Source organism: Periplaneta americana, chromosome 5 (assembly GCF_040183065.1).
Source record: "Periplaneta americana isolate PAMFEO1 chromosome 5, P.americana_PAMFEO1_priV1, whole genome shotgun sequence".
Lineage (NCBI taxonomy): Eukaryota > Metazoa > Arthropoda > Insecta > Blattodea > Blattidae > Periplaneta > Periplaneta americana.
Genome location: NC_091121.1, coordinates 79,276,531 through 79,348,619, shown reverse-complemented (window position 1 = coordinate 79,348,619; position 72,089 = coordinate 79,276,531). Strand labels below are relative to the sequence as shown.

Below are 72,089 nucleotides of genomic sequence, written 5' to 3'. Positions count from 1 at the left end.
TATGTATTTAAAAACACATACACACATACATGCAGTTTTGCCAAATGGCAGGTCTTTCACTACAAACCCAGTGTGCTCCAATTTTTCCTATTTTCTACCTTCCTCTTTGTATCTGCATATGACCCATATATCTTAATGTCGTCTATCATCTGCTACATTCTTTTCCCGTTCACCATTCCTTCTAGTGTATCCTTAAGTAGGCAGTTCCTTCTCAGCCAGTGACCCAACCGATTCCTTTTTCTCTTCCTGATCAGTTTCAGCATTATTCTTTCTTCATCCACTCTTTCCAACACAGTTTTGTTTCTTATTCTGTCTGTCCACTTCACATGCTCCATCCTTCCCCATATCCACATTCCAAATGCTTCTATTCTCTTCTTTTCTCTTCGTCGTAATGTCCATGTTTCTGCACCATACAATTTCATACACCACACAAAGCACTTCACTAGTCCTTTCCATAATTCTTTTTGCAGTGGTCCGTAGAAGATGTTTCTTTTTCTATTAAAAGCTTCCTTGGCCCTTGTTATCTTTCTTTTCACTTCCTGGCAGCAGCTCATGTTACTGCTTATAGAACACCTCAAGTGTTTGAAACCGTCCACTTGCTCTACTGCCTCATTTAGTATTCGCATCAGAGTGCTGCATTGGAGTTAAATCGCTCGCTTGAACTCGGTCGAGTGTCGCACCCTCGAGTGAGATACGATCGGTCGTGATACGCTTGTAATAAATAGAAGCACAGTACAAGGTCATCTCACCGACATGTCTTATCTTGTATGGAAGGCGACAGATAAGATACACATATGTTTTGCTCACACGGTAAAAATTAGGCTTTATTTTCTACGTTTATGACAAACGTTTAATGGAACAATCAATGGAACGTACCAAAACAGGAACATGAAGTTATAAATAAAATAGTATGAAAAACTTCGATATACAGTTATTATTACTAATAAATAATTATTCAATATTTGATTTACCACATATATAATATGATAGGTCCATACATAGTGTTCCGCCTATATACTGCGACAATGTAGAAACGTTTTACAAAACATTATTGATATAGCAGTAGATTAATAACAATATTAGTCCAGAGATAACGTCACAGAAAATATAATAAAACGAATAATCATGCTGCACAACTGTTACGGACGCAAAGATTAATACACTAATTATTAGAGTATATTATTATTATTATTATTATTATTATTATTATTATTATTACTAGAAAACTTGATACAGTTCTTGCATTATCGTGATTGTGTTCTTCGTTTATAATAATTGAGGCAATCAGAAACAAAGTGATACAAGTGACATTTTTTTTAAAATTGAGGTAAGTGTATATACTAAATCTTTAACGTCACTTCTGTTCAGAGAAAAAGTAATATAAGTGCAGTTACAGTTACTGCTGCTTCATGTTGGCGTTACTCATATATTACAATGCATGCATAGTTTTGACTGGGAGGCAAACTAATACAAGTGCGTTGTTTACATAGTGTTGTTGCGTTTCTTCTGTTTATGACTAATTCATTTGCCATAATGGAGAGAGATAACATATTACATATTCGAAACATCTTCGTGGAAGGCCTGCACACATTGAGCTGGACCAACTCTACAACAAGGATAACTTTTGCTAAGTGGAGCAACTTGCAATAGCTAAAGAAATTCATCCCACCCATACACTACTCTATATTTGATGACCTGAAGCATGAAGGATGGGCCTATAATAAGGACTGCAGGACGTGGAAGAGAAAGTTCAAGGAATACTCGCGGTAGGAGCCCTACAGATGTAATATTCAACCTATCAGACACTATGTATTAAAAAAGGATCTAAAAATATGTCATTTAAAATTGCAAGTCTCATCCAGATCTCAGATATACTTTAAACTGTCAGATAATATCCTGTGTAACTTCTACAAAATAAAGGGAGAAGAAATACCAATATATATCACAGACACCACTCATTGTTAAAACTTCAGTTGTGAAATTCCTCCATGGAAATGGATAATTCCAGAATATAGCATACAAATTCCAGGAAAACATTCCAAAATTATCCTACATATATTCTTAAGTTAGATGCCATGGAACTACTCTGCAGCACATATAAGGATCATCTTCAAATTTATACAGATTGATCTCTAAACCCTGATGATGGGACATCAGGAGCAGGGTATTATATTCCAAAATATCAAGAAAGTTACTTCATACCATGTTCATCCTCCTCGGTCTTGACACTGAATTGCTAGTTATTGATGCTGCTCTTCCGTGTGTTACTCAAATTTCTGAAAAATCTATTTGGATACTTACCGACTCCAAGGGGGCTATATTTAATATAGTTAAATATGTACCAAACCTATATGCACATAGAATTATTCCAATTCAGAAACAACTAAGTAAACTAAACAAACTCCAAAAGAAAAGAAAATTTCAATGGATTCCTAGTCATTGAGGTATATCTGGAAACGAGAAAGTCAATAACGTTGCGAAATAGGCAACATATTTGGAACCAAGACCTCTTCAAGTGATATCTCTATCCAATGCCTTTGCTTCAGTAAAGTCTCATTTTATAAACTTATGGATCAACAATTGGTTCTCTTCTGAAAAAGGAAAAATTTTATAGTCCGTTAAAAAGAAACTAAACAACCTGGAAATGTACAAAAAACTGCCCAGACATGTTCAACATTTTTAACAAGAGCCAGAACAGGTCACATTGTCACAAAATTACCTACACCGATTTAATCTTTCTGATACTCCTACATGTCTGTGGTGTAATAATCATGATGAAGATCTGGAACACATTCTTCTATACTGTCCATCCATAAACCACAAAAGACGTAAATTAAAATCCTCAATATCAATAGCAGAAGACACGGCTCTGCAGTATATATTGACTGCTCTGGCTACCAGCAACAGGCATCTATAATAAACACCGTTCAAATTACCCCTCACTTCTCATGAAAAACAAAAACTGAATAGACTATAGTGGACTTTATGTTGTCAGCAAACAGCTGGATACGTTAAGAAGATTGACTGAGTGATTCTTTCGGTTATATAGACACATTTTGTGTTGTAATATGATAATCAGAAAGTTCAAATCCTGTTAAGACAGGAATGTTTGAATGTTGTAAGCAATTGTCATGCTCTTGTTTTAAATAATATACAAATATCGAAAACTGTTGCACTTATATTACTTCTCCACAAAAATATTTCCGTGGCAAAATAATACAAGTGGCTTTAGGACCCTATTTTAACTAAAATGTTTTAGAATAGATAATTTCTATTTAGAAGTTAAAAAATATATGTACCAACATACACAACAGTAAATTTACAGCAATATAGTCCTGTAACAGATTTTTTAATTTCCTTTTCAACTTCAAAGTCATTTATCTCAAAATTTACTAAATGTCACTTGTATCACTTTGCTTCTGAGTGCCTCAATTACATTTACATCCAATAACATCTATCAGATGTGGCAAAAACAAAATCACTCCTGTGTGGAAAAAAAAAAATTATCTACAACATTTATATTACATTTTAAAGCAAGTTTTGTAGTTGTACTATGGAGAGGTTAGTTAAACACTGCAAAGTTTTGAAATGATAAACATCTATGATGTTATTACACAGTTCATCACTGTAACAAGAACGAATGTCTAACGCTCGGCTTATAACGTTCGAGGATTTATCGCTCGTGACAATTTTACCCATCATGCATGTGCGCTACCTATCGGATTGTGCTATGAAGTACTTGGCGCTCGAGCGAAAACGTCCGATGCAGACCTCTTATTCGCATGTTATCTTCTTTATTTTTCTTCCTATGACCATGGTATTCGTCTTGCTTAAATTTATCTTCATCGTATACTGATCACAGCTTTAGACCAGCAGGCTGATATGTTATTATCATGCATGTTTACGCCGAGTCGCCATTCATTTAGAATGTGTATTTTGTCCTCAAGGACTTTACTTCAATTTACGTTTATTGATAGTATACCTCAGTACTCGATGCAATATCAGAACTTGCTGAGGCACTTTGTATATAGGACAGCTGGAGGTAGTGGGAGAGAAGCTGGGCGGATTCATCGGCAAAGGCTTACATTAAGACGTCACGCAGCTCATACCAGGGGGGTTTAACTCTTATTATATGATGGAAGTTACTGTAGGGTAAACACTGGTAATTTCGTGGCAGTGGTTATTTCGTGATACTTTTTCTTTGCTCTTTTATGAACTACCCAATGGTGTTACGAGATCCAAATTTCCACCAAGGGATTGCATATGTTGTCCAGTTTCCAGAAACATTCAGCTAAGCTTTGTGTGACTATTGTAGTTGCTTCAGTGAGCTTTTATGTTTGGAGAGAGCAAGTTTGCGTCGACTTCTCAGGCATACAAATTTTGTGGATGTTTGTAATTACATTACAGGCTTATTACTAAAGGTAAGCATATGATATTTGGTACAAGGATTTATTGTATCTTCATGAAATTTTAGGAAATGTTTTTGGAATTTTAGATACATCTGTAGTCGCCAAATTGGCTTAGCTTTACTGATAGAAATCTTAGCTGTTTGAGGCGAAATTTTGTTGAGCTTTAAGTGTTACAATTTTTTAAATAGTATAAAATGTATTACAATAGGAATTTTAGAAATCTGAAGACAAGATGTGATAACAAAAAAGAAAACGGAGACGCAATGGGTTCAGTATAGCTTCTGTTTGATTTGTTATCATGCTAAATGTCAATGATAAGTGCTAGATGACTTGTAAGAATTGTGACAGAAGATGGAACATGGCTCCACCATTTTGGACCGGAGACAGAGGCAGACAATGGAGTGGCATCATGCAAATTCACCAAAGAAATAGAAATTCAAAAGTACACTTTCGGCAGGAAAGGTGTTGGCTACTGTGATTTTCGATTCAGAAAGACTCTTGCTTGTGGACACCATGCCATATGGAACCAACATTAATTCTGACGGGTATGTTGCAACTCTCGAGAAACTTCAAGTTCGACTGAGTCGTGTTCGACGACATCGGGAGAAGCAGGATGTTCTGCTATTGCACGACAACGCACAGCCATATGTCAGTCACAAGACCACAGACCAGATCAGAAAATTCGGATAGACAACACTGAAACATCCACCTTATAGTCCTGAACTGGAACCGTGCGATTACCATCTCTTTGGTAAACTGAAGGATCCCTTAGCGGAACGAGGTTAGAAGATGACTCCCTTGTGCACGCTGCTAAAGAGTGGCTCAGACGTGTTGGTCCAGACTTTTATCGTGCTAGTCTACAAGCCCTCGTTCCTAGGTTACGTAAGGCAGTTGAAAGGGACAGGGATTATGTGGAAAAGTGACTTTTGTTCCTTAAGGATGCATCTACATTCTGTGAAAATAGCAAGGCTGTATGATAAAAATATAATTTTTAAACAAACGTTATAGCATTACTTTTGGAGTTACTCTAGCAATATAGGCTATAGTAAAGTCCGTAATAAAAGTGTTCACCCTTTCAGGGCAAAGAAGATCCCTTTTCAATTTCAATTTTTACTTTGATTTCATTCTTATTACGTGTTGATATGTATTTCTATGTTTTCTTGCTATGAATATTAGACGGAATTACTATGTTTGAAGTCTTGTAACAATAAATGAGAATTTCATTTGACTTTAATGAATTTTTCCACAATTTTTCTGCCTCTCACGAAATTATCAATGCAATATCACGAAATTACCAAGGTTATCATGAGATAACCAACCTTTCAGCTTAAGTTGTAAAAGTTGTTTTTGGCACGTATTCAAGAACGTATCCAATCTTTTATGTCTCCAGATTTGTACAGCAAGTTATCGTCTTTTAGATGAAAAAATCGGAATAAGGATATATTTACACATTTGCATTTTAAATTAATTTTCATGAAATTATCACGAAATTACCAATGTTTACCCTATATCCTTGTAGAAGTTCTTAGGTCGGAGTGACGTAGATGTGTTCCGATGGGAACAATGGGAAGAAATTGGTTTGTAAGTATTGCCAATGAGACAATTCTAAACAGATACAGTAGAACACCGATTTTCGATCACTCTATTAACCTATTGGTGGATTATCCGACTGTATTTCTCTTGCGCTCTTTTATTTATGCTGCAGAAAAAGTATGAAGTACTGCACATTTTATTAGTACGAACATTTTTTTTTCTATAGTGTCTTTTACACATTTTTATACAGTATTATCTACTCTTCGAGGGGCCTAAATTCTATGCAAAATGCCTTCCACAGGTGTCAAAGAAATGGAATTGTGCTACGGAAAATAATGCACGTAATTGAGAGGTTTGAGAAAAGAAAAACTGTGGTTCATCTCGCATCAGAATATGAAATAAGAATTACAAATATATACGATTTAATTAAAAACAAATATAAAGTGTAATAAGTATGTAAATCTACAACATGAGACCTGTACTATTTCTATCTTTCCACAGACAGTCGCCATAAAGTGTTTCCTTGGCTCTTAAAAACCCCACTTAAATTAGTGAACGTCTGATCCACTACCTGGCATGTTAAAACACAAGACCACGGAGGAAATTAGGAAACTGTATTATGCACTTAATTTATGAAAATATTATATGGTACGGATTATCCGATTCTTTCGATTAACCATTCACTCCACACCCTTCATTACCACGGATAATAGAGGTTCTACTGTATTATGAATAGGCATTATTTACGGGATTTGTCTCTTCTAAGACATTGTTATTATTATCCGACTATAAAATCGTCTTTTTGTATAATGAATTCACCATTTGAATCGGAGAGAATGTAGCTACATTAGCCATATTTGTTCCGACAGTTTCAGAATATGTACCATGAATATATACTATATGGATAGTTTTATACCGACTCCACAAAATTGAAAATTTGATATTGTTGGCGGAATCATGAGACATTTCTCGACCGTTGCAGCAGATGTTTTCGGAGTCTGAAGCTCGAACTTTCCATAGGTCAACGTCACTAGAGAAAAAAGTATCGATTTAATCGAGCGATTAAAATCCCTTTTCAACATGCATAGTGTATCACCGGCAACACGTATCGCTCAAAGACCACAACCTTTTTATAAAGCCGGTATCACGTTTTTCCAATATGAGATTCTACAGCTATTACAATGTAAACAGACCAAAATCAGCGATATCGTGTAACTTATTGCTAGTCGTCATTTGTTGCGCAATGCTCCGGTGTGAGAGCTGCCTAATAAGCCGCAAGTTTTATACAGTAATTTATGTATGAAATAAAATGAAATGATTCGTATTGCTGTGCCGTGAAATCAGAACTAGTGCCTTAGGGCAGTGGTTCCCAACCTTTTTTGACTGACGACACACTTCACTGAACGTCCATGATATCGCGACACACTTGTTTGATTTTATTAATAATAATAATAATAATAATAATAATAATAATAATAACTAGTATATTTCTGGAGGAAAAGGTGGTGGAACTCTGTGTAGAATATTTTTATATCTGACGGGGAGATCATTACTGTTCACTGCACGGGAATTTTGTCGTTTTTAACCTCCTTTTCGTCCAACTAACTTTCAAGTTCTAAGCGGAATTCAAAGAAAAATTATATTAAAAACATAGTTATTCACACATATTTTGGTTCCATGATGAAAAATGCAACAAAAAGGTGCCGGAACGCCGTTTCAGCGCGTTTAGCCAGAAAAAAAGTATTGATAACTTCTATGTAATATTGTAGATAGGTCGATGTTAACACGGAATCGAAAATTCTAAAAGAACAAGCAGCAACTTGAGTGGCATTAAAAAAAAGTATGTGTCAAAAATCCCAACCTATCTATGCTAGATGTCCGATCAAAGATTACCGTTTTTTAGAACTCACCTATTTAAATTAATGTGAAGTCTGCGCTTGGTGGTTTGCACAGAGTTTCTCTATACGTGGCCTTGTGGTTGAAAAACTGAACTGATAATGTTGCAGGTGTTCACGTTTCATTGGTAAAGTCTGTCTCAAAATAAAATGTACCATATCAAAGACTTCGTTGCAAATAAAAAATACGTTTTAAACAGACATTCTGGATGGCATAAAATTTATTTTTCATATCCAAAATTTCGGGACACACCGGTTGGGAAGCCCTGCCTTAGGGAAATGAGCAAACAGTAAAACACGAATGTAAGTTAAAATTAAAATGGAAAAGTTATGAAAACCAAGAAAACTATGATATTCGTGAAAAATGTTCTAGAAGATTATCACCATCTCTTATCTTATTCTAAGAAGGTGTTGCGTTGTGAAGAAGTAACAAGCAACTTGCGAGCCGTTCAGAGCAAAAGTGGTGTAAGTCAAAATTGGATAATGAGATTTAAAGTAAAAATTCTGTAAAATACAGCACAGAGTAGCAATTAATATGTCCTTCTTGCTGTCCACTGACTACTAATAGTTTAAAGAAATTGAATATTAATTGCTACTTTGCGCTGTATTTTACAGAATGTTTACTTTAAACCCCATTACCCATTTTTTATTTACACCACTTTTGCTCTGAACGGCTCAGATGATATACGACACAATATCAAGTAAAATTATACTTTTGATAGAAAATATAGGTGACAGCAATGACGTGACAAAGATAACGATAATAAAAAAGTAATATTTTTGAAGTCACAGTAAATATAATACCATAACAATAATTAAAGTAACGATAACAAAACAATATCAATACTGCTACTCTATAGTTACTTTGTCGGCATGGCGCAAGACAATCACACAATATAACATGAAATCAACACTTGTACCGAAAATTTATAGAAATAATAGAGTAAAATGTAGGCCTACACTTCTGTGACTCGAAGTCGTAGTGTTGGTAAGGACGAGAGTAATTATGACGAAGTTGATGATGACGACGATAATAATTCTTCATTTTAGAAGAACTCTTTTTTCGCTAGCTCGATAGAATATAAGCAAATTTTTGAGAGCTTCATTTAATAAAAACATTACCAGTAAAAAAAAAGTTTTCGACTTATATCGGAATACACTTTATCGACTTTTCTGTCTCGTTTACACAACACCGTGTATGTAAATTTCTATAAAAATATAAAATGTTGAGTCCCCTCCAGTATTTCAGATTTCAACATAAGCGATATTTTAATAGATAAGCCCCTACACGCCTCCCACTTTTACAGAGAGCTATCTGACTGTAAATACTGTGAAATATTCACGATCTAGCGCTACTGCTCTCGAGGGTTATATAAAAACGCGAGTATGTACTGGCGGACGAGAATTATTCGCGTTAATAGTTGAGAGTGTAGCTTCCTATGTAGGCACTTCAACTTAATGTACTTACATACAATGCCAAATGACCGTAATTTCAAATCCGCACTTGTGAACAAATATAATAGATTTAACAAAATTATGAATGGTATTTTCAAGAGATAATTTATTTCGGTTTCCACGAAGTAACTTCTCCGGTAATTTAAATGTCGTGGTATTAACTAATTATTAACATACTTGAAGAGTAAGTAATGGGTTTAAATTTTAATACATCATAAACGTTGTTTTAGCAAAGACGAAAGGCTGGCGACTTTTTGATCCTAAGTTACCGTTATGTACTCTTTATCTTAGGTTAGAAGTTAATGAAGTTATAACACAAAACAAAACACATAGGAAAGAAAGAAAGAAAAAAAAGAAACAAAGAAAGAGCAAACGACATAATACCACAGTCTAGTATATACAATCACGAAGCTTGAGTTTATGAGGGTACTAGGAACAATAGACTGTGCAGGTACTATTTAGCATTGTCTATAATGAGGCGATAGTAGCGATCCTAATGGTTAGCAACTATCTATGTTTGCATATTTACTACGTATTGAGCTTCGTGACTGTGTATACTGGGTTGTGATAATGCCTAATTAAGAAGCCTAACAGATTTTAACGACGTTTCATTAATAACTTTGTTATTTAGCGTTTCTCGTTTGCTTCCTTTTTTTTGTATTTGTATTTATTTTGCTAATAATTGTGACATAAAATATAATATAAACAGATAAAACTTTAGCTCACCCCTGAAAGAGTAGAACTCGTGCTCAGAGGCGGATTCCTGAATTGAAATTAAGAAGTATATAATACAATTTGTCTGATGTCTGCTACACAATAAGAATATATAAATCTAAATTTACAATTTTTTATTATTTATAAAATCCGTACATAACTTTTTAAATTTAATACTAGAAGTACTTGAATTGACAAGATTAGGATATTCAAATATAAATTTGTTATATATTCTTGGGTCTAAATTACTACTATGATTAAATACTGTAGCAGTGCTGCATTTTGGTTCAAACAATCTTAAAGAATTCATACCTTTTGTTTCATAACTATGAGAATACAATTCAAAATTATTTCGATTTTTATATATGAATATTATTAATACAATATTATAATAAATTTGTCTTATTTTAAGAACATTAAAATCTAAAAACAATTTTTGAAATGGAAAATTAATAGGTTTATGAAAACATATTTTAATTATTTTCTTGTGTAATAAATGAAGTGAATTAAAATGGTTTGAAATAAGCTATCCCAACCTATAATTCCAGAATTAAAATGCATTCTGAATTTTCTAAACTTCTGTTTTTAATTTCAATGAAAAAATTAAATATCTACTTATCAATGATACTTAAATTGATTATGTATAAAGTGTTTTTTATGCTCTTATTTCTTTTCTTTGTGTATATATAATATTATTTATGCTCGACCATGCCGAAATGTACTAATTATACATCTGGTAGCAGTCCTTTAATGCATGTCATTAAAGTACACCTACTCATTAAAGCACAGGTCTTCAGCCAATGATAACTCAGCTTACATGTGTTCAGCCAATGACAAGTCAGCTTTGTACCGTTATAAAACCGCAAGTATCGATTATTCTCGGATATGCAATCGAAAGAGAATTAGCGAAAAGTCACGGAGGCTGGAAATCCAACACTGTCGCAGAAGGTTATGTTCTGTTACTATAATAATTAGCGTTAATTGTAAATAATATTCAAATAAATTCAATTTGTCATCTCGTTTTTCAATGTCGAATTCAATAATCAAGGTTATAATATTATAATATTATCAAGTTTAACGGGACTACGTCAAGGTCAATGACATTATTGTTCCTCGGAAAAAATCAACTTTCGCGTCTGCGCACATCTCACAATTCACGACCTAGAACAAGGTCACTTCCGGTCTTGTCAGTTACAAATAAAATGTATACATCTGAATACCGGTAATTTCAAGTTAGAAATATGGTCGAGCATAAAAAGTCGTATGAAACTCGCCTATAATGGTAATTAAGAAGCTCGTATGAAAATTATGAAACTCGCTTGCGCTCGTTTCATAAATATCCATACTCGATTCTTAATTACTATCATTATAGGCTCATTGCATAATGTACTATTATGTGCATTAATTTTTGTATTTCTGTATTATAATGGAACTTCACTCGAATGCGAGCTTTGCCCATATGAATGTTCCTGATTTTATCAATAATATGAGAACTCTACGTTGGTATGTTACCACATTATTACAAACATTCTCAACAGTAATATTTATTACAACTGTTGATAGTGTTCTGGTACTTAAATTAAGCTTAACGAATATTTTCTGTTGTGGTAATCATTTCGAAACCAAGTCTCGAAATATTTGTTTAATTTCGTGACAAGAAATATGAGTTTGAAAGATAAATTTAATTACCGGTGAAAGCTATTTTAGACATGTGAAATTCAGCTAGATAATTCTTATGCGAACTACTGCATCCTAGTAAATGACTGCATTCAAATATTTTCCCTGAAAAATGAGAATACATGCAACCCCATGCAAATATAAAATTTATGGATAAACAATTGAGGCTTTACTGTAATATCATAACTCAATATTGTAAAATAGGTTTTATCTATTAATATTTCATACTATCAATTTTACTTGAATTCATTTTCAGTAAAACGCAGTGTATCGTATTATCTTGGCTATCACGGGAAATTCCGCGTTCGCTGTAAGTTGACTCCCGCGGCAATCCGTACAATGAAGCCTTTACCCTATTTGTTTTTAGTGTTCTTTAAGATTTGCTGATATGGCGTTCTTAGCAGAAAAGCAGATGATACTAAGGGATATGCTACTGGAGCTAAATAACAGCTGTGAGCAGTATGGGATGAAGATAAATGCTAACAAGACGAAGACCATGGTTATTGAAAGAAAAATATAGAAGACAAACGTGCGAATTCGAAATGAGGCAGTACAAGTGAACAACTTCAAATGCTTGGGGTGTACTGTAAGTAGTAATATGAGCTGCTGGTAGAAAATCAAAAAGAGAAAGCAATGGCAAAAGAAGTCTTTAATAGGAAAAGGGGGTATCTTTTGCTGGCCTCTGGAAAGGAAGAGACTAGTGAAGTGCTAGAACAGTTTCCCACGAAATGTTTAAGAAAATTATGATGAAGAATGGATAGAAGAGAGAAAAATTCTCTCCGGCACCGGGACTGGAACCTGAGTTTTCAGCTGTATGTGCTGACGCTTTATCCACTAAGCCACACCGGATTCCAGTTCCGATGCCGGATCGAATCCCCTAAGTTTAAGTCCTATCTCTCAGTTTTCCCTTTGGTGGCCTACCCTCATGTACTGTGTCACAGAATATGTGACAGTGGCACAATGTCCAACGGCGCTCATCCTGTCGGATCTTGGCCACTTAGTCACTCGTAATGAGTGCACCTCTGTATATGGTGTAAGCACAAGCATCACTACTCACTCTCCTTAAGAGAGGACGATCGATACTTAGTTCCGGCACTTAATGTAAGACAAACTAATAAATTACATCTGTAAGATAATGACTTATGTTAGTCCGATATTTTATTTCCGAAAGCTCACGTGCTAAATCATGGTTAAGCGGGTTGTTATTTGCCCATGTCACTTTTCGAACGGCGCCGTACAAAGCGAAACCTGTTTCCAGGGGTAAGTACACCCGCTACTTTTCACCTTCTGGCATTTGAATTAATTTCGTGTTTTGATCGGCCACATGTTAAGTAGCCTAATTCTAAAATTAAGCTATTTTTTATTAAATTTGTTTGAGTTAATATTGTAAATATCTGCATTTTATTTACCTTATAACATGAAAAGTGTTTAGGTCCAATTTTACTACCACAAGTTTCTATGAACAGTTTCATCCTTCATGACAGCTTAACGAACCTTATACAGAGTGCAAAGGGTATAAGTGTCAATATTTTAACTGATGATTATTCATGTCATAAGGAAGAAAAAATGTTCTTACATTTTTTTCTAATCTCCATATGTAACTAATTATTGAAGTTCACAATATTAGACGTTTTGCAACGTTGCCGGATGGGAGGAGGAGGTTTAGAAGTATACAGTACAGCTCAAACGGGAAGGAGGGGGTTTAGAAGTACACAGTACAGCTCATTCGGGTACAGACTTATCGGTACAAAACAGATGCTCTGTTCTAATGCAGAAGCGATCATGAGAATATTGTTGTTTATATAAAACGAGCAGCAAATACAATTTTTCAATCTCATTAATAGAACATTTTGGTAAATTTACATTTTATGTAACAATATTGCTCCATTTTTAATTGTACGTCTAAAAAATAAACAATAATGGTTTTCTGCACAAAATCACACGAACTTTTTTCTAATGCAACATTTTAATCTCTCCCGCTTCCGTAAAGCAGTATCACTTTTAAACAAATTTCTGATTATGTGATTTTCGAAACGGGGTAAGACACTTCTACTTTCTAATAATCGTTGAGAAACTGCTACAAAACTTCGCCGATTAGGTAATCTTATTTGAGGAAAACGTTGACGATACATCTTTCTTGCCTCACTTGAATTACAACTTTCTCCATAAATTAATAACATATGATATTCCTAAACTGTGAATGACATTGTAAGTTATTTATCGAATATCCTGTACTGAACTGCCATCCGCTCGGCAGTAGAGCTATGGACAGGGAGCTTGAACTCAGCTGACTCGTACGTCTGTGCAGAGTACTGCCTGCTGAACACGTTGCCACGTCTCTCACACCGAATGTTAACAAATTTAAGCATGCATTTTTCTTGAATTTCACGAAAACGTAATAGAACACACAAATATTTATTTAAATTAATATTAAATCTTTGCTAGATATGTCTACTGTTGTAGTTGTTTTCGTAATTTTACTAACGATATAAGCAGTATAACGCAAATAAAATAAGAAAAGAGTTTTTTTTTTTTTCTGAGAAAACTATCAAGTTTTGACCCTATGTTGTATGGACATTTTTTGATCCCGTAGACCGTCCCCGACGACTGTGAAAAGGACGGCACTTATACCTCTTACACTCTGTATATGATTAAACCCTGATTAAAATGAGTTTTCGCAATTGATTCAAAACTTTGTTAATATATAAACTAAATTACATGAGTAATAAATGACATACTTGTAGCCAAGTTTCTACGTACAACAATAGTATTCGAATTTCTTTTACACGTATTTTATATTGTAATGCGATTCATTCTTAAATATTTTTGATCAGTTCGAACTTATTTACGTGGAGGTCTATTTTCCTTCTAAAGTTTTTTTGCAGTGTTTGTTTACAGGGAGTAGCATTATACAGTGAGTGGACACGCGTACTTTTTCTAAGGTAATTCTTCTTTCCATCTCTTCCAGAGATTTATTGCGGGCGTGAGAAGGACCCTAAGCAAATTGTCCGGGTATAGGAATTTCAACACCACTGCCCGAATTCCGGACGTAACAATACGAGACAGAAACGACGAGATTTCTTTCATGTCTTCTCGACAAGAAGTAACAACACCTGTCTTTCAGCAGGTCTTTCTGGTTCGCTCCACTTACCGAAAGCTCTTTCGCTTCTGTCTCCTTCCATTTTATCTTCCTCTTCCGATTCGTGTGGTCTTTTTCCATTACACATCCAACTTCCTGAAAAGCGCCGTCGTGTCGATATCCAAGAATCCCGTTATCTGAGGCATTCCAGACTTTGGAGCAACAACAACTTCTCACTGGACGCTGTAAATTTCCATCTCTTTCTTCTTCTCCCCCTCTCCCACTTCACTTCATCGCCGCTATTGCCGTCACCGCTACCAATGCATTGTGAGCCGAAAGACTAAATTGTCGACGTTCAATGCTCGAGACTCAAGTTAAAATTTCTTATGAAGAAAGACGATAATGTAGCAGGTTTACTCGTAGAAGTCTCGTCTTTGTTATCTATTCCTTAAAATTACCAGTAGTCTAGATTGATCATTCTTCTGATACTTCCAGAGTCATTACAATAAAGGCACACAACTGATCGAAACAGATTTTCTTCTTACCGAAAGAATACGAAACACCGTATGCACATTCGTACCACAGTCTTTTGCTGTAACTAGGTCTGAAAAAATTGTGTGTTTATACCAGCGGTGACCAAAGGGTGTCGTGATTACATCGTGTAATCACAGACATTCCAACGGGTACGAGGAGTTTCCTGTACATTGCTATGTGTTTCATTCACGTACTGAAGGGAAGCAGTGGCGGTATCTTGTCACTCTACAAACTCTGTCTCTACAACCAGTAAGAGGTGGTTTCGTAAAGAATGAGAAGGAGAAATTTTTTGTTGTTCTGTCGCACAAAATATAATATATTTACTTTGCTCAACTTTTCAATTAGGAGTATATAGAAACATTAATTGCCACGGTGAATAATGTATTATTATTACTATTATTATATTACTACTACTACTACTACTACTACTACTACTACTACTACTACTACTACTACTACTACTACTACTACTACTACTGACCATTAAGTATGTGATCCTATAATTCTTCTGTACGTGCATGAAAATTGATATTTTTAGATCTTCAACCTAGAAGGATAAAATTATTAGTTTTTATCGCAATTTTAATCTTCTTAATCTTTAGATGAGGGTAACTATTTATTAGTTATTCATTTAATAATAATATTATTATAGAAAAACTGGTTCAATATTATGTGCCAACGAACTGTTAAACGCCAGGAATTGACATGTCTCAAATCATAGCTAGGAAGAGAAATATGAGATAAAAATGTAAGGAAGTCAGCTACCTAATGGGGTTTGAAATATCTCATGCTCTAAAGTCTTTTAATAGAACAGAATTTCTCAAAAGAGTAATGATTAGAGTAGCTTAAATAACTTGTCCATAGGAAGTTTTTTATTTTGAACAACTACGAATTTCTCGACCAAGTATCGAGAAAAGAATTTATAAAATTCCTGATTATATTCAAAAGGAAGGTTATAAAAAGAAGCAAGAAAAATCGCATATTATTCACTGGCTCCTGATGATAGCAGTGACATTACTGATATAATAAAGCTTCAGACTTTTATCCGCGGAATTGATCAAGATGTTAGTACAGGAAGCACCACTGGTTGTAGTTTTCATGCCAAGTACCTTTCCTCCGTCTCCTTACTTCACAGGCTGTCTGTCGCATGTAACCACTGCAACTCGAGTTTTGGTCACAGCTGGTTTATACGCACTACCTTTGATGACAATTTCTTTAGAAAATTATACAGATTAAATTAAATACTTTTCTTGCTTATTTATGTGTAATCTATTTTAAATTCACAAACATTACAATCGTCACAAATTTCGCTTTCATTTTATACTAGATTCTCTTAAAGACATTTCAAATACTTCAGTTTCAATAAATACATAACGAAAGTCTGTTAAAAAACTATTGCAGATTTCTATCTATTACATACTAAAGAGCGAGATATCACAAATTATTTTGTACACAATAAAACAAAAAATATTCGTGTTTGAACTCAGGAAGGCTGTCAAAATTTCACCTTCGAATATCGGTGAAACAGAAACTCGCTGTATAGCCTATCCACTAACTATTACGTCTCTTAGATCCTGCTAAAATGAGTCACAATTGTAGTCCTATAGTAGGTATGTCTGGAAGTGAGACTTACACAAAACATCAGTTACATGTACATTCGCTCTTTTGATTCCTTTCAACTCTTGCTTGTGTAACTCTTCGAGCCATCCTTGCGTCCATTCAGCTATAGAGAGCCCCACCCCTTTCTTGTCATTGTCTCTCAACGTCCTCTATTTCTAGGAAACATCTGTTTTTGTAATACGATTTGTGCGCTTTAAGATCAACTTGCTAGTCAGCTGAGATTGTTCTCATTTCTATCTACATTATCTTTCAGCCCTGATTACTGATATTTCCTAATGCCATCGTTTCAGCTTGCTGCATCTTCGTTATTCTTCATAAAAATCCTATTTTGAAGGATGCTCTCCTACAAAACAGTATTATTAAAGTATTTTATTACAAAACACGATAATTTAAGCAAAATAAGATAATTCCAAATAATGTAATATACAAAACTACTGCACAGAGTGAATACGAATAATAATTCTATTGCAGTAAAAATATTCATTCAACTTTAATAAGAATTTATTTCATTCATAGTGTTCTCCCAACGGCAGATCTTTCACTGCAAACCCAAGCATTCTCAAACCTTTCCCTATTTGCAGATTTCCTCTTTGTCTCTGCATATGCTCCATATATCTTAATGTCGTCTATCATCTGATATCTTCTTCTGCCCCAAACTCTTCTCCCGTTCACCATTCCTTCCAGTGTATACTTCAGTAGGCAGTTTATTCTCAGCCAGTTACTCAACCAATTCCGTTTCTTCTTCCTGATCAGACTCAGCATCATTCTTTCTTCACTCGCTCCTTCCAACACAGCTTCATTTCTTATTCTGTCTGTCCACTTCATAGGTTCCATTCTCTTCCATATCCACATTCCAAACGCTTCTAATAGCTTCTCTTCACTTCGTCGTAATGTCCATGTTTCTGCACCATACAATGCCACTCTCCATACAAAACACTTCACTAGTCTCTTCCTTAGTTCTTTTTCCAGAGGATAAACAAAAATATTAATATTTCTTCTTATACGTTTCCATCACATTAATAAGTATATACTAAAATGTGCTACAAAATTATAGAATGACGTGAGCACATCAGAATAAAATAGAATAATGAAAATTAAATTACATTCGTTGCAATTTCAAGCAAATCGTTGTATGTCAATTGTGTTCTTTTAATTTACTAACATAAAATAAACGTATTACATGGAACAGATATATTTATCTAATTTGTTTACAAAACCAATAAATGTAAACTGATAACACTGGCTGCATACAACTGGTAATGTTAAGTAACTATTTCAACATAGTCAAGTTAATTACATTTCTCTATTTGTCAGGAAACTGGAGCCATACATGTATTGCACGTTCTATAAATTATTAATCTGTTACATAGTTAACAGGTTGTTTTATTTCACTCGCTACATTCCATAAAAGTAGTATTCTTTCTCCACTTGTATTTATATTGCATTTAAACTTGGTCTTCTTGAAATTTACTGTAGCGCGGCATTTGAATTAATAATAATAATAATAATAATAATAATAATAATAATAATAATAATAATAATAATAATGGCTTTATTTAACCTGGCAGAGTTAAGGCCGTAAGGCCTTCTCTTACACTCAACCAGGATTAATACTTGCTTACATAGTTGAACATACAACTGGATCGGTTTTAAGTAATTACATATTGATACGATTTAGGTACATAATGAGGTCAAAAGAGTAGTTACATAAAAATTTTCCTCATAAAATAAAAATAAACATAGTGTAATACATATCACAAAAACAGAAGCCGTTAATTCAATAAAAATGTACACAGTAAAAATAAAAATAAACACATTGGAATACATATATTAGATTACAAGTAAGGATTGTTATTATTATTATTATTATTATTATTATTATTAGGCCTATACTTTCTACACAGACATCAAACATTTTATTGTGTCTTGTCCAGCCCACCTTCAAAATGTCTGTAAGTAGCCAGACACATAGCCGATTACAAACATCTGGTACCCAAACTTAAAAAAAACTTGAATTTAGCATGTCTCTTTTAAAATATCATTACCTATCTTCAATCACTGGGTACAATGAATCGTTAAAATCAGAAACAAAAAACTGATTATCTTGAAAGAAAAAAACCACTGTCGGTTCCGAATTTAGCCATGGGTAATTGAAGGGTTCAGAGCCATAATGGGCCAAGCGCCATAAATAAAAATCGAAGAAAACGAGGGTTAAAATTAAATCATTATTATAATTTAATGCAACATATAGCAATTAATTATAAAGTATGCATATTAAAATTATGTGACATATCAATCTTCATTAAACTGTGGTATTCACTTAACTTTAAACCTTGCTTTCTCCGTTTTTAATAAATGGCGCTTGGTCCACTATGGCTCTGAACCCTTCAATTGGTAAACTAGCTTTGAAATAACGCAATATTGCCATATTTTGATAACACTGCAGTATAGGCTATACGTTTATATGACGAACAACGTTTGTTTTGGTGTATGGAATACTCTGCAGTACTTTATAGTACATAATTATGACTCACGCTGTATATTTCCCGTTGATCTTCCTTTGGATTATGCCCATTTAACATTGTATTGTGCACTTGGAACAATAAATAATTGCAAAAAAATGCTTTATAAACCTTTCATAAACTACCATGTGTACAGTGTTAGTCTCATCAATAGTAAATAGGCAATTGTATAAAACCCTCAATTCCTTGACGCTTATAATTTGTTTATTTCTTATCTTTCACTCTTGCGTCCTTTATAATATCACATTATGTTTATTTCGACTGTCCCTCCTCTTCTTCTTAGGTGGTTTGTCACACTAGTATCAGACATTATGAAACAGAAAGCATTGGCGAAAAAAATAATTTGAACCACAAGTTCAATAATATTGAAGCCTCTCCTTGATACAAAGTTTATGTAGCTTTCTGATTGCCCCTTAGTAACGGAAGCTAGGAAACCTATGGATAACGGTGCACACAACTAAAAAATTAAGTGGGAATGAGGGCTATCTGCAGCAATCAAAGTACTTGAAGGACAACTAATCCGCCGTTAACTCACTTTGACAGAAATATTACATATCTAAAGTGTATACAATGAACCTAAGTAATATAATTTGTTTCAAGGGTTATTCTTTGAGATATTTCAAACAAAAAAGTTTAATACCATTTTGCTCGTTTTTGCTTCCTTTTCAAAATAAAAATTGATTTGTATGAAAATATCATAGTGTGCTTTTTCGGGTGTGGCCCAGTTAGCTTGTATTTATACAATAATTTGTAATATGTAGACTATTTGACTACGAGATTTCTAATCAATTTCGAATTTTGAAAAATATTCATATACGAGTATTAAAATAGTATTTTAAAATCTTTGTTATTATATGTAATTTTTGCTTGCAATAAAAATCTTGTAATCTTGTAATATATGTGCTTTGGGAAAGCCATTGATTTAATTTACAATATGCTACATCAGTTTAAGAGAGCAATGTATTATGATAATAAATGACAGAAAGAATTTCAGTTCTAGCCTTTAAATGTGCACAAATTTGATCCGAAAGAATGTAACATTGTAAAATTTCTTGGCAGAGCGAAAAGTTACATTTGTTCAGATCAGATATCTATACAATACATTTAATTCCTTCAATCATTTATTATCATAATACACTGCTCTCTTAAATTGACTGAGCATATTGGGAATTAACAATGGCTTTCCTAAAACACACGATGAAATGTTTCATACAAAACAATTTTCATCTTGAAAAGGAAGAAAAACGAGAAATTTGTATTAAACTATTTAAATACCTCAAAGAATAGCCTCCTGAAATTAATGACATTACTTACGGTTTATTCCTTATAATAGTATAGACACGGAACGGCGTTTGACGGCACCGAAAGTTACTAACCGCTCCGTATAAATAAAACAGTTATTCAAACTCAACAATCATTTCTACATAAGGAAATGGTAATGCACAATAAACCCATTCCAGTGTTACAGTGCTAAATTGCGGATCCCTTCTCCGTTAAAAAAGATTAATTCTTAAAGCCAACAAAAGACAAGGGACACGTACCAATTTCTTACGAAGACTTCACTGTCCAATCGGCTTCGAACTCACATCCGTTGAATTTACATGTGAATTACAATGTAAAATGTATTTTACAATATTCGCACGAAATTAACTCATTAAAGATGTTAATGAAAATCCGAGAAGGAAACCGCTGATCCTTGAAATGTGAAGTTATCATACCACAAACTAACCTCTGTGAAACCTATGGAATATGGTCCGACATCATTCAACCTCAGCAAGTGAGCAGGGTTCACAGCACTGTGAGGAGAGATTTATTAACCATAGCAGCGTGCATTGAAGTTCATATATTACCCGGAGCTGCGCTCAGCTGGCAGGTGAGAGACAGGGAGGCCCCTTACTCCATAACACGCAGCGTACAGTCAGCCCCAATGCGATTCGCAACGATATTTCCTTTCGTTTCTCCTTTACTACAAGTAGCAATGCCATTCAGTCGGTTTGCACTTCGCCCGAACCACTTGTTATATCTGTGGTAGTTGGTACAACAACTTAATTTTTTCAACAGTAATGTATGTATTTATTCACATTGCAATGGGTATATACCCGGTGGCAGTGGTAACTAATTACACTCAATAATGACAATAATAAACGTATTAATTAAAAATACAATTAATAATAATGCTAATAATTAATACTAACAATAATAATAATAATAATAATAATAATAATAACAATAACAACAGGGAATGTCCTAAATTAAATGAAACGATCACTTAAAATAACATTTGAAATAAATCTAATTTGTATCTTAAAACTAAGATCGAACTAAAACCCACGAGTATATCTTCATATCTGCACAAGTACCTTTAAACATTACACTCATTTCGCTGTCAACTCACTCACTGCACTGGAACTACGACACATTTCACTGATTCTATCCTGATTTCACTAACACTTCAAAAACATTTCACTGTTCAAATACTTTGCACTGCCACTATAAACTATAAAGCTTCACTGACAGGTACACATCACTAGAGGTTTTGATTTATCTAGAAAAAGCAAAATTCGAATGGGATTTAACTGACTATTACACGATTAGAAGAAAGTATATAAAGATTAGCAGTAACGAAGTTCTCCAATACAATAAAATATTAATTGACTTATGAAAATACAACTGTCTTCAAATGTATTATTGTACCATCTCAACATTACAAATATTACGCTAGATGGGAGTAGTGTGTTATGTTCTTGTTATCAGTTGCGCCAACTATGGAATCTTCATTGAACTCTGTGGACGGTTACTAGTCAAGAAGGCTTTGTTGATTCAGTTTCATTTTATTAAAACAGTTGCATTCCACTTCAATTATCTGGATCCCAGTAATCAACGTCACTGACAGGTGATTTTCAATAAATCTTCGTATATTAAACAATCTCTGATACGTGACTATCCATAATATTATACAGCAAAAGCTATAACATAACCTAAATAATATAAATAAGTGTTAGAAAAATTTTAATTAGGGATGATGAAATAAAAAAGGAAAGTTTTAATTATCTATGATGAAATAAAAAATAAACATGAATAATTTTAAAAGGAACAATTATTGGATGTACAATTTTCAAATTCGAATGTTTTAGTGATTGGTTGTTCACTTGATGACCAGTGATCTTTATTAATTCTGTTCTTGGCTGCCAATGCGAGTCATATTTGAAACTGCTGTGCATCGACTGGAGTGGTTTGTAATGTTCTTTTTTTTCACGTCCAGACCAGTGCAGTTTGAAATGTTGGTAAACAAAGAAACAAATGCTAGGGTAGTGATAAAAATAAACAAATGCTAGGGAAGCGATAAAATTAAACAAATGCTAGGGACGCGATAAAATTGTACGATAAGCAGCCATGATTGGTTGAAAGACGTCCTTTCGTACCGTTGTATTGGTCAAAAGTAGTATGACGTAGTAAAAGTGTAATAGTCAAGTTAAAAATAGTTTTTAAAGAACGGAAGAATATTAATTGTACATAAAACTCTCCGCGTTTTGATAATGCATAAACTTAATACAAAAATGAATGACAACACAGTTCGAAGTGTTCATATTATAATATTGTCATTTCTCATCCAAGTGTGTGTGCAATCAGGACAAGAATATGATATGCCTGCAACCTTGAAATCCAGATGCTATTACTTCGGTAGACAGTCTTCTAGTCCTTCTCCTTCCAATGTTAATATCGTATAAACAAAAATTAAATGTAGTAATCAAAAACATAATTTTAAGAAATGAATGGGCTTTTAACTACAAGTGCACTATTAACCACAGAACAACAAAATAATAGACGTGCACGGCGCATGTTACGACAGGGAAGCAGAACACAAATGGTGCGCTCCTGGTGGTTCGGCTGTGAAACTTAACGTTTGAAAATTTGTGCGCGATATTGGTGGTATTGTTCATCAAATTATAAAGACTGTTAAAGATGAATGTTATTATTTTTGTGTGTTTTTGTTATTTAATTAAGATAAAAAGTCAAAATTTCAACAGAACAAATATGAATAAAATATTAGTCGTTCTGATGAAATTTTCACTTATTTTCTTAATTAAATAACAAACATACAAACAACTCATAAAACAGTCACTAGGTTCTCGTCTCAAAAGAAATGTGGCGGCTATTTTGTTGTTCTGTGTGGCTTTCTGTTGCCTACGAGATAAATCTCGTATACAACAGTGTTTCCCATTAGCATCCAATTAGAAAATTCAATTGAAACTTTTAGCGCTTCTGGTGATCGGGCAACAAAAGAACGGCCTGCACAATCTTGCTACCGAAAACTCCCCTCTCAGTTTCACTCCCCTGCTATTAACCCTTAAATTCGAAAAACTTCATTTCTCATTCTAGTTTATTAAACCGTGTCGGACTGTAAAGAAAACAACTATCGCAATGTCCGTATTTTATAATGTTGTACAATATTATAGTATTGTGAAATTCTGGTTAAATGTAATTTTCCTACCAATTTTTTTCTATTCTTTTATTAAAATTTTAGCATATAGCCTATTAACCTGTTGTATCCTATAGGGTTCTTTGTGAATTTAAGGGTTAAGCATATTAATAAGATACTTCGTGTTCCCATTCTAACACTTCCACAATATTTATTATTATTTTTATTCAGATTACTGGCAATTCTGAATATAGTACTGTTCACTGGGCCGCCGCCGATAGCGTTCGGTATTATTTAAGCTTACTTTTAAATCTGTTATCAAAGCTCTCTATCAAGCTTCCTTTTCAGTATTGGTGGTAGTGATACGTCTAAGAAAACAGAAATAGATAATACAGTGGCTGATGTTTCAGAACGTCAGAAATAAATAAACTTTATAGTGGAAGATATAAGTGCATGTGCAGGATGTAAATTGTCGGTGTGGTTAGATAGCCCAAGCTAGTTGACATTGTAATAAATTACTCTTCATATAATTCTGCAATAGCACGTTGCATTGCAATTCCTCTTTCTTTGTAGCCACTTATTGTTACGTTATTTAATATATTTCATATTAAAATTATTACATTTTTGGTCGAGGAGAGAACCGATTGTTAAGTAGAAGTACATCACTGACTACAAGTAGCTATCGACATAATACATGAAGTACTGATTTACTATAGTTAAGTCATGAAACATATCAATTTAAATTCGGTACTAAATAAGATAATTTTCGGGATTTGAGGTACCGGTAGCAGATATTTAAATTAAAGAAATTATTATCCTTATACAGTAGAGTATCGATTATCCGAAACAATTTGGGACGGGGGGGTGTTCGGATAATTGATTTTTCGGATAACCAATCATTTTCTTTACATTCATATTTTATTATCATCATACGGCTTTCAGGTAGTGGTTTCCCTCACATTTCTGCATACGGTCCATCACTCCCATGATTACATTCAATCACATATCCTAATATATTTCTGCTATCATCTATATCTCCCCATATCTTCCAATTACATAAAGTTAAACCCTATTTCAGTCTATTTCTACCTCTATCCTTTCTGATGTACAGTATTTTCAACTCTTTACCTTCTTTATCTACCCTCAGTCCCATTCCCGAATACTATGCAATACTGTCTACCTTACTCTTGTTTACAAACATTCTCGTCTACATCTACTCATCCATCTATACTACTATCATTGTCATCTTTCATTACAGTTATCCCTAATTTTCTTTTTATCTCTGACTAGTATTCACTAATATTTCCACTTTCTCATCTACATTATCGTATTATATTATTTGTCTCATTTATTGTTCCAATGTTCTAATGTTTGTAATACATCCTTGGTATTTCTTGTTCAATTCACTTGTCACTTTTTCACTTTATTGGATAACTTTTACGGTTCACTCTCACTACTTGGACTCGCTTTCTACTTCCTCACTTTCCATTTCTTCCTCTCAATTACATATAACCCTAAATATTATTTACTTACTATCTCCAACTCTTATTAGCCTCACTACCTTCATTGCTTTTCTTCTCCCATTCTATTCATCTTCTCATTAACACTTGACTACTTATTCCTCTATATTATTCACAGTTTCACAGTTACACTAATTGATCTAATCCTCACATTTTTACCGCATCTAATGCCTCAGACTGTCAGATTTCTCCTCTATTTCACTTATCACACTTCACACGTCTTTGTTTGCACTTCCTTGTTTCTTTAACTATCATATAACTCGCTGAACTGGATAATTTACGAAAATAAATTGTGCTGGTGATATAGGAGCAATATGAAACAAAAAAAAACCACTGATATTAAACACAAAACTGTACATAGAGTATATACAGTATTTTGTATCACACGTCTTATAAAATAACACAGAAAACTGACTAGCCTAGTTTGACAAGTTCAAAACGGTCATTAAAGTAGGCCTACAGTTTAGGAAAAGAAGTCCAAACTTTTCTTTTTGCTTCAGAGCTGAGACTCTTTTTTTTTTTTTTTGCCGCTAAATCTCGCAAACAGCACTAGCGAAACTTCTACATGGCGCGCGCGCAAATTCAAATTCTCCGACTGGAACGCTTTCGGTTAACCGATGTCTCTATTGATCGGTATTCGGATAATCGATGCTCTACTGTATAAACGTTAGCACTACAATTGCAGCAGTAAAAATTGTATTATCAAATGAACAGAGATGAAGTACTTTATTTTTCACATGCTGTCTGAATTATCTTCCTCCCGATTAGAACGCTTTATCAACTGTGTAGATCTGTTTCTCTCGTTTATCACGCAATATTATATACACAATGATGGAGTAATCACTAGACCAACATAGGCCATACTGATAGCGGACTCTCGGAGTGCCACTAACGTAGCCGTAGCGTAAAACAAGTTACGAAATTCCGGGAAATTTTCCTAGCTGAAGTAATCAACAATGTCGCGGAAATAATTCTCTGTTTATCTTTCCATTTCCCACGTAGCGAACAGTATGTTAAAAGTTATAATCTTGGCAACTTACAGCTCAATCTTAAGTAAGAGAGAGTTGCGGACATGGCTTAAGATATATCTTTATTTTAAAGCTGACAATCGAAAATTGTTTAACAAAATTATAAATACACTTTTTAAGGTGTCGACTAAGCAATTTTAAGTTTTTTAAATGAAGAGTTAACGTGAACTAAAATTTTAATAAAGAAATATGTAAGTCCTTCGTCTTCATTAATTCAACATTACCATTATCGCCTGTCAATATCTGGACCGTTGACCCGTTACTACTCCAATCTCAAAGCTGCTGACTCCATCTCTTCCAAGGGTCTTCCTGACTTATTGTTCTTCTTCTTCTTTTTCTTCTTCTTCTTCTTCTTCTTCTTCTTCTTCTTCTTCTTCTAGGGATGTAATTTAAAATTGTCAAAGATGTTCTTTTACGGGAAATTCTACAGATATCTTCATACTATTTTCCTTTTGTTCCTATATTTTACCACTCAGGCTGAAGATTTGCAACTTTTTATAGATAGCCTATCTTCATTGCCTCTTCTTATTCATAATCGAGTAGCCTGCCACAAATCTAAAAAAAAATCGTTTCCCCGGTCATTATTCTCCTTATCATTTGTTTATTTAGAATCTATGACTTTGATCCACATAACATTATTAATATTGCCAACACTTCATAAAATCTCATGACTGTTTCCTTTCTCACTTTCTTGCCCAACATTCTTTTTAGAGTGTCACGTAAATACAAAAATGTTTGCAATTCATTATTTACATCTTCATCTCAATTATCACAAACATAAACTCCTAAATAGTTAAAATCAATTACTTGTTCTATTATGTCTTAGCTCTCGATGGATTTTTCTTCCCTTAGTCTAACATCTTTGTATTATTGGGAAGATTTCTGCAGAAATCATTCCTAGTTAAAAAATAGCTCTTTAAAGATCATCCTCAACGGCAAATAGCGTATTTACAATATCTTCATCCACATCTACTAGTATTTTCGTTCATATTTGAAGGGTTCAGAGCCATAGTGGTCTAAGCGCCATATATTAAAAACGGAGGAAACAATGCTTAAAATTAAGTGAATATCATAACCTAACGAAACATTTAGCAAGAAATATAAAGTATGCATATTAAAACTAAATGATATGACAATCTTCATTAAACTATGGTATTCACGTAACTTTAATCTTTCCTTTCTCCGTTTTTAATAAATGGTGCTTGGCCCACTATGGCTCTGAATCCTTCATTTGTTGTCAGTTTTTTATGACGTTGTCAATATATGAATTAAAAAACTGGGCGATAAATGACACCCTTGTCTAACTCCTTGATTGATTAAAATTCCTTTTGTGGTTTTCGGTGTCCACTCTATTTTAATTATTGTATCAATATACAGCATGAACCGTAAGTAATGTAATTAATTTCAGGGGTTTATACTTTGAGATATTTCAAACAAAAAGTATAATACAATTTTGCTCGTTTTTTATTCCCTTTCGAGATAAAAATTGTTTTATATGAAATATTTCATAGCGTGTTCTGGGAAAGCCATTGATTTAATTTCAAATATCCTCAGTTAGTTTAAGAGAGCAGTGTGTTACGAAAACAAACGATTCAAAGAATTTTAATTGTGTCCTTTAAATGTGCAAAAAATTTGATCAGAACAAATGTAACTTTTCGCTCTGAAAAAGAATTTTAGAATGTTATGAATATAATAAAAAGCAATCATTAATGGATTACAAATTTGTTAATCTTATACTGTAAATTTTATATTCAACCTTTAATAAAATACGACATTACAGTCCATTATGCTCTTATATAAAATAAAAATATTATTTCAATTTCATTTAAAAATTGATCACATTTTAAAACTATATGTATATAGGTGTATACAATTTTATACCCAGTGAATGTTTAACACAGAATGTTATTAAAATTGGTGCACTTTTATTGATTTTCTCCTTTGTGTGTTTACAGACTTCCAAGACAGAAGACATCAATTTCAATGCGCTTTAAGAGATATTTCTCTCCGAACGAGAAGTGAGATGTGTCTAAAACCGGAGCGATCTTCAGTTCATCTTGGCGATGAGAGAGAGTGAAAACTACTGACAAACTATTTATGACGACTCTTCGCTGTGGTAATACAATAAGATCCCAAACGCAGTGTGAGCACAAGACAGTGCTCCACCTTAACGAAAGCAGTTAATGCAGCTTAAGTGTAAAAGTGAACTGCCTTATTTGTTTTCTATATTATGGTGTATGCAGAATATGACTACTGGTGCATCAGTGTAAGCATGTATTTTGATAAAACATTCGTAAATTACAGATAATTTTATTAGTATTTTATTTCATACCATGCTCCATCATAAATTAACTTAATTGACCGACATTTTTCAGCCGTAATCATAAACGTTGCTATCAAAGATAAAGAACGGAAAGTTTCTAAATTATTAATGTGCTCTATGCTTTGAATGATATCTACTGACATGTTATTCAAATGAAGCAGCAAAATCAGTTTTAAAAATGTCATGTTCAGTATCTTCAAATTTTTCATTGAACATTGCATGTGTAACATGAGTAGACTTCGATATGTTATTACAAAGTGCGGTATGAAAAGTGAAAGTTAAACATTCATCAGTCAAGTATTTATTCACAATAAAATGTATAAATGGCGGGTGAAAAAATAAGAAAGTGTTGTAGTTCAGTGAGAGTGGTTCGAAAATACAAGAAGTCGTAAGCGGAAACTTAAAATATACGACAATTAAAGACATTTTAGAAATTAAGTTGCATAGTGGTAAATCATTTTATAACCTCTTGTGAATCAGCAAGAGTTACAGAGTTATAGAAATGTACACGAATGTGTTAGATCTGTTTGTGGCGTTTATTAATTATAACCTTGAAGCTATTGTTTGCATCTCGCTACGTGCTCAATGGCCATGTGGAGCAATGCAGAGGACTCAGTGAGAACAATATGAACTTGACATCACGCTCCCTATCACGATATAGCATTGTACGCGCACTCAAGATCCGTCTCATCATGGATGCTCTATCCGGCATTAGCGCCACTAATAGTTCACTCGAAGGAGATTTCCTCTCTTCGCCTTTGCCACAGACCCAGGTGCTGTTGGATCACTTCAACATCACGGGAAACGACCTGGAGATGTTTCTCAACATGTCTTCACGCCCAGCCTCCATCATGACTCAATGCTACTGCAGCGGCACCATGCGCCAGGTGCTGTTGTCGTACAAGGCCGTGCACGGCTACCTGAGCCTCGTCGTGTGCCTGTTCGGCACGGTGGCAAACGCTCTCAATGTGGCCGTGCTCACGCGGAAGGACATGGCAAGCGCCCCCATTAACCGCATCCTCACGGCGCTCGCCATCGCCGACATGCTCGTCATGCTCGAGTACGTGCCCTACGCTTGCTACGCCTACATGGTGCTGCCTGGGGAACTGAACATGCCGTATAAGTGGGCAGTGTTCATCCTCTTCCACTCTCACTTCGCGCAGGTCCTTCACACCATCTCCATCGGTCTCACACTCGTGTTGGCTGTCTGGAGGTACATCGCTATCAGGTAAGCATCTTTCATACATTACACCCTCGCTAAACTTAGATGATTTATGACTATAGTACTAGTGGTGGGGTGTGATTTGAAGACCTAATCATTCATAAATATTTTTGGGCAAATATATGCTTCCAAACATCGCGATAACACAGTTCAGAGCGTGTTGTTATACTCGCCGCGCTAATCAGTATTGTTGATATATCAACCCGCAGATGAGCGATAAATGAGGGGTTCACAACCAGATTGAACCAAGTCCTTCTGGAATAGTTCTGAGAAATTGAGTCTTAAAATTCCTGGCTCATGCTTAGCAACCTTCACCTTCCATAGTAAATGCTGCCCTCTGTGGAGTAACAAACGAGTTATGCACTTCGTTTGTTATGGAAATGAATAGATCTAAGTTTTCTTCATCCGAGATTGTATTAATCCACAAACTGACCACTGGTGGACTTGGTCCACTATGGTTGTGAGCCTATCAAATATAAACATCTGTCGCCTCGTGATAAGAAACAGTTACATGGCCAAGAATCATCCGAACGCAAAAGTCACTGTGACAAAATCGCTATTATCCGGCATAGGGGTAAAATGTCAGATTCCAGCTCTATTCAGTAATAGTAGAGTAGTTTAACTTATCGTAATTGAAATAATAATTTGAATTTATTCTGATGGTCTTATGTTAATGGCTGTAGTATTTCAAATGCAATGTTCTTGTATTATCCAATGCTGGGCTCGTTATTTCTCGAACGTATTTCAGTAATATGTTCACGTAACAGCTGATAAGACGCTTGCGAGAGGCAATAATTAATTATTAACTGATGTAGTAAAATAAACATTATTTGTAATCCAATTCAGCGGCTGTGTTAATCCAGAATCATAATCAGATACGTCATACAATGACATAATATTAGACCCTGACAATAAGACTTAGTAGGAATTCTATCTCCATTTGAGATGATACAAAGTAAAAGAGAAATATAAGTAGAAAGTACTGGAAGATCTAGGATAAATATATTAATTGCTACTTAATATTTTTCAAGGTATTTCAGTCTGTCTTTACTTTGTCGTTTCACATTTCCTTCACCACTGCCATGCCATCTAATCTCATTTCAATAACCGAAATTTTATTTAGATTTACAAATCGGACATAGTGTGCTTAATGGTTATGAAGTTGACACCACATGAAGCACTTCTATTACATTAATTCGGTTCGTGTTAGGTTTGAAAGAAAATGAAATAAGGTTGGAATTAAGCCGAGAGAAAAACTGTAAAAGGAGTGATTGATTTGCGCTTTTATATTCACATTGTCAGTGTAACATTCCATTCATTATTTAGTTTATAAGCTGCTATCGTCCCTTACTTTCGATCACGCAATGTTGCCCAAATAACTTGCAGAAAATTCGACTTCGAATTTTATTCGTGCAGCAAAGTTAAGCTATATTTTTACTTTTTTAATCTTGCCATATTGCGGTCTTTCTGACCACATCACAGTGGGCCAGAATTCAAATCTAGCGGGAAAAAATTAAATAAGTATGGAATATAATTTTAAATGATTCTGTTTTACTAAATAATGATTTCTAAGAGCTTATGGAATAATAATAATAATAATAATAATAATAATAATAATAATAATAATAATAATAATAAGCCAGTATGGGATGTTATCCATAGTAATGAGCTATGAGTGCGAGTTTGAATAACTATTTTCATGGAGCCTACTAGGTACTTAATTATATCACTTGTACTTTTCGTGAACTTGTAGTTTCCAATATTCTCTAATAGAAGGAGTCATCGTCTGCATCATCGTCCTCCTTATCTTCCTTCCTCTTTCTCTTCCTCCTCCCCCTCCTCCTCCTCCTCTTCCAGCTGCAGCTGCTCTTCGTCCGCTTCATCATCCTTCCCTCTTGTCACACGCACGTGTTCACTTGTACTATAAGTATGGAGTTCCTTCAACATTTGTCGCACTTTCTTAAAATGGATAAATACTTGATATGATAGGATCAGGAGTTACAAGAAGATGATTTAAGATATCCTACATTGTTTGAATTCGAGAAAATTTTCTTGAATAATCTTTACAGTACTTTCTAATGCTCTAATGTCTAGCTTCTTGGGCAAACCTATAGGTAACACTTCACATTGTATTTACGTTTGATGACGTTATCTATTAAAAATTGTAATGCTTTCTCGTGTGTATATGGTCTTGGTAAAGTTGGAGATTTATTATAGGCTATCGTATACTTTGTCGCTCTTTTTGGAGTAATTTGTGGCGAGTTGTTGTAGAACGTATGTTGCATCTCTTTTCCCTGAACCCCGCAAAGATAATTGAGTATCTAGAACTTATTCACTTTAAGAACGCTAATCTTTCAGAGACCGTACACTACATGTTTAATTCTTGTTTTCATGCCACTTTCTTCAAACAATTTTTGAGATTACCTACTCCTGAAACGGATGGAATTAAATCCTTGGACATTTGGCGAGTTTTTATTTATTGCAGAACTCTTTGGGGAAATTTGATATCCTTTTTTAAATTGGGGACACATTAATTAAAGTGAAATTTTAATGGCAAGCAGAGTAATTATCTCATGCCTCCATGTTAAATTTTGTACCAATGCACTTTATTTGAACCAGGTACCTAGCTTTGAAGCCGTTAGCCCTGTGAATTGAGAGTGTATTTAATTCCCCTGTTAAAAATTTCAGGTTTTACTAAAATATTGACAATAATTTATTAATGGAGAGAAGAAAGAGTCTGGAGTAATCAGCCAGGCATGTGGGAAGAGTAGAGGGAAGGGAGGAATGTCCGTGGTCCATTGATTTCACTAACCATTCCGAATCTTTACGCAAAAACCTGTCCTTTTTCCTGGAGCACTGTTTCAAGCGTTTTTCTACATTACTTCTAAATGTGCGCACAACTTTTTCGACACACCGTATAATATCCTTGGAACAATGTTGTATTTCTAATTTTGTCACTACGAAATCAGTGAGAGTTTGAGTAGACCCTTTTTTAGTAGTCAACACCTCGTTTAAGTCCAGCCGAGTCACAGTGGACTGGATATGGGGATTTATCTCTGAAATAAAAACGCAAATATAAGAAAAAGGCAAGCAAACGCAAGCAAATCTTAACTTTTGTAATAAACTCTAAGGATTGCTTTATAATCTGATGCAGATTTTAAGGTGACACCTGGTGCAACATTTTTTATATCTCTAATTTAAAATGAAGTAAAGACATAATTCCGCAATATTTTAAAGCTATGTTTAACGCATCCCTGGTAATATTTCACGTATACAATTAAAGTATGAATAATGGAAATAGGAAGTACGAACCTTCTGTTAAAGCTTCCATCACAGAAAGACACTTTTCTGCACATCAACAACACACAGATCACCCTCACATCACTACCGCCATAAACCGTCTGGCGCTCGGCGCTCGGGTTCTTAACACTTGGCGACTTTTAGCAGCCAGTCCTGTTGGCATTTCGCTCGGTATAAACTGATGGCACACAGATTTATGAAGATCAGTTTTAGTACTTCGAGACTATATAGCGAGAAAACGTTATTTAAAACCTTAAAAAATTCAATATTTTCCAGCTAGATTTGAATTCTGGCCCACTGTGACATGGGGTAAGAAAGTCTACTAACTGTGAATGTTTAGTACTGATCAGAAATATAAACAAGCATATTAAAAGAGCGAAAGGACTAGTTTTTAAAGCCATAATAATAATAATAATAATAATAATAATAATAATAATAATAATAATAATAATAATAATAATAATAATAATAATTTCTATGCCTATCTATACAGGATTATTACAGTATCAAAATAGACTCACGAGTCGCGCAAATGGTTCGCCTAGTTGAATTTGGATATTGGTTAAGATTTATCCGAATCCAGGCACAGATAATATGTTATCTGACTTGTCCAGCGCTTTCATCTGTCAGATTTGTGAATAGATACTGGGAGGCCAGAGAAAGAATGCAACAGTGCTGACATCCCTCCTTCGTAGTTTCACTTTGCACCTTGTTTGCTTTATTTTGTTTTCTGTCTTTCATTTTGGTTTTAATCGCCATTGTACGGCCAATGACTCCAGTCAAATGCCACTGCAATGAATAAAAAAAATATGTTATCTTCATCTTCATCATTATCATCATCATCATTAGCATTACCATCATCATCCCATATTATGTATTAAGCCTTGTGGCTTGTTACAGTTTAACGCCATCTTTTAACAATTTTACTGAGTTTCTTTTCATGGTTGACAATTAGGACATAATTTCATAATTCTCTTTGATTTTATTCCTTCAAATATATATTTTCAATTCGTCTCATAATTCTGTAAAAACATGAAAAATGATTAAACTTTCAGTTTATCTAACATTTTATTATCTCTTTCATTATCGATGAGCGTATTTTCAGCAAATTTGGTTTCCAGTCATTCAATCTCTATGTGCCTTGTTAACTGTACTGCGTGTTCAGTTCAAAGTGTGTCGCCGTATGCCGTCATGTGGCTAGCCGATGAGCCTAGAGCAGGTATGCTCATTCTCTGACTCCTGATTACGTTCTGTAATCACAACCTTCGAATGTAGAGCGTGCTGTTCCTCGTTCGAAGCTCGACGGATGACTGCGGAAGGCTGCTCAAGTACTTAGTAACGTACTAACAGTGCGGGACAATGACAGAGTCAAAACCTTCTGTAAGCAAACGATCATTCCGTACTGTGTGAAAACGTAAAGTGTTTACTATGTTGTAAGGTATTGTCAGGAATACTACTGAGCAACATAAAACATACGCTCTGCCACCCAGAACATGCCGAAGTGACAGGGAAGCTGTTTTCTGCAATATGTATTCATATATCACTACTGCTACCGCTACTGCTGCTGCTGCTGCTGCTACAATTATTGTTATTGTGGTGATTTTATTCCAACAGAATTACATGTTATGATAAAATAATTTTTCAGGGGTGCAATGTGCACTATAGTTTCAAGAATTGAAAGCACTTCATGATAGGCCAAACATTGAAGAGAATCGAACAATTCAGAGTCTAGGTTTAGGAGCAAGTTATGTAGTATGTTGGGAATTAGCTAAGGCACTAAAAACCCTTCACGGATGGTGAACTTATAAAGAAATCTATGGTGTCTGAACAAAATATACTTAATTACATCTTTGTACTGGAACAGCTCAAATGTGAATTCACAGAACATAGATTTAATGATTTTAGACGTATGGAAAGTGATATTAATCTTTTTGTTAATCCTTTCATAGTAAATTTAGTACAGTCCGTGAGAGTGCAGTTCCAGGACAAGGTAATTGATTTACAAAGTCACGTAGAATTCAGAACTAAGTGCGGAGAATATGACTTGCCAACCATAGCAGTATTCAAAAATGAACAAAACTCAATATCCCAAGATGAGCTTATTCACTGTCACTCTAAATATGTGTGCAAACAATTATTTTCGAGAATGGAGGTTGCTAAATCCAAAAATCCAAACATAGGTCCCGATTAACAGATGAGAATTTTCTGTGCATTGCAGTAAATTCGTTGGAAATAGATTTCCGATTACTTGCAGAAAAAAATACACATGTTGACTGTGGAATATGAAATTAACATTATTTATGATGTAATAGTATCATGACTGTATAACATACAATAAATAATGTAATAACTGAATATTACAGTGTATACTCTTTCCTTTTTCAAATTCAGTTTATTATCCGTATTTTTAAGACAGTGAGAGCGATGCCACGGGCAGTTCTGAAATGTAGTTGCGGAGCCCAATTCGTACACAGTGTGTGTTATGTAGTGCAGCATCATCCGTGTAATCGGCGCTTTTACAATTTTGAGCGTACCTGGCCTAGACAATTCAATCTTCCTACACTTCCACAAAGGCGTATTACCTATGTGCCAGAGAAGTTGCCTAGCAAGTACGGCGTTCATTCTGAAGAGTACGTACCGATACGTACGGTAACGCCTGTAGTGGCAGGAATGTGAACTGTTTGGAAACACGTACTGAGGTGAGTTTTTTTTTCTTACTGTCGGGATATGGCGAGAGGGTTAAGACGATTACTTACGTATTTGTTGACATTAACTTGGACGGTCAACATGGACACGGAGCATTTGATTTGTGTTGTGGAATGTTTCCGTACGCAACCGATGATAACAAATACCCTGCGTACGACTTGCTCGCGCAAAACACACTTCGAAAGAGGTTATGGTAGCACACAGACCGTACAGGCCGCCATCTGTTGCTACGACGTTCAAGTTATACCGTACACGTTCTCAAGTTCAGATTGAACGCCTTGAATAATAGGCAACTTCTCTGATATAAAAGCTGAAACTCGCTTCAAATCGCTGACTCACAACAGTGACGTCATGACACACTTTGAAATGAACACCCAGTATAAGCTTTTCTTTCGTCTATTAATATACTAGGTCTTTGCTGACTCAAAATTTAGAACGGAGGCAGACAGTTCTTAACGATAGCGATTTAGAAAGACGACATGAAAAATTACGACACCAATAATAGCAATAGTAATCATTTATTTTTAAACTCAACTTCCATATTGTATTATGTGGACCGCCTTGTTACATATTCACCTTTTCCATCATGTGTCACATTCATAGCTCTCTCGCATTCAATTTTACACAGAACGTCAAAATGATATAAACGACATAGAATCCATATGATGCAGCAGATGAAGAAACCACTGATGTTCTTTTCAACCTTAATAAATTTTCTCCTTGAAGTGTTATGGTAGCATTTAAATTCCTTCTTCCATACGGTAGTATAGCCAAAAAATAGCAATATCGCAGCCATAACTCAGGAGCGCTTTTTAATAAAACATAGCGGTGTTTGATACAGCAACCACAGCGGTTTGGCGGAAGAGATCCGAGCTGAAATATTGCTGATCCCTGTGGATACAGCATGTGGAGACGTGGGATTAGTATCGCGGCGGGCTTCGGCTTTATAATCTCTCTGCAGCCCTCGACTCTTGTTACAGGCGTTCGTCGGTAATGAAACGTAGAATATGTAACATACGTACTCGTGTTTCTATGATACCAAAAGCTTTGGTCGGAATCATACACTAAGTGCGAACGCTTAGTTCTAATGATTTAAAGCTTTCTTTGTCGTTTACATAACACTAACAAAGTACTCAATGATTCATGGCCAAGTGCATAAACGTCGGTTAAAAAAGTAGTAAGCACGACTAAAAAGTAATTTCTGTGCACCATTCATAATCACCTGCTACTTAAACATGGTTAGCTGACCAGAATAAAGTCTGTGATGGTACACTGTTTCTACAAAATGACGAAAGGAAAGCATCCTTACCTCTGCAAAGATGATAGTCAACGTCTAAAAACGACTGCGCTTACTCCGTTCGACATCTAAATGAACGTATCCTACATTTTCGCGTTGCATTTGTTTGCCTTCGGGCGCTGTTATGTTTACGGGTTGCATTTCTTTGTTTTTCAGCGTTGCTAGGTTAGAATCGTACAAAATGGAAAATTGAAAACGAAAATCATTATGTCCCAATGTGAGTCCGAAGTATTGATAGATTTTATTACTAGATTTAAATATGGGGAATACTTAATATGTTATATATATTTAAAAAATGGAATATTCATAAAGGAAATGGATGAAGAAGATTAGTAGGGCTGTGTGTACAATCCAGGCCCCAGTTATACCAGGGAAATATGCAATATCATAAGATCCATCCACATCCTCTCTTTGTCCAACCTGTATCGTAGAAAAAGAGATAGGCCTACTCGAGTTATCCTCATTCAAATACTGAAAATATCAGTTGCATAGAATCGTAATGCCGATTCATGGAAGAAATAGAACTGTTTGTGGGTTATTCCAAGTGATCCATTTGTTGCAGCAGGAATGATACAGTATATTTTGATAATCTTTGCTGTAAAATTTAACTTCATAAACATTGCTAACCTGAAGTATACTGTACTTGTTTAGGAGTAATAAATCTATTGTATGTGACTCTGTACTGTGCGTTACTTGTCTTTGTAAGCAGGATGTCTACTGAAGGACAAGTTGCGTAATGTATACCCAGTGTATACTTACACTCATTCCAATATTATGGGAGTAAGAAAACGGTCTTAGTCGTACATAAGAAATAAGAACTTAACCTAGATACATGGTGACTACAAGGTCGTCCACCGTTATCGAGTAACGGTTAGCATGTCTGATCGTGAAACGAGCGAGCCTGGGTTCAAATCCGAGTTGGGAAATTTTACTTGGCTGAGGTTTTTCCTCAACCCATTAAGAGCAAATACTGGATAATTTTCGGCGCTGGACCAGACTCATTTCGCTAGATAACCATCTATGTTGATAAAACATCGTAAAATAAACCATTGAAAAACAAGAAGTCGCCTATTATTATTCATAACTCGCTCCGATATCTGTTTCTACTGTTTCTTTCGCGAGAGGAAAGGTGTCGTTTACCGGTTTATGATAAGCGGTGAATTGTTTTATTGTTTCAATGTATATTTCACTTCTGGTAATGTGGAACAGAAGGTCTCATGAACATAATTCTACCAGAAAGAATAAATAAATAAATTAATTAATTAATTAATTAAATGATTAAATGTATGAATTATATATCACGAGTGTATGCCATCATGAATTTGATTCCAGTGAGACATTTGGAAGTCGTTAGTCTCTGTAGTTATGCAATATCGTTATGCTTCATATTCCAGCTACCTAAAGACTAAAGTTAAAGACACACTGGGTATATAGTACGCCGAACACAGGTAATGCAACGGATAAGGATATAAACAAACGAGTCGCAGCTGCGTGTTCGTGGATTACAGTCAACTCCCGACATTCTGAAGCTGTACTAGTAAACACATGCTTGAGCCGTGATGTTCACTTTCGTCATGATCTTTGCAGTGAATAATAACGTGCATTCGTAAGTTACAGAACTTGAACATATGCGGATATCTCTTGAAATGGTTTTATATTGCACGAAATTCTTTCAATAGCACATAGGCTAACGTTATTTGTGCATGCATAATACAAGACATGCCTCGTCTGATTTTTTTCGTCTTTCATTAGGATATTTCATATATCGCTCATCACTGAAAACCCACTAATTTTCTATGTATTTTTTCTAGAAATTCCCTAAAATGTAATTATTTAATTTATTAATTGTAATGTTGGCACTGAACATCATGGTAGGCTACATAAATTCATGCTGAACATCGAGTTAATATCTTCATAATTTTCAGACTGGTTCTTTTTAATTACTTTCAACACACTTTCTGTGTCTTTTGGAATTTCAGTGTCACTTTTACGTTTATTTTACACAATTTATATGTAATGTTGTATATATTGACAGTGAAAATATTAGTTGAAATATCCTCAACTATGCCGTGCAATATTACGCCCTTGAGCATCTTACGTAAGACATTTTACCTCTGCAATGAACTTCAATCAGCCACAAAGATGTAGTTATTTGAATAATACGACTAGTAAGAGCAGCGATCGATAAGACTACTCACTATTACTGCGTCTCGGTTTTGACTTTCTAGAACAGGGTTGCAGAACTGGGGAAGAGAGGGATGGAAACATGGGGAAATAGTTCGTTCACCCATCCACAAGGCCGGAGCATTCAATGACGTTTGGCATACACACTGTTCTCTCTTCTCCTCTTCCCCTACCGTACAATGACGCGAGAGTTAAAGGGAAGGGATGAGTTAATGTTCCGACTTATGACGCGTGCTTCAATTGGAGTACAGTTTTGCATCCCTGTCCTAAAGGAAGAGGGAGAGGATGCGTAACTATTTTGTATAGGTACAGGTACCTGCGCTGTGACGTCACATATACTTCGAATCAGGCAACCTCATTCCAGTTTATAGGTAGCTGAATTACAAAGTCTAAATATCGTGCGGTACAGTAGGTCCACAGTCTAGTATATACAGTCACGAAGGTCAATACGTACTAAATATGCATCCATAGATAGTTGCTAATCACTAGGATCGCTAATGTCGCCTCATTGCAGACGATGCGAAAGAGTACCGGCACAGTCTATTGTTCCTAGCACCCTCACAACACAAGCTTCGTGACTATATGCTAGACTGTTGTAGGCCTATATTTCGTTACAAATTAGAATAGCGTATTTATTAACGATTGTTACGGAAAGCATAAAAGTTATGAAATATGTAAAAGGAGTTTAGAAAATAAGGAAAGTTCATTGAATGCAATGAGTGATATAGTTGGTGATAACACAATTAGCAGAGGAAACCCGTACTAACCCCAAGACTTCATGGCAACAGATCTTTAACTATTATAGATACAAGAAATGAGGGAAAGGTGGAGAGTGTTGGTGAAATTATAGAGAAAACCGAAATACTCCGAGAGAGAGAAAAAAAAAAACTTTGCAACTTCTTTCTTCCCGACAAATCCTATCACTATATGGCCGGAAATCGAACCCGGGAAAGAAGACCAAAATTGAATCCGATTGCTCTGATTCGTAGAACTATCCCTTAAATCGCTTAAGGAGACTGAGTGACCATACTACACTGATACAATTAAGTGGAATACTGGAATATTCTGTTCAAGTACAGGGACATCATCTTATTTTTACTTCAACTTTTATTGTACATGAGTTTTTGAATGTACTTCACTCCCACCCCTTCTATTAACGAACTTCCAACTGTCCTCCACACAGAACCAAGGCCGCAGTACTGAGTTAGTGATTATAGTACGTTTCAGAAATATGTTCGCGCTTTCCAGTGACGAAAACTTCCAATATTGAATCATATTTTCGCACATGTACTGTCGTCCGTTTGCCTACGTCGCATCCCGATTTCCCCCACCTGCTTCTGCTCGCTCCACTGTAAAGACTAGTGGCTGGGCTTTCTTAGCTCTCTTCTGAAAACATTAATTTCTGTTAGGAATTAATTGGGCGTCTACGTAATATTATGCAACTGGTTAAAATAACTTAAATAAAAGGGCCTCGTTAAGTAATTATCACGTGATCCCCCCCTTTCTACGATCCTGCGACATAACCACTTGGACGGACAGTAGATAGCATGTCTGAGTAATTTTTTCTGTGCGGGTCGGGCAGAAGTGAAGACTGAATTTATAATACGTAAGGTACTCTTTTATGTCCCGCGCCGTGGCGTCGCGGTCTAAGGCATCCCGCCTAGGATTCGCGTTACGGAATGCGCGCTGGTTCGAGTCCTCATGGGGGAAGAAATTTTCTCATGAAATTTCGGCCAGTGTATGGGACCGGTGCCCACCCAGCATCGTGATGCACTTGGGCAGCTACGATAGGTAGCGAAATCCGGTTGCAAATACCAGCTATAACGGCTGGGGGAATCATCGTGCTAACCACACGATACCTCCATTCTGGTTGGATGATCGTCCACCTCTGCTTCGGCATGGGGGCGTGAGGCCAGCAGCCGGCTGGTCGGTCTAGGCCCTTAACGGGCTGTAGCGCCACGGATTATTATTATTATTATTATTATTATTATTATTATTATTATTATTATTATTATTATTATTATTATAAGGTACTCTTTTATAGAGTAGATACAGAATTATTCAACATGAGTTACTAAGTATGAAGGACGAAACTGGTAATTGGAATTAGATGCAATAGTCTATAGTGCGATAATAGACACAAAAGAACTGAAGCCTGTATCGAAATGAACGGCCACCATTTTCAAAAATGTGTTTAAATATCCATATTATGATTATTTTTCATTTTAACTTCATTCTCTATATCGTACGCTAATGTAGGCTACTGTAGACAGTATAATATACACTGCATAATGAATACGTTCGCATGGATAACTCAGTTCGTGAGTAAAAACACTTATTGTTAATACTGTACAGTATTTTGATTAAACAAAACGTAATGAAAATTATCACACTGAAAATCGCGATATTTCCTAGTTTACGTAAATGGATGAACTACTTTTCTTCCCTCCTGTACCTAGTAAATTGATTTGTTTGTATTTTACGCCAGTATCATCGAACTCCAATCTTGGAAGGAGATAAGAAACGGTGTTTCCGGGTCTCAATCATTAATCCAAAGGTATAGCCAGGTTAATATTAATAGTAAAAATAAAATGATGTCCCAGTACATGCGAAATACAAGTGCATGAATAGAAAATCCCTAGCCTTCTGCAACATAAGCGAGCTGCTGAGATAATTACGAAGATCACCATGAAAGTGGTCATTATAACAAGTTCAGATTCGCTCTTACAGGCTGACTGTTCCAAAATTGAAGTGTAATTGCATGGGCAAGCTAATCTGGTGACTGCGGTCGAGTGGTTATCCTAAAAGGGTACAGACCCGCCCAAATGCAATGGATTATTGTGCAATAACCGTAGTTAATAGAGTTTCCTTTGTGAAGCAAGTGAATTCGAGGTCCACGCGTTACACACTTACGGCCTATGTTACAAAATTACTGTTCCGAACTATGTTACAAAATTTCTGTTCCGGTCTACGTTACAAAATTACTCTCCCATTTAAAAATTCCACGTTCCATCTGTAGTACAGAACTCCTTATACCGAAAACGACTGGCAAAAGATAAGATAATTTTTGTTATTATGTTCTAGGTCTTTCCGCATCCGAAAACTCGCACCATGGAGAATTCGTCATACGTTACCGATTTCAGCGAGTGCTGACGATCACTGCACTAGAGGGACTCTAGAACACAGTTAACCTGAAACCACTTGCGTCTCTCCCATCGGACAACAAGTTTTGCTCCCTGCTCATTAGTATAGATTCTTTTTACATCAGTGGTGGGCAAAATGAACGCAACCCACAAGACAGGATTTAAATGGCAACTACATACTGTGAGAGGGGTTGCACTCTACAGTGCAGTGACGGATTTACAGACAGTTGCGCCACTACACTCCTACCTACCATATGTAATTAGAAGACTTAATTCATGCGATATTTAATTAATCATTTTTCAAAGCAATTTCTTCGAAATTGGGATTTATATCTGTTCAGTTGCGCAGGGAGATGAGCATCACTTAAGCGGGATCTGTGGCTGGACTTATAAATTTCATTTTAGAAAACAGCTTTTCACACTGGTAGGTTGATGAATACACACCGTCCTGGAACACATTTATGGTTCACGATACAACCATTCAAATATCATTGTAGAAGTAACATAGACCGTTCGTAGATAGCTGCAGTGACTTGAATTAAAACTACAATACAGCAAAATATAGATAAACGAGGTACTACGTTATGGAGTACAAAATTTTAATAGTTGTATGGTGGACAATAGTTATGTTCCAGGACCATTGTTATGGGAAATGGCGGTACTCATTATTTTTGAAGCAAACTATCTCAGCAGTGGATATGTAGTACTGGACATCTTTTCAAAAATTTTAACCCCCAGCAGACCTTCACATTCTTCTTTCAAAAGGCTATCATTCTGCAAATCCAGTACCTCTAACTGCAATTCAGGGATAACATTTTTAATTTAAACATCAAAAGGAGTGGAAAAAATATTGAAATTTTTCTCCATCCTTTTAAAATCACTGAATCTGTGTTCTTTGAATCGTATAACAGGTGATCTATTTTAAGAATGTACATATTTAAGTTCGCGTCCTGAATATTTGTAACTGATCCTAAATATGAGAAATGAAAGAACCGCCTTCCTTGTAAGTGTGATATCCTCTCGATTCATATGATTCTGCGAAAGACATTGTATCACTAATGAAGCTCCGAAATACAGCAATCCAGTATAATCCGCCACGTACACGCGCAGTATTTTCATGGATTGGGAGAAGGGGAAGGTAGGCGGTACGTTTGATGCTTCGCTGAGGTCTGACATCACTGCGGCAATGCCGCAGGAATGGCCGCCATTGTTTAACATCTATGTTTATTATGGAAATGTTAAATCCCTATGTACTATACCCAGGAAAACTGACCGTAGGCCTATAGTATGCACTCAATAAATAAATAAAGAAAAAATATTCATTAATAACGCAAACATAAATTATATTAAATTTATTTTACTCTGAATTATATCTACAATACTTATAAATAACCAATTAGTAAAAAAATTAATGTTACGATAACACACAACAGAGAGAATAGACGTTTCACGCAATTAGGCCTACAGATATCCTATGAACCCCTTATCACTTTTTTATTAGTCATTAATTATACAGTGTGTTTAAAAAATTCGGGGCATAATTTCAGGTATGTATTTCCCACATGCAGACAATCAAAATAGTTCATTACAACATGTGTCCGGAAATGCTTCATTTCCGAGTTATGGCCTTCACAACATTGAAATTCACCGGAACGTTTTTCTTTCCGCAGGTCGTTGTCATTACAGAAGATGTTCAAAATGTCTACCTCCTGCTTGAATACAGACCTCACATCGATGTCTCATTGACCTGCGAACACGATCCCAAACTCCAGGAGTATTGCGTATGTCCTCAGAACATGCCACAATTCGATTCCGAAGGGATTCCAAATCAGGCACCGAAGACGAATAAACCAATTATTTTAAATGGTCCCACAAGTATAAATCGAGAGGGTTCAGATCAGGTGAGCGTGGAGGCCAAGCAACTGGGCCACCTCTACCTATCCATCGATCAGGAAACCTTCGATCCAAGTACCGGCGAGCCGTATGACTGAAGTGTGCAGGAGCGTCATCATGCAAGAAGTGAATGTGTTGACGATTGATCAGTGGAGTGTCTACTAAAACATGAGGTATGATGTTTTCCAGGAAGTTTGTGTACGCCTGCCCCGTAAGTCTGTTTACAAGTACATGGGGTCCAACTAATCGATCACCAATGATACCGGCCCACATGTCGAGGTAGAACCGCACCTGGTGATGAGATGGAACAGTTGCACGTGGGTTTTCATACGCCCATACATGCTGATTGTGGAAATTTGTTGTGCCATCTCGTGTGAACTGTGCTTCATTTGTAAATGATACTAAGGCAGGAAAGTTCGGATTTACACCACACTGCTGCAAGAACCACTGACAGAACCTAACTCGTGCAGGGTAATCTGCTGGTGACAGGGTCTGTACACGTTGCAAATGATAAGGACACAATTGATACTCTTTCAACAGTCTCCAGACAGTCGTATGAGGAACATTGACTTGCAACGCTACCCTTCGTGTGACTCAATGTTCACAGCCTCCAGAATCTCCTCCTGTACTTCTGGAGTTGGAGATCTTGGTCGTCCCCTTCCCAAACCAGGAGAGTTAAATTTTCCATACTCGCACAGACGGTAATGGAGACGTACAAATGTCTTCCGATCTGGACATTGTCGCTGTGGGTACTTCTCCTGGTACAAACGACGAGCCAGCGCAGCGTTGCCGTCCGCCTTACCGTACATGAAGTGTATCTCTGCCAGCTCTTGATTTGAATACATGTCGCACAGTCTAACGCCTACACAACACTGAATGTAACCTTCGCCTCGGAATGAACTGTCAGAGTGCCCTCTTAATGTCTCCTTTGACGGCAACGACCTGCGGAAAGAAAAACGTTCCGGTGAATTTCAATGTTGTGAAGGCCATAACTCGGAAATAAAGCATTTCCGGACACATGTTGTAATGAACTGTTTTGATTGTCTACATGTGGGAAATACATACCTGAAATTATGCCCCGTATTTTTAAACACCCTGTATACAAGTGTGAAAACAGAAACTTATGAGGACTAAAAATATTCCATTCACCGACAAGACTCGTCTAGACGCTAACCGCACAGACTTAATGTGAGACTTCTCTATACATCTGGATGCCAGTTACATTTTACTGCCCATTTGTTTCCCTGACAGATTTTTTACATGCCTCCAGCTATTCACTTTCCTTTGCTTTTGTTATTGTCACATCGTACATATTTCATGTCATATCCATTCATTCACTATGCTTTTCTCCGCCCTTTGTCCACTCGGTCTGTAAAGAGAGCAATCCAGATTACAAGAGATCTCGTTATGCACTATTTAGAGCGTTTCTATTTGACTAAATAAATACAAATCTCCAGTCTCTTCCCTTCAGATTAATTTGTAACTAATCAAGTTAATAAAAACGTAAGAAAAAGCACAATAATCTTTGAAAAGGCATTATAAATTTTAAAAACGAATAATGTATTTTAGTAATAAATACAGAGCGGAATTTAGGCAAAACCCTATTTTTTTCCTTGATACAGGCTTGAGATTTAATATTTACATTTTTTATAGATATATAAGTATAAATAAAGGGGTTTTATAGTGCCTACAATGACTATTTCGACGTTAGTGCCTATTTTTGAGTTTTTTAAATTTTTGCATCTTTTTCGTAACTGTTTACTGTTTTTCTTAATATCCTGTACCGTTTACACTCCAAGACGGATAACAACAACTCCTTCCTAGCAGTGAACAACACAATAGAGAAGTACTTCCGGGCCACCCCTCCTCATTCTTACAATCTTTCAGTCCTAAAATTCCAACTTAAGTGTGCTTAAATGCGCCAGACTCATGTCAGTAGATTTACTGGAATGTAAAAGAACTCCTGCGAGACAAATTATTATTATTATTATTATTATTATTATTATTATTATTATTATTATTATTATTATTATTATTACTATTACTATAATTATATCTTCCTCTGTCAGCAATTTAACACAAACTCGCTGGTTGTACCCGAATAAGCATTCTCTTACATTCCAAGACAGATAACAACTCCTTTCTTTTTTCTCACCATTTGTAAGTACAGCAGTGAGCGACACAATAGCCACAATAGGTGAAGCAAACTATGGAAATGTGATTGGTGAATGAAAAAAACACTCTTATATTAGTTACATTCTTTAAAAAAAAAAAGCATATTTTTTATTTTATAGAGCCTAAAGAAAGAAGTTTAAGAGCCTATTTTAGGCTTTTTAGGACCTAAAATTCCGCTCTCTAGTAATAAATTTTAATTACATCAACATAACTCACATATTTATTTCGTAGGTGACGCATGTTGACTTATAAAAGACTTATTTTTGTGATTAACTGTCTTTTGACAAACCTTATATAACAAAACTTTTCCATCGGTTGAAAACACAGACACCAAATTCACTAACGTAAGCATGAAGTTTACTTTTCAATGGTTTAGATACTTAATTTAGACATTCTAGCTAACCGATCTTATACCTTCTGTCACCCGACAATAACTGACTGTTCCTCACTCAAATTTTTTTCTCTTACAGTAATAAACACGTGTAGCACAAAATTGTAACAGTACGATTTGAAAATATGAAAGCAAACAATTGGAAATGCTACGTGACAACTTCTATGAGAACGAGCTTAATATTTAAAATTATAAAGCTGATTGTTGGTACCGTGAAGACATGACAATATTATACAGGGATTTCATTTTATTTTTACTTCAATTTTTATTGTACCTGAGTTTTTTAATGTACTTTACTCCCACCCCTTCTACTAGTGAACTTCCACGCAAGGCCGCATACGCAGTCAAAGTCGTCTTACGGTCACAGTATACAGTATTGAGTGAGTATAGTACGTTCCAGGAATATGGTCGTTTTTTCCAGTGAATAAAGTGCATTCAATATTGAATCATATTTTGGCACAGGTAATGTGTCAGTTTGGTTACGTCCCTTTCCTGTTTCCAACATCCGTTTCTACTGGCCCCTCTATAAAGGCTAGTGGCTGGGCTGTCTTAGCTCTTTTCTGAAAATATTTGCTGTCAGGAATTGGACGTCTACGTAATAATATACAACTGTTTAAAATAATTTAAATAAAAGGGCCTCGCTAAGTAATTGTCACGTGATTTCCCCCTTTCTATGGCCCCGCGAACTACTTGGACGGACAGTAGACAGCAATCTGAGAAAATTTATCTGTGCGAATCGGGCAGAAGTGAAGTGATTAAAATACGTAAGTAAGATACTCTGTTATAAAGTACAGAATCATTATTTCAAGAGGCACAGGATTATGGCCCCCCATGTCAACTGATGCTTTGCATTATTTCTTTTGGGGTTACTGTAAAACAGTTGTGTTTGTTAAACATCCTACAACAATAGAAGAATTAAAGAATTACATTCCAGAAACAATACATTCAATTTCAGACGATATGCTTAAAAACGTTTTCGATAATATGCACACAAAAGAACTGAAGCCCGTATAGAAATGAAGGGTCATCATTTTTAACAATTTGTTTAAATATCCAGATTTTGATTATTTTTCAACTTACATGCAATCTCCATATTGTATGCTAATGTGCATAGACAGTATATTATACATTGCATAATGAATACGTCCGCCTGGATAGTTCAGTTAATGAGTAAAAAACTCATACTGTACTGTATTGAGTAAATAGAAGCCTAGTGAAAATTATCAAACTGAAAATCGTAATAGTTCCCAGTTTACATACATCAGCGTTTCTAAAACTATGGTCCGCGGACCATTTGTGGTCCTCGAGGTCTGCCCTTGTGGTCCTTCAAAAAAGACGGAAGAAAAAATAAAATTCAATCGAATTGCGTATCAATTGCAATTGCCTTTCACTTTTTCTCCCAGTACTGACGTTTAATGAAATTTATTACCCTACCTGTCTACAGACTCAACACTCCCACTCTACTCCCAACAAAACAGAAATTTGAAGCACTATGAACGTAGTGTTTCTCGTCATCTTTTTCCTGCACATCTGGCGCCTGTAACCCAGCCAGGGACCACCCGAATTCATGACAGAGGATCAAATACCAAGTCATGTATTTATGACTTTCTTAATAGTTTTGCCGACACCCAGTCTGCACATTAAAATGGTCACGTACTGTACGTCGTACATCAATAATACAATTCTGAGGTCACAATTTGAAACTAATTTTCCAAGTAAATGTGACGAATATTCATGGGTTCGTGATCACTTTCATTACGATATTGAAACTAACAAACTTTCATAGAGTGAAAGAGAACAGTTAATTGAACTCTCGAATGACACCGGACTTAAAATGAAATTCGAATCGGAAGGTATGGTTAATTTCTGGACTGCATCACAAGTGAAAAGAGAGTACAGTGAACTGTACAGTGGTGCTTTAGAGATTGTAATTCAGTTTGCTTCTACGTATTTGTGTGAGAAAGGTCTTTCATCACTAACTGTAATAAAACAAAGTACCGAAATCGACTTGATGTATGTGACGATCTCCGACTTAAGCTTGTCAGCATGGTCCAAATGTAGAACAACGGTGCAAGAATCTCATTAATGTACGTACCAACATTTATTTTTTTAGTTAATTAATTAAAGATTATCTAACCTCTAATACCTTGAATTATAAAAAAAGAAGAAAATGAATTTTCTTCTATTAACATTGACAATTAGTTCATACTAATATAAAATTAATTGAATTAAATTAGTTTCAATTGATTCTATTTAAAAATATAAGTATACTGGTATTAAAATATGCTACAAAAATGGTAAATTTGCTTTCGAAGGGAACAAGAATAAGGTGGTCCGCGAAACTGTTCTGACTTGAAAAAGTGGTCCCCACTTGAAAAAAGTTTGAGAAACTCTGACATACATGGATGCACTACTTTTCTTCCCTTCAATACCTAGTAAAGTGATGTGTTTGTATTTTACACTAGTATCATCAAACTCCGGTCGTGGAAGGGGGTAACATAGTGTTTGCGGTTCTCTACCGTTAATCCAAAGATATAGCCAGGTTAATATTAAAAATATTAGTAAAAACAAAATGATGATCCGGTATTTGTAACTGTGGATTGTCGATCATTATTGACATTACACCAATAGTATTAAAACACGATTATTAGCAGATTAAGCGCCGAAATAAATTACTTTTATTTATTACTGTTAGTAAAGTTAGTCATTGTTTGAAATATTTAAATTTCTTACACATTACATTACAATTAATTAGAAAATTGCAGATAAACAAGAAATATTGCTTTAAAATGACAAAAAAGACATTTATTAGTAAGAAACATTTTAAAAAGGCAAAATAGACCAAATAAAAATTGGCCCTAACACTTTGATTTACTCCAAATCACATTATATCTATACAAATAATGTTTTACTTTAAGCCAGTAAAAAAGGCATTTTTCCAAACATCCGAGCTCTACAATAATATTTATCCCGACTTCAAGGGCATAGTAAAATGAAAATGAATCAAGAAACTGAAAGTAAGAACGGAGAAAGGATCAGTCAAAACACGGCTCTCGCGTACAGTGACAACAGTACGCCTGCGGGATAGAGAGCCGCGCACTTCATATAGCGACATGCCATCTGTGCCACTACGTCATACTGGTGGCAGGAACGTTGACATCACTGGACTAGAGGAACCAAAGTGTTTCACAAGCAAAGCTCTTAGTCATGGTACCTACTTTGGCCCAAGGTTATATCATAAAATAATTGAAAATACTGAAATTTGGAAAATTGTAGTGTCCGCAAATTCAAAAATAGCGTTAGGAATTTAATTTTTAAAGAATACATAATGGTTTAATATGTATATTTATTTGTATGAGTTAAATTGTTAAAATTGAAAATGTATTTTTAAGTCACTTTACCGACTTTGTGTCAAATAATTATCTTTATTCTTGTTAAGTATGTGTTTAGATAACTCCCTAAGCTCGAGATTTTACTCCTTCAAGAAAAAATTACATTTGTATTTTTGTACAGGTTATTTTACTAACAATAAACAATATATTAGAAACATTCATCTAAAAACAGCAAATTTAAGGTTCAACTTAAAAACTGCATATTTTAAAACGACATGCAATAATTCACGAAATTTATTACTGAGGTTATGTGAGCATATATAAGATTCCTAATAGTAGCAAAATAGTTCATAATTATTCGAGTCCGAAGGTTTAGCCCCTATTCTAGCCTGCAACGTATAACATTGTCTGTTTACTGCTGCACGATGCATCAGATACGTACAGTCAGCCACAAAACATCCATGCAGGAGGGCCTCAAGCTCCAGGCAACGAGTTCAGTCTGATAGGATTTGTCCTTGCGTAATAATAGGATTAACCATAACTTTTCACTTATTTCTGAAACTATCACCATTTTAGAATCATCGCAATTGCTACTGACTGCAGCTCTAAAACTATTAGACAATATGTCACAAATTCGTACTGGGTTACCTAATGGACCAGTTATCACAAACCTAAAACATAAATCTGTTAACATAGGTAATCAAGAACAATAATTGTGGGTATGCAGTAATGTCGACTATACGAGATAATATGTTAACTGGTTCCATAGACGCAAAGCTGCAGGAATATGACTTGTATGAAAGTGACATACTTTAATTCAGACAGATCTATTACTTCCTGTGATGTGGAACGCTCTTTGTCACAATACAAACGCTGTCTGAATGAGCATCCTAGAAATGTTTCCTTCGAAACATTCGTAATTCACTGAAATGCTTATTATAGTGGAAAATAGAACATTGCTACAGTCGCTATTGAAAGAAGCTAATAATTGCACAACCTTAAAAAACTTAATGGTATGAAGTGTATATAATGTAAATATGTAAATAATTGAAGATGTAGACAGTTATTAAAATGTAATTAATATAATGACTATGTTTGAAACCCATTTATGGTGCTGTACATAATATGTTCTATGAACAAGATGATGTTTTGTTCCAGAAAATTGTGGCAATGTACAGTAGTGGCAACAAAACCGGACCGATCCTTGTAGCTGATTTCAGAGCCTTGTTCACTCCAGAGCACGATAGACTGGTAACTAAGACTTTCGTGGTTCGAATCCTGCCTGGGAAGGAAACTTTTTTTTTCTTATTCAAATTTATTCCCAATGCTTTTCGATTGCTGATAAAATTCATGTTCTGGGAATAATAAGTTAATTAAATAGTAAAATATCGCTGCAATCGAAAAGTATTGGGAATAAATTTGAATAAGGAACAAAAAAAAGTTTCCTTCCCAGGCAGGATTCGAACCACGAAAGTCTTAGTTACCAGACTATCGTGCTCTGAAGTGAACAAGGCTCTGAAATCAGCTACAAGGGTCGGTCCGGTTTTTTTTTTTTTTTGCCACTACTGTACATATTACTGTTACCTTATATAATTTAAATGCTAGTTTACTTCTGTAACTACCTTTATCTTCTCTCAGCGATAATATGTTCAATAACGTTGTTTGTTTTTTTACTATTTTACTGTCTTCATTAATCATCATGTTATTACGCGCGAACAAATCCTATCAGACTAACAGGGCTGCCTGGAGCTTGGGAATGAGTGTTTTTTGTGAGTTGACTATACGTACCTGATGCATGACATAGCAGTACACAGACGTAATGCTACACGTTGCGGGCTATAATAGGGACCAAACCATCTGACTTTAATAACAAATTATGTAAAGTACATCGCTTTGAAACGGACACTGTAGCTCTTCTGTGTCAATCATGGTCAAACCAAACATGTATAACGCAAAGTGACAGCTTCAGTTGACTGCTTTGCGTTATGTTTAAAGGCCATTTGGACACGGAATTCATATGCGTGTGACCAGATGCATTGAAGTGGGAAGTAAATACCGTTTATTTCCTATATCATTTTGAGAAGAGAGAAAACGCTACCGAAAGTAAACACAGCAGTGACTGTCATTTTTAGTTCTTAAAATACTAATATATTTTCAGAATAAAATACTTAGAAATCCTGTAAAACTTCAAGGAAAATGAGAAAATGCTTATAACTTTATATGCTGCGTATCACTGTTGTATGAATGGTATGTCCCTTGCTTTTATTCTGGTGTTTTGTTAATAATACGTAACAAAATTATAGACTACTTATTTTCTCAAGATTCAAATTGTTATTGGTAAGTAATTTTCAGAAACTGACTCATTACCAGGCTTCGGTCCTGGGTACAGAAACGCATGAAGTTCAAAACGCACGGATGATAGTGTTTTATTGGTCGAGTGGACTGGGAGAAGGAGGACGCCGTTTCTTCGTGTCTCAACATGTACACAGTCCGTCACAGTACGGCACAAAATAAATTTCACCCTGTACAGATGCAGTATATTCAGTACATTCCTAGGGTAAACAATAAATGTCTACCATTAAAGTATTAACGTGAGTCGTAACCTTCAATCAGGTGTCCCTACGCCGAAGCCTGTTACACTTACCGCAGCCAAGCAGCAATACATACAACGGTATAGCACATTACGAACCAATCTGTGCTGTTGCAGTAACATTTCCACACGGGTCATGACGTCATTTATACTCCGTGTACTCTAAACCTCATACTGGTTATTCTGTGTCCCTAGGCCGAAGCCTGCTCATTACACAAACATTTTACTCCTAAAAAAAAAAAAAAAAAAAAAAAATTATGATCATGATATGTAATAGTAACTCTTCGCGAATCAACTTGTATTTTTATTCGCCTGTTAAAAAATTTTCCACGAACTGTTTACTGAATTCAAACTAAATTCAGTATAATTTACTTTCAAAACATGTCAAATTTCGCTAAAAATAAAAGTGTTAAAAGTTCATAACCCCTATCTATCATTTCAGTCCGCCTTATCCCCTCGGACCGGTTTTCCGTACGCGGTATGCAGCTCTCTAGGTTAATTCTGTAGCGTTTTTACGTACACATATATACATCATGCACGATTGCACATAATCGGCTAAAGTTCGTGATCTATTGGAGATATCTTCATGCGGATTTTTTTAGTGTATTGCAGAGAGTACGATTTTTACTGTCATATGTTTGTAGTATGTTTAACCATTTCTAAAATAGAAATAAGAGAATGACGTCATGTAAATTTAATTCTAGTAGGGGATTTAATAGCGTTTCAGTGTTTAGTGCCGGGACGTTTAAATACCGCGTTGCGAAAAGCAAATGTCAAAATGTATGGGGAACAAAACGACATGCGTTATCGTTGCTGTCAGCTAGCGTGCTCATGAAAGCAGACATATCTACAAGCAAGACAAGCGGCTCATTTTCTTATCGTACACATCGGCAGAAAAATTTCTACTTGGCGCTATAGTGAAGTTTGTTCACTTTGTTTTAATTGAAATTCACGGTAGCAATTATTAAAAAATAAATGAGGCATAAACAAAGGTCATGATAGTAAATAGAAAAAGAAGGAACCAGGATGTAGATATACAGATCTCCAATCAAAAAATAAAAGTAGTATGTGAATTTAAATATTTAGGTGTAACTATCACGCATGACAATGATGAGAATATAGACATCCAGAATCGAATTAAAGTAGTTAATAAAGCATATTATTCACTTATCCTCTAATCAGGTATCGTGGAGCTAATTGGAGAAGTCGAATTGAATTAAATAAAACAATGATCTGTAGTATAATTATATATGGAAGTGAAAATTGGACTTTCACAAAAGAATCACAGAATGCTGTTGACAACTTAGAAAGGAAGGTGTTAAGGAGGATATTTGGACCAGTGGTAAGGGAAGAAAAATGGAGAATCTGATATAATCATGAATTATACACCTTATGCAATGATATAGCTTTGTGAACTTTCATGCCGATCAGGAGACTGCAATGGGCAGGACATACAGTCAGGATGGAGAAGGGAAGGATACCAAGGAGAACTTTAGAGGGGCAATATGGAGGGAAAAAGACCTGTTGGAAGACCACGGAATAGATGGGAGGATATGGTTCAAGAAGATACTACCAGTTTGCTGCGATTGCGGAACTGGAAGGTGGCAGCAAGAGATAGAGAAGAATGGAGAGGAAGAATTGGGGAGGCCATGGCCCGAAAACGGGCCGAAGAGTCATAGATAGAATAAAGAATATAATTACAAAACAAACAAAAGAAATAGAAATAAAATAATACAAGCAATATAAAAAGAAGATACAGTAGTATTAACAAAATTTGAGACCGAATGAGCAGCGCTCGTGCTCGGTCGCAGTTCAGATATAATATAATAATAATAATAATAATAATAATAATAATAATAATAATAATAATAATAATAATAATAATAAATAAGTAAAATAAAATAGGAACTAAAATATAATTACAGCGGCAATGGAATTATATAATATAATATTAACACTAGAGAAGAATAATATCGCACGTGAAAAGTAGGATTAATATATATTTCAAAATTATAGAATACAAATATAATATAGGTTGATTAATTCATACACATAGGCTATAAATTTATTTAATCAAATTGAAGATATTAACACGTTTCTAATTTTCTTGTTATATGTTAGTGGGTTACATGTTAGAAGTTCTGGGTGTAATTTAGTTAAAGCATTGTACAAAAAATTATTCAAAAGTTTTCATATCGTAGCCTGGTTCTAACTTAAAATTTACGGAAATACGGTAGAAATTCCATGACGTATTGTAATTAGCATATCAACAATATTGATCTCCGTTTAAGACACACCAAAAATGATAACGGACAAATATGTACGCCGGAGGCGGCATTAGATTTCACATCAACTTTCATGATCGTTGTCACCATCAACAATATATGTAAGTAAAGTAATATCCCATTCATTTTCTACAGATATGTTTCGGCAGTTCATAATATGCACGTTCATTCCACATCCTTCGCCGTAATTGGTATATATTAATACACCCAATTCGACTACCGATTATCTGGCATCCTTAATAGGTCTCTCTATTGTGTCTATGACCGTTTTGCCTGCATCTATGATTCTTCTTTCGCCTTCATTAGTTCGTACTTCGCCACGATATCCACACTCCTCTTCGGAGACAGTCTCTAGGTCTAGTTCAACCCTGGAGGTAAAGGGGAAGAGAAAAGGAAAGAAGATACCCTCGCCCATGTCCTTTTCGCTTACTCCGGTCTAAAAACAAACACATAGGCGGTGTGCATCAGTGGTGAATTTTAAACGACCAGCGACAGCCGAAAGCTATGATGCTTGCCTTTTACAATCCGTCACTCAGCAATGTTTGCCTACCTGTGTATATTCGTATCGGTAGAAACATAACTGTCTCTGCCGGGGAAGGTGGAGTGGGGAGTTAAGGACTGATCTATAGTCACTCAATTGAATTAATAATTCTCTTTTTAACTTTCTCCGATAAAGTCAAAGATTCACATTTATATAACAGAACACATTCCACTTTTCTTTTGCCACCAAAAGGAGACGAGATAATGCAAACCTTCCTAATTGTACAATTTGTGTCTCCTTGACTAATGCCCTTCTACTCCACTTAGACGCCTAGATCATTATCTACTTTCAAAATTCTAGGTTAAACATTAAATGATAGCGTGATTCCCAACTTGTGCGATCAACATGCCACAAGATCATCGCTTACAACATGAAGGAAAAACAGAGAACAAATTACTTATACTCGATTCCTATAACAGATAAGGAAATGTTCACTTTCCTGCCAGAAACAGAATACATGTTCTGTAGTCATAAACGTAATGACTTGAGAGGAACAGCGATTATGAAAATAAAAGTATGTCAAAACAGATTGCAACTCCAGCGTCAAATATCCACATTTACACATCAGTCCCTGCCATTATGCTTGTTCAGTTATACGTGTATAAAGTACTAAAAAATCCAAGGATAGGCAAAATCATAATAAATTTACACCCACTTCATCAATTGTTTTATGAATAATTACTATATTCACTCTATTAAGCATGAATTAATTCATTTATCATTACTAGGAGGCGGAAGTTGATGACCTAAAAATCTACTAAAAATGAACAATAAAATGCCCTTAAAATAATGGAAAAATGACATAAAATAATATAAAATGACATTTAAATATTATTCACCGTACTCACACCACAACTTCTTAAAAATTAGTCACCCTTTTCCAATGACTGCTATACAGATGTCGGAGAGAGGAGGCAACTTCCTGGAATTTGACTAAGATAAAGGAAAAGAGCATGCAACAAAATTAATGTTTTAAGAGAAAACTATAGATTTTAATGAGGGTTTACAATGTGTTTCCATCAGGGGTGGTCCATGTCAGTGCCTTCATTCTCCTTCTCCCCCTCTTTCCACTCTTCACTTTCCAAATGAGAGAGTGTGAATGACAAAACAAATTGTGGACACAGCGTACATTCTTGCAATCTTTGTGTTAAAAATACTGTCTACTATAGTACATTTACAATATTTGTGTTAAAAATACTGTCTACTACAGTACATCCTTTCCGAACCATTTTGGGGACACAACGTCCTATTGTCCAGCAAACGGTAAAAGTTTCCCCCCTTCCAAACATAAATTCTGAAGACACTCTCGTACCAACAAAAGAGCAGTAGCGGTCAAAGCCCTCACTTAAACTAAGCTGTTGTCAATCATTTTATATTACTTCTGATGTATGAGGTGAAGTCTTCAGTGGGATGAGAGATGGACTTCTGAGTTTGTTTCAAACTATAAAACTCAAACTTCACTGTTCACTTATTCAATAGGTAATCACTAGTAGGGCCTATTACTGATCTGGTTGCTTAGAAAAGATTTTAACAGGTCTCTATGTAAATAAAGGAGTAAAATGTATTAAAAAGATCTAGAAGTTCTTCAAAATATTAAAAATGACCAAAAATGCCGAAAAAAGTGAAAAAATGACCCATTAGTTAAAAAACTTCAAAAAATGCAATATAATAAGTTAATTTTTACGTTGATAATAACGTAGAAAGGATTTCTATATTAATAGGCATCGTCCTAATGTGAAAAATAAGAAGACTTTTCATCAACATCCGCCCCCTAATCATCAACCAAGACGGTTTTTGACCTCATTCACTGAAGACCTCCAGAGATCCTGTCTTAAGCTGTAGCTTCGTGGCCTCTTACTAGGAGGAGATTACTGTCCACTTGGTCATTCCATCGGAGTTTTAGCCTACTAGCTCTTGTATAGTAATTCTCTATTGCTCTTCGGGAGAGATCTGCGAGCTTGGAGCAGAACACACCTACCTACCTTAGTTTTCACAAAGCCATTATTTCTGGATCTTTCTAAACGGTCTTATTTCCCTACCATTTTAATATTCTCAATGAATATTTTCTTCGATGAGAACAAAATCTTTCTCAAAATTTCATTTTCGAAAAAGAAAACTGATTTTACAGATATATTTCTTAAAACAAACATTTCTGCTGAATATGTCAGGGATCAATATTTAATTTTCTGATTGCAGGTTCCCACAACGAAGTCACATTCTGTGCTCTGATAGACGGTGCAACATAGCGATAGGAATCGGGTATTTGCTGCCCCTTTTGGTGTGCATCCCATCCTACTTCATGTTCAAGATTCAGTCCACAATGGTTTTCGAAAACAACGAGGTAATCGTGCTGTACCATGTGGGACTAAGCGACGTTGCGGCGGAGGATGACGAGTTCCTCTTCTACGTCAACTGCTGGATCTACGGCATCATCATCAAGCTGCTGCCCTGCGCCATCCTCACTCTCATCAGCTGTTGGCTCATCAAGGCTCTGTACCAGGCCAACAGACGGAAACAGGCACTCAAAGGTATGCATGTCTTCATAATTTTACTATATCTTAAGACTCCCATATATATCTAACATTACAAGAAGTAGAAAAGCGTAAATCTGGCGAGTAGGTCACTTGAGTTTAAGTTTGATTGTTCCAATGGTGAGATTTAGTTAATACAGGATATTAAATGAAGATCTAGATGGCAAATAATAATAATAATAATAATAATAATAATAATAATAATAATAATACATTTCTGTTGCTATAAAAATTAATATGTGAAATCAGGCCTTAAACAGGCTCTTAAAACTACAGATATGGAGTCCTTGAGACATATTTCACAACATTCCATTAATCGAAAGAGATTTTCTTCAACAATGTTCATAGTTTTAAGTAAGTTTGTGGAATATAATGTTTGAGATAGGGACTACAGAACATGTGATCAGAGCTTTCCAAAGTCGTTATGTTGAAAACACAATAATATTAGATCAAAATAGACCTGGTGGTCAAGTTTTACATCAAAACAGTGGTGTAAGACAAGGGTGCCCGTCGTCTCCCGCACTGTTCAAATTATACAGTGATGTTATAGCTAAAGTGACAAGAAGATATAAAACATCACTTCATTATAAATAATATATCGCTATGACCAGAATGATCTAGCACAATCAGAAGACAGTATCTAAGCAGTCACCCGCTAACTACAAAAGACTTCTGATAGATATAGTAGGTATACCTATTTAGACCTAAGTAAAATACATATACTTCCATGTGCACATTTAAAATGTTCTCAAACTCCTGCAATTTCCATATATCCTACAGGTCTATAAATTGATAATTTTGTGTACAATCAATATGTTCAAGCTTATCCGAGTCACTATACGTTCAACTTTCAATGGATTCCACAAAAGTAATATGAATTTGAGTAACTTTTACAAGTTTATACACACATTAGTTATCCGGTTCCTGAATCTTTACATAGTTGCGCAAAATTGTATTAAATAGTCCCTCATGCATTCAAAATGCTCTCAACTTCCTGCAATTTCCACATAATGAGATATAGTAATTAAAATATTGCAATATTTGGTGTTCATGTAATTTTCATATTATATTCGATAATACAAATACATATTATTTTAACAAGGGGCACTTGGCAAAATATGATATATTAAATAACGTTAAATTTTGTGACAGTGTGGGAAAATTTATGGCAAAAGTTCGACAGTTGAGGGTGGAACTGGCCGAGGGGGAGGGAACCAAGGAAATAGGGGAAAGAGTTATTTATTAGTGTTGTAATGGGTAGTATTAATACTGAGCGAATGAGGTAATTAGGGGATAATGTTCTTTTTGTATTTATTGTGTCTTTTTTTCTATTTGTATTTTATTGCGTGTGTCTGTTTTTTTATGTATTACCTTTATATTTATTAGTTGGATTATTTCGTGCAGTTTCAATAAGGAATTGAATTGTATATATATATATATATATATATATATATATATATGTTTCACTGTGTTTTTTTCTCTTTTCATATCGTACATTTATTTTACTTTTATTATTTTTTGTGGAACCTGGTTTGAAGTTAGATTAGTTGTAGTTGTGATAATTAATGATAACGGTAATAATAATAACTGTTGTTTTACTATTTTATTATTAGTAGTATTATTTTTGTATTCTTTGAAGTTTCAAACTGTGCATAGTTATAGCACGAATGGCCGTACAGGTTCGTGCGAAGGATCTTGTGTACGTGAGTTTGTATAATTTATTATGCATCTATAAATGCGCTTATCTATCACATATTAAAAAGGCTCTCAGTAGGCAAATAACGGCAGTCAGTATGAGTGAAAGAATATATACACAATCAAAATGATTTCTATGGTCCGTCCCAGGAATCTGTGGAGTAACTTCACGCATATGGGGATGGAGTCTATCTGTGCCGGAGTATATTGCGGGCAGCATCAGCTCGAGGCCGCTAAGGGGTAGGATGCTCTTGGTAGAAGGTACAGTAGAGTTCAGATAGAAATGATCCAAACCCTGCAAGCGATTGCTAGCTTCGTTCAACCAACACCTCCACCCAGAGCGATCATTGGCCCTAGTCCTCCCACATACTGGTACCACTTGTGCAGAGGTTTCGTTTCGCCTTTCTACTCTACAGATGCAAGGGACTGACCATAGTTAATGTAATTTTTCCTGCCATTTACAGTAGCAATATTATTTCAATGCATTTATTCCTCTTTCTTGCAGGATACAATAACTGCAACTCCTTAGCTCCATTGGCTCCCGAAAAGAGAGTAGTGTCCAAGTCTGAAAGAAGAACAGACAGGACCACAAAGATGCTGGTAGCGGTGCTGTTGCTCTTCCTGACCACAGAGTTTCCTCAAGGAATCTTCGGGCTCATGAGCATGGCTCTGGGCCGGTGTTTCTTCAGAACGTGTTACTACTTGTTCGGAGAAGTCATGGACATCCTGGCGCTCCTCAACGGCGCCATCAACTTCATCTTATACTGTTCCATGAGTAGGCAGTTCCGTACCACATTCGCCCTATTATTCAAGCCCAGGGTTCTGGCAAAATGGTCCACCCCTGCCTCTCAGACAGATGTGCAGAGCACGTATGTTTGATATAGACCCAACAGTGCAATCAGTTTGAGAGCTCTGCTCAGAGTGTCTAGTCGAAGAAAGATCCCTACAGTGTCTCAGGATTGCGTATAGAGTTACCCATTGTTTAGAACCACCTCAACTTTAAATGAAGCCGAATGTCTCATGTTTCTCCTACTACGCAGCATATCCGATTCAGGATATCCCTTAAATAATCTGAATTTAATTTTTATAAAATGTGTAACACATAACACAGCCTACCCGATTCAGGATATACCTTAAATATTCTGAATTTAATTTTTATAAAGTATGTGAAACATAACACAATTCTCAATTCCAAATTATATTTCAGCTGATACCATTAGAGTTAAATTTATAATTTTCTACTTAATTTATATTCCTGAAGCAGTGGACTACGTAATCCTATTCAGTTTCAAGTATGTAAACAATATTTCCTTCAGTTTCGCCACATTTATCTTTCCATTTCTTCTATAATTAAGAATTACACTCTCTATTAATTAACTTTGCATGATGTAATCATTACTTTCTTTAAGTAGGCCTATTCGCTTTCTTATTTAAGTTTGCCATCTTCAATTCACAATTTTATATTTACATATTAGTCAGACATTATACAGATATTAAAAATTTCACTTGACTACGTATAAACCATTTTGTAATCTTCTTTCAACAGTATGACTTTCGCTTCCATATTGTGCAGATGTTATTAGCATCGTTTTGTTACTTACATATCGGGTGTAATCGAATAATCATTACACGTTCCTAGGGTTTGTATAAGGGATAGAGGAGATAGCTGCATTAAGTTTCCGTGTTATAAACTGAGAAATGGTTTCCTGTAACCACGTGAGGAGTTATACTTACGAAACTCCCATCGAGTAAGAAATGATCTTGTAGCAAAAATCTGGCTGCGACTAGAGAGATCCAACTGCATCAAGCATTTTTTTTTTTTTTTTTCAGATTCACTAGAATATGCTTTCAGGTACGTTTCCAACGGAGTTCATAATCACCATTTTGGTCAGTTCTTGTAAAGTACGATTCAATTATGTCAAACGAACGAACATTTATGCTTACTTAATGATATTATTTGAATGGATTATTTATAAAAGGGCCTAAGTCTTGAATACTAAATTGTTGGCAGTTTAAGAAAACCTGCTTACTGACCGAAATTTTGAAATTAAGGCTGAAATAAAAATTGTATCATAAATTCTACTAAGCATATAGAGTGTGAAACTTAGTCCTCTTCATATCTAAATCGATGTATCTACACACAAAGAGCAGTATTACATTACAAACTCATTTTCACAAAATTAGCGACTTAGGCCCTTTCATAAAAAAACCCAGTCATTTATCAAAAATGATAGATGCCGTAACCAAATCAATAAACCATGTGGTTAATCGCTCTAGAGAACTTTCACCACGAAATTGATCTCCTTGTAGAGATGTTACATGAAGAAGAAGAAGAAGATGATGATGATGATGATGATTATGATGATAACGATGATGATTCCATGGCACGACAGCCCATAGAGAGACAAGGCTAACCAATCGACCCTTCGTCTCAAGTCTACGTATCTCAGCAAAGATGAATGATCATCCAAATAGTACGAGCGTAACGTGTGGTTATTACGATAATCCCCCCAACCGTTTCGTTTTTCCAAACAGGCTTTCGCTAAATTCATCACGACATTGGAAGGATACCCGCACACCAAGAGGATTCGAACCAGCGCTCACTTCTTCCGCTAGTCTAGAGCAGTGACCGGCATGTTCCGTGCTCTGTGACGTCATACCACGGAGCCGCCACGCTCTTTTCTCGGAAATCTCTGCATACTGAGCACAGCGAGGAGAGAAGGTTCAACTGAACAGTGGTGGTACGGCGCCTATGCACTGACAGAGCGCGATCCATTCGTCTGAGGTAGTATGGGAACAGCACAATTACATTGCATTTGTACGAAAACAAAACTGTACATCCGTGATAAATCAATGTAACAAATATTTTGGTTTGTAAGCAAATTTAATATACTTATAATAATATGAAATTCATAATACAGCCAGCTGCAGAAGCGTTCGCATTATGCAAATGAGGCTCCGAAACTGCTATAAATAAACAAATATAGAAATAAATAATTTAAGCAGTACTACAACACTTTGTCTACTCGGAAACTTGAAAACAGTTCAAGTGTTTTAACAGACATTTTCCTACACAATATACAGATTGAACTATCTAGGCCCTAACTTGGTGAGTAGTATGCAAAGTATATTTCAACTTTTGAAACACACTATCACTTTGTGTTACTACCGTGCCCAAGTTAAATGCTTTGTCGAGATCAAACTGTGTTATGGAGTATGGAGAAATGGCGAAGTGTTTGATTTGTGGCAAGCTGTTTCAGCATGTAAAGAAATTCAATATACAATGCCATTATTCTCTATGCCACACAAATGATTATGACAAATATGGGGGAGAATATCGACAAGTACTAGTGCAGCAATTGAAAGATAAATTGTTAAGTGAAGCTAGGGAACACACTGTCAGTGAATCAATGGTAAGCTTAAGGCTTAAGACACAGGATTTCACTACCCATTGCAAAGAACATGCGTTCTTTTAATGACGGGGAATTTGCCAAGAATGTTGCCATCATGACCGCAGAGTAGTTATTCCCTAGCAAAATACAGGAATGTGATTCCATCAATTTATCTCCAAGAACTGTCGTTACAAATATACAGAATGTTTTCATATATGTGGGAAGTAACTGAGGTGCGCATAGTAGACAAAACGTCCATATAAACATACTATGATGGATAGTTCACTAATTACAGGTCTTTCAAAGTTCTTCTGAAATTATTAATACCCCTACGTGATACACTCTTGTTCATATAGTTTCAGCGCAGCCTGTGTACCAGCAGTGATTAGCCACTCTACAAGAATTGCTTAAAATTTCCACCTTGTGTTGGAATTCACACCTGCACACCACGTATCATTGATTGCCTCACATTCAAACACTCCAGAGTTCATTACATGTATCTCCTCACAACCATACGCTGAAGAAGAATTGCTATGTCCGTAACGGATGCTGCGTATATTGTAGCCTTGAGACCACTATCACAGGTAACAGTCAATTGTATTGAGATCCGTGGAGCGTGCAAGCCAGGTGATTGCCTGCAAGGCCTATCAACTTGTGCTGGAATCATTCATAGCCTCTGACAACTCTACTATGCCCCATCATGCATGAACCACAGACTAGATCCAGCGGGATACCCTCAAGTAGCACATGTAAATGTTGTCGCAGAAACACAGATTAATAATATAGGTTTAGGTAGTAGTATCAGTAGCGCTTGGCTTGAGCGTAATGAGACTAGAAACACATTACAAGTTTGTATCTACCCACAATTCGTATACAAACAGGGATATATCGTCGTTGTTCCTGCAATAACTCCTATGTGTCATATTTATCGATTTTCAGATTTTTGCTCTATTAAATAACTTAAATAGTGATACAGCAAATAATATCTCCTATACAAGATGAATCATTATTACGTGTAAATACTTTGTGTGAGTAATGTAGAGGTGAAACTAAGACTAAAACGTTCTATACAACTTTTCCTCAAAACCTTTAATTCCAGAGTTAACGCCATTTTGCGTGGAACTTGCGCTGTAGCAACCACTGCACTGGTAGAACTGTCGACGATGCGGATAATCTGCAGGTGAAATGGCGATACAGTACTTTGCGGAATTCCTAGTGCTGCACTAATTGTTGTAGTACGGCTGGATCCTGATCTACCTATGTCCAAAACATTCTCCTCTACATGCACACGTGGTCGATCTGTATGTGGCGCACTTCGAATACCGTACTCCCTCATACGCCTGTCCACACCTGCAAATGTCTGATGACTTGGAAACAGCTCACTGTATTGTCGTCGTGCTGCAAGTGCATTACCTTCTGCTGCACCACACACAGGTGCATATCAGCATACTCAATGTTGTGTACATCTTTCCCTCAACACCACTGCTGTACAGTACGAAGAACTCTAGCCGACTGACGCTGCGTTCGGGAGAACAGTAATGCCTATGCAGTTACTACGACGTAAGTGTCATCTACTGTAACCCTGGAATTAAAGGTTTTGAGAAAAAGTTGTATAGAACGTTTTAGTCTTAGTTTCACCTCTACAATACACACACGAAGTATTTACACGTAATAATGAATCACCCTGTATATAATTATATTTCTTTGTTTCGAAAATGTAAGAATTCACTATCTCCTATGTACGGCTGTCATAGGAGGAATAAATGTGTTTTCTCTTCCTATTGAAAAATTTTATATTTTGCACATAGGAGTTATTGCAAGAACAACGACGATATGTATTACCAATTGCTGACATATGCTAGCCTGAAACTCGTAAACAATTGGCTATAGAAGAATATGTTCATATGCAATTTTTGTATTGTTTTGAGACCTGATACCAACAACCCAGTTACTTCCCACACAAATGGAAACACCCTGCATTTTTTTAATTCGCTTCAGAAGCGAAAATTACTACATCAACTCAGCCTAGGTAGCTTTCAGAACTCATATTGATGTAGGAATTAAGTTACGTTCTATGTGAAGACACTCCTGTGCCAACGGATTGCTTTATTTCCCACAAAGCTTCACGAGTAGTGTCATGGGACAGGACGCAGCTGACGTGAAATGAGCAAGTAAAATATTTGAACTAGGTTGAGATTCTAGACGTCACGATTTCAAAGGCCAGGGAAAATTCTCTTAGGAACCATGTGTGGCTCCCTCGCTACGAGACGTCTGCTATGGACATAAGATACCAAACTAACAGAATTATGTATGAGGGGCATACATACATTTACTAATAACTTTACAATCTTCGAGGTTAGTTCATGAGTAATATTCCCTATCAAAATTTGACATTATTATTAATTACTATTATTATTATTATTATTATTATTATTATTATTATTATTAGTATTATTAATATTATTATTACTCTATCTATCTATCTATCTATCTATCTATCTATCTATCTATCTATCTATCTATCTATCTATCTATCTATCTATCTATCTATCTATCTATCTATCTATCTATCTATCTATCTATCTATCTATCTATCTATCTATCTATCTATCTATCTATCTCTGTCTGTCTACCTATCTACCTACCTATTATTATTATTATTATTATTATTATTATTATTATTATTATTATTATTATTATTATTATTATTATTATTATTATTATTATTATATTGAAACACTTAGTTTACAGAACCTATTGAGACAAACTCGTTTTGCTAAATTTCATTAATTCCTCTTCTACTCCTTTAAGTAATTACTTTTCTCAAATTCCCCCTGAATTCAATTCCAAAGATTTCGCTGTATTTCTTTGAGGTGAAAATTGTGATTTTCCAAACTACACATGCTAGAAACCTAGTTTTTTGCACAGACAGTCTATTTTACACTAAAAGTGAGACTGTAGTAAGTTTGAACTCAATATCTCAAATAGTTTTTGAGATAATTTTTTTAATAAATTATCAAAAAAAATGTTAACAAAAATGAAATATATCCTTTCACACAAAAATTAATATTATGCTCTAATTTTCATTGTTAAGTATGTCATGAATAAAATATCCGATGGAATTTTGAATATCTTTTCCAGTATTGGAAGGAAAAAAAATAAAAAAAAACAAAATGACAATTTAAAAAAAGGTCAATTATTTCTTTTAATGAAGTTCAGCCCTCACAAAAAATTCCATCTGTAATTTTAAGAAACACATTTTAAAGAATATTGTGTAAAAATTTCAGAGTCCTAGATTACACATTGTGAGAGAAGATACACTTTGGATATGACAAAATTTAAAAAATATTACAACCGAGAAAAAACATGTTTAAAATTTTGCATGGTATATCTATAAGAAAAACCTCGTATTCATTGAACCTGTACGTTTAAAAGTGTCCAGCTTCATACGATAGACCATTCCTCTTTTTGCCAGCATTTTCAGCCTTTATTTTCGTCACATATGCTATTTTACTATATTTACTCGTAAGATTAGGCCTATGTAAAATGTTTCGGAGTAAATAAAACACTCAAAAAATTATAAGCACGCAACACAAACCAAATTCAATTTGTAAACATCAACACACAACATGAGTTCTCACATGTAATGAATGCCTTCAATAACAAAGTGATACCCAATGTATTTGTGTAAAAACTTTGGAAACAATCCATGGAAAATAAATTTCTAAACACAACCAACAACTATCAAAAATAACTGATAGCTGTTTGGAAAATATGACTATTACAAGATGACTACTGTAACTTGACATTATATATTGCAGACGCGATAGGCATGTTTCAGAAGTTGATAACAGATTTAAATACCTGGGCGTAGCTGGACTGTCTCGTTTAAGTGATGCAGGCTTTTAAAAATGACATCGAAAACAATTGTTCTAGGTGTCATAGACAAATAAAATTTTGTATATATATTCTTTTTCTTTAGTAGGTTATTTTACGACGCTTTATCCACATCTTCGGTTATTTAGCTTCTGAATGAGATGAAGTTGATAATGCCGGTGAAATGAGTCCAGAGTCCTGCACCGAAAGTTACCCAGCATTTGCTCATATTAGGCTGAGGGAAAACCCCGGAAAAAACCTCAACCAGGTAAATTGCCCCGACCGGGAATCGAACCGAACCATCTGGTTTCGCGGCCAGACGCGCTAACTCCACAGGTGTGGACGAGATATTCTTCAAAGTGTAAAGTATTTTTATGTAAAAATCACAAAATCGGAATTTTTTACCAAAATGCCAAAAAATGTCACCTCTGTCCCCCTTAAATTCTCAATCCAACTATGATGCAGCTTCCAATACAAATCATAAGCTATACAACCAAACCCAACAATGAAATAATATGCAGATTGGCTGAAGATGTCTCGGCAAAATTACTTCTCATCATAATCGTTAAGCCTCAGACGGACGAACAAGTAAAGTATAAAACAGAAAGGCAGGAAAAAGAAGTCAATGAGTTATATTGTACCTTGTGTTGAATAATGGTCTCAATTAAAAGAAAACTAATGTTAGATATGAATATGTTTGCTTTTGGTAAAGTTCGTAGGTATAAATTCAAATAATACTTTTCTTTCAAGAAATATTATGCAGCCTAACATACATAGCTTCATGTTGAAAATGTCGTAAGCTTATAATAAATTTCTAAAGAATATTTAACACAAAGGTCAGAAGGATACGCTGAAGTTACACGATTCTTGAAGTGAAGACATAAGAGATTGTGCAGTGAGTATACTCGCCTAGTCGACACATCCACGACTACTGGGAGAGAATTTTTCATGCTTTCTCTCTCGGTCTGTTTCTCTCTTTCCCTCTCTGCATGTCCCTTCATAAATAAACCAAGTGTTTCGCATATACACATTATTTTCAGTGCATGAAAAACTAGGAACTGCTGGAGCGGTGATATATCATGGTCGTGCTGTCGTAAACCAACGGGTTTTCATTCTATGCAAGAACGACCCTTTTCCTTATGTTATAGAATAATATTTTTCGGACTACAAGAACTATTTAGATAGAGAGAATGAAACGAAGACACAACAATATTATGGTAGCACTAGCAGTATGTCCTTCCATTCCATAAGAGCGTAAGGCGTTTGTGAAGCAGTTCCATCTAAATCTATTGCCTACTAACACTTCTACTTCCCTTCATGTTTTGTCATATACAGTGCGTATACTAACTGGCTCCGCAGGAGAAGTGGCAAGCAGAACGCGGAGACTCGAGCAGTTGTGTTGGTATGACCTTGGCCGCACTGAATGGTTGAGGGTCGGAGGGAGAGAGAGGAGATGTAATATTCCTACGTGTTCAAACCAGGCGCTACACAGTACCAACTTTACATCGCTGCCGGATAGAATACTGTCGCTTGCTTTACTGCGGAGCCAGTTAGTATATGCACTGTATATCTGCTTACACTACGACTGTCCTTTTCCAAGTTTCCTTCGGTCTTCCTCTTCTTCGTACGCTTTGTGAGTTCAATAATGGGCTTGTGCAGAATGCATTCTCTTTTCCTTTATTTTCTATTTCTTAATCTAACCGTCACCATAGGTACAGCTCTAATGAACGGAGTAGGCCTACGCAAAACAGTTCACGCATGCAATTTGTGGTATGAACTTTCCAAGGTTCCGAAAAGCAGAACGATAATAATAATTATAATGAGATACATATAGCAGGACATTACTGTATATGATTATTATTATTATTATTATTATTATTATTACTATTATTATTTTATTGGGTTATTTTACGACGCTTTTTCAACATCTAGGTTATTTAGCGTCTGAATGAAATGAAGGTGATAATGCCGGTGAAATGAGCCAGGGGTCCAGCACCGAAAGTTACCCAGCATTTGCTCGTATTGGGTTGAGGGAAAACCCCGGAAAAAACCTTAACCAGGTAACTTTCCCCGACCGAGATTCGAACCCGGGCCACCTGGTTTCGCGGCCAGACGCGCTGACCGTTACTCCACAGGTCTATTATTATTATTATTATTATTATTATTATTATTATTATTATTATTATTATTATTAAAATGAAACCACTTTAGGAAGGACACGAGCCCAATGCTCAAACAAAATTCTGTGATTGACGTTTTAAGAGGGATTTGCATTTTGTTATTGCAGGATTGTATACGTTTATGTGTAAACGCTATTTTCCACCAATTTACACAAATGAATGCATGACTTGAGGACTTCGAGGGTAAATAATGATTACCCACATATATAAATTGCACACATTTTAATTTTTACTGCAATCACAAGAGAATTGCCATATTTTGCAGTATAATCCAATCATTTGTAATATATTTACATAATTATTTAACCAAATCAAAGATGATGTGCTTATAGGCTGTTAACAACCAAAAAACTGTCAATTTCAATTTTGAGGGTTATCACTATTTACCCCCGATGTCTTCAATTAGTTAAAATGAGGCTGCTTTCGGGCAGTGCATCTTCTGCGTAGTGTTGTGGCATTATACAGACGAAACCAGTGAGTGAAATTACTTTGTTGAGAAGCTTTTTGGTATAACAAAAATACCACAATCAGGGGTTAAATGGACGATAATATGGTGTGCAAAATAAAAGTGTCCAAATTAATCGCCGAAAATTGAGTCAAAAAAGAAAATTAGTAAACTGGAACGGGTACAAAAATACAGGGCAAGGAAAAATGCATTTTTACCTCTCTTCTGGAGTTTACTTACAACGATTTAGTAAATGAAAAACCTATCTTTCGTGGAGTTTACTTACAACGATTTAGTAAATGAAAAACCTATATTTCGAAAGGGGCTAAGTGCCATTTTTTTTTTCAAATTTCATTTTATTCAATCTAAGGAAGGTACAGTACATTCATTATGAACAACATCGCACTAAATGGGCTCTGCCATAGCTCAACTGTGACTCACTCGTTCTCCAAAAGACAGTGTTGGCGGTATCTCAACATGCATTTGGCAATGTGATTTTAACCAATATCTCAGGAAATTGTTTTGTCGCTTAGTTCCTTTGTAAAGATACGTCTTTAACTGTTTCTACCCTATTAAAAATCAACCAACAATCAACGCCTGGTATAATCAGTGATTTAATATTAAATCGTAGTTCACGATAAAAAAACTTCAATAAAATAAAAGTGCTCATCAAAGAATTGAAAAGTAACTTATAACGAATCGATTTGGTTTTGTGTGCTTAATTTTCCATATCTTATTTTTACGTATCTTAAACCAACTGGTTAATTAATAAATTCTGAAATTTTTTGAGTACAAAATTGTTAAATTTAATCATAAGTCATCGTCTCTCGCTGCACGAACATTTAAGAACTTCGCTACATATTTACAGCTTAAAAAGCTTCAATTCTTCCGCGAGTAGAGGCTATATAATCATTGGGTTGGCTTTCTTCCGAGGCTTTCCCCAGTAGTAAGGTTAATTTCAGGTAATATACGGCGAATCCTCGGTCTCATCTCGCCAAATATCATCTGGCTATAACCAATATCATCGACGCTAAATAACCTCGTAGTTGATACATCGTCGTTAAATAACCAGTTAAAAAAATATTAGTACTGTATAAGTAGAACATATCATGAAGTCATTTACGTTTATCACTAGAGACGAGATTTCCATGCAAATACATGTTTTTATAGTAACATAGGACATAGCTCAAACTTAGTACTTATCCATTTCATTACTTTCCAGTTCCAAATATGTGTACTTTTCCCGTGCATATTTGCTTGTTTTGACCTTTTGGGGATAAAAACCTGCACAATGCATATTTAAGCAACTTTTAGCTCAATCATGCATATAATATGTCTACATTAAATTCAGTTTAAATCCATGTTTTAATGTTTTACACATCAGTTTCTCGATTTTTATATCCTCATTTTAGAAATCAGAATTGAAGAAGGGGGAAAAAACTAAGTAACAGAAAAAAGTTCGTTCTAGTTTGTACACATAACTTCTTGCGATGTAGAGAGATCATTCTATGCCTGCAAAACAAAAAATTACTGAAGAGCGCAGGAACCTCAAGAAACCAATTTAGAAATTATTGTTAGTTGTTAACTGTGGAAAAAAAAAAAGTGAAGTGAAATAAGAAATTTGGAACAAAAAGAAAGTGCCTATTTTAATGTATTTTTCGCCTGATCGTGCATGTTTCATAGTTTGGTAGTGCATGAATGCATGCATATTTTGGGATTTTATAGTGCATGAAATTCTCGTCTCTGTTTATCACAATACGAGAATGACTTCTGAGACAAAATGGAGTTTACATTCTTATTCAGATAATAATAATAATAATAATAATAATAATAATAATAATAACAATAATAATTATTATTTATTTATTTATTTTTACTAATATTTGTGTGCTGAACAACAGCCAGAGGCCAATTATAGTTCAGCACAATACACAAACAGAAGATACAAAGGTGCAAAAATAAATAAAATAATATCTTAAATCAAGAAAAACATACATAAATGAAATTGAGAACAAGAACAGTAAATACTAATAATCAAAACGAAACTATACCTTAAAAGTATCTAAATTGTGCCCATGCAAATTAGCATATTTTATGCATCTACAGACTGGAGAAAGTGATTTTGAATTTCTGTTATAAAATTTTTTTGAAATCTTAAACCTTTTGTAGGAATACGAAGGCT

At 35.2% G+C, this 72,089-nt stretch overlaps 1 protein-coding gene across 1 annotated transcript; it reads left to right on the top strand.

The window, feature by feature from the left end:
- Positions 1-28,981: 28,981 nt before the first annotated feature.
- LOC138699861 (G-protein coupled receptor dmsr-1) lies at positions 28,982-65,790 on the top strand. The gene is made up of 3 exons (XM_069826055.1): positions 28,982-29,957; positions 57,985-58,316; positions 60,520-65,790. Exons 1-3 carry the CDS (start codon positions 29,356-29,358, stop codon positions 60,891-60,893), a joined length of 1,308 nt encoding a protein of 435 aa, XP_069682156.1. The 5' UTR covers positions 28,982-29,355; the 3' UTR covers positions 60,894-65,790.
- Positions 65,791-72,089: the final 6,299 nt, after the last annotated feature.

Excerpts from the sequence above, each read along its gene's own strand:
- LOC138699861 (XM_069826055.1), top strand. The coding sequence starts at position 29,356 with ATGAACTTGACATCACGCTCCCTATCACGATATAGCATTGTACGCGCA. Across the intron at positions 29,958-57,984 it reads TGGAGGTACATCGCTATCAG|GTTCCCACAACGAAGTCACA; the intron begins GTAAGCATCTTT and ends TTCTGATTGCAG. Across the intron at positions 58,317-60,519 it reads ACGGAAACAGGCACTCAAAG|GATACAATAACTGCAACTCC; the intron begins GTATGCATGTCT and ends TCTTTCTTGCAG.